The sequence below is a fragment of the Panthera uncia genome (genome assembly GCF_023721935.1).
Source record: "Panthera uncia isolate 11264 chromosome A3 unlocalized genomic scaffold, Puncia_PCG_1.0 HiC_scaffold_11, whole genome shotgun sequence".
Classification (NCBI taxonomy): Eukaryota; Metazoa; Chordata; class Mammalia; order Carnivora; family Felidae; genus Panthera; species Panthera uncia.
In genome coordinates, this window is record NW_026057578.1 from 77,587,594 (window position 1) to 77,659,682 (window position 72,089).

The 72,089-nt window shown below is 38.0% G+C and overlaps 1 protein-coding gene across 3 annotated transcripts; it reads right to left on the reverse strand.

Annotated features, from left to right (window-relative positions):
• Positions 1 to 5,068: 5,068 nt before the first annotated feature.
• Positions 5,069 to 50,837, reverse strand: XPO1 (exportin 1). 3 transcript variants are annotated; one of them, XM_049650263.1, is made up of 25 exons: positions 50,050 to 50,837; positions 46,122 to 46,253; positions 40,322 to 40,423; positions 36,815 to 36,887; positions 22,054 to 22,115; positions 21,799 to 21,843; positions 20,390 to 20,571; positions 19,128 to 19,176; positions 18,927 to 19,046; positions 17,665 to 17,793; positions 16,847 to 17,005; positions 15,315 to 15,512; positions 14,391 to 14,529; positions 14,019 to 14,200; positions 13,784 to 13,940; positions 13,520 to 13,683; positions 12,804 to 12,938; positions 12,278 to 12,461; positions 11,872 to 11,978; positions 10,081 to 10,275; positions 9,211 to 9,379; positions 8,402 to 8,536; positions 8,160 to 8,319; positions 7,299 to 7,395; positions 5,069 to 6,187 (listed from the first exon to the last, which is right to left on the reverse strand). In XM_049650263.1, exons 2-25 carry the CDS (start codon positions 46,245 to 46,247, stop codon positions 6,041 to 6,043), a joined length of 3,216 nt encoding a protein of 1,071 aa, XP_049506220.1. In that variant the 5' UTR covers positions 46,248 to 46,253; positions 50,050 to 50,837; the 3' UTR covers positions 5,069 to 6,040. The 3 variants fall into 3 exon arrangements, with proteins under 3 accessions (XP_049506220.1, XP_049506222.1, XP_049506221.1); XM_049650265.1 differs by lacking the exon at positions 50,050 to 50,837 and adding an exon at positions 39,386 to 39,453 and having other exon boundaries at positions 46,122 to 46,212; XM_049650264.1 differs by lacking the exon at positions 50,050 to 50,837 and adding an exon at positions 39,386 to 39,468 and having other exon boundaries at positions 46,122 to 46,212.
• Between the last annotated feature and the right edge of the window lie 21,252 nt (positions 50,838 to 72,089).

The following is a 72,089-nucleotide window of genomic DNA, read 5'->3' on the forward strand; positions in this document are numbered from 1 at the left end:
TTAACCGACTGCGCCACCCAGGCGCCCCCCAATCCCCTCCTCTTAAATAGAGTGCCGATTTTATTCAGAACAGCAAAGCATCCAAGTTTAAGATTGTATTTCTGAGCTTCTCTTGTTGGGTGGGGTATGGAGATGTACTTGGAAGTGTTCTGTTTCTGAGACTTGAAGTCTTAAAAGGGGAAGTTTCTTTTTCCCTGTCTAGAATGCAAATGCAGTAGCTGAAATTCCTGCAGCCATATTTGATGTTGGGTATAGAATAAATTCCTAAATTGCCAGAATTCTAGTGATATCATAAACCTTAGCTTCACAAGGTCTATATTATAATAACTCTGGACTTCACTGACACAAGTGGAAAATAAACATTGTCATTACTTTTGTTACATGGAGGGGGGAACCACATTAAAATGTTTATTTATAAGAACGTTCTCTTAGGAACACCTGGATGGCTCAGTCCCTTAAGGTTGAGCACCCAACACTCTTGTTTTGGCTCAGGTCATGATCCTAGGGTTATGGGTTCAAGCCCCATGTGGGCCTCCAAGCTGAGCAGGGAGCCTTCTTAAGATTCTCTCTCTCTCCCCCTCTCCCCCAACTTGCACACTCTCTCTCTCAAAAAAAATATTAAATTAAAAAATATATATAACAATATGTTATAATATATCTCTCTTAAATATACAACAGTGCCACCTTATCTGAGGGGAATATGTCCCAAGATGCCCAGGAGATGCCTGAAACCACAGATAGTATCAAATCCTAGATTTTTCCCTATACATACATACCTATGATAAAGTTCAATTTAAAACTTAGGCACAGTAAGAGATTGAGAATAAAATTGAACAATTATAAACATTCCTTAAAAAAGTTAATAAATGTGGTCTCTCTCAGATTATCTTATTGTTCTGTACTCACCCTTCTTGTGATAATGTGAGATGTGAAAATAAAGGGAAGTGAATGATGCAGGCATTATGACTTAGCGTTAGGCTACTACTGACCTTCTGAGCACTGGTCAGGAGGATCACGTGCTTCCGGACCGCAGCTGATCTCTGGTAACTGAAACCACAGAAAGTGAAACCCAGATAAAGGGGGACTACTATACTAACACTTTGCTAGCCACTGTTTTTTCCCTAGGGCCCCCACAATGAAATTTTAAAGGTTACCAGTGGAGAGGTAGGGCAGAAGGTTTTTATCAGTCTGAGTTGTGGAGGATATAAAATGCAAGCTATGCTACAACACATGTGACAAATAAGACACTTTTAAAAAATAATGAAAAAATAACCAAATACAAATTTTAAGTAAAAAAATACCACTAAAGTTAAAAACTCATTAACTATAAATGCAAAAAACATAAACCTAAGTTGAACTCCCATTTGGAAGAACACAGGCCATGAAAGACATTCTTTGGAACTCTTGGGGAAACCTGAACATGGACTAGAGATTATGGAATTACTGTTAATTTTTTGAATTTACCCAGCATGTCTCATAGAGATGGAAAGCACAAAAGATAAGGAAGGGCCACCTGGGTGGCTCAGTGTCCAACTTCAGCTCAGGTCAGGATCTCACAGTTTTTGAGTTCAAGCCCTGTTTTGGGCTCTATTCTAAGAGCTCAGAGCTTGGAGCCTACTTTTGGATTCTGTCTCCCTCTCTCTGCCCCTCCCCGGCTCACATTCTCTCTCAAAAATAAGTAAATATTTAAAAATGTGAACTGCCAAACAAAAAAAAAACCCAAAAGATGGTAAGGGAAACTTTATCAGAATAGCACTTATCAAAAGTACTATTTATAGGGGCACCTGGCTGGCTCAGTTGGTGGAACATGCAACTCTTGATGTCAGGGTTGTTAAATTAAAACTCCACGTTGGGTGCAGAGATTAGTTAAAAATAAAATCTTAAGCAAAAAAGTACTAACAAGTAGTAGGTAAACATGCTTTATGTACTTTTATTTTACAGTTTATTAGTTTGAGATAAAGAGAGCACGTGTGTTCGCGAGTGATGGAGGGGCAGAGAATTTGAAGTAGACTCCACACTCAGCATGGAGCTTAACTCACGACCATGAGATCACAACCTGAGTCAAAATCAACAGTCAGACATTGAACCGACTAAGCCACCCGGATGCCCCTTTATTTAAGTAAGCCCAATGTGGGGCTTGAACTCACAACCTGAGACCCAGAGTTGTATGTTTCATAGCAGCCTGTGACGGATTCTTTTATGAACCTCTTTTCCATAAAGATTTACCTTCACATCTTTACAGAATGAATTCTGCTGTTAACTTTTTTGGAGGAAAACTGAACATACACTACCAAATCGACCATTTAGTTCCTCTTGGTATTTTAATAATCTGTTTTTCAAACCCATGCTTGCCTATCTGTGCTGGCATCAAACATGAAATGTCTGCATCCTATGTAAGCCTACCAAAATAATTAGACTCCAAGTGAGATAAGGAAATGCCTGTGAAGACTGAACTCACACGTGATTTACTCACTTCTTTATTACAACTCGAAGAGGACATCAGCTGCAACACGTACCAAGAATGAGAAAACACTGCCAACTCAGTGTATCTGATAGTCCTGCAAAATGCATAAATTGGCTACAGCAGCCTCTTTTTGAAATTTCATCCATCTGTTCACACTTTTCATGAATAAAAATGCATTGCTTGGTATTTGGTAGGCAATTCCTTGCATTACAGATATGGACAGCTCCCTTGCTCAGGCCTCGAGAAAAATTTGGTTGCCACTTTGCACAAAAATACAGAATTGTGGTTACCCTTTGAACAATAAGATATCCTTCCTTAATAACGTTTATGCCCTGCTGCTTCTGTGTGCCTTTTTGTACATACAAGTTAACATTTTGATGTTGGACCTCCTTCTGAAGACACTTAGCAATTAAACTAATACACACAAAAGCCGATGACTAAGTTCACATGTGGAGAAAGTGGTATTGCTGGGATACCAGAAATTAAGAGGGCATGGACTGTTAAGATATACTCTAATTTGGGGCACCTGAGTGGCTCAGTTTAGAGTCCCGACTCTTGAATACAGCTTGGGTCATGATCTCAATGGTTTGAGATTGAGCCTCACATCAGGCTCTGTGCCGACAGGAGAGCCTGCTTGGAATTCTATCTCCCCAGTCCCTCCCTTGCTTGTGCTTTCAAAATAAACACTTAAACACACACACACACACACACACACACACACAAAACCCAGATATACTCCAATTTCAGAGCAACTAAAATGTGAAAAAATGCACCCTACAGTTAGCTATGGCATCAGGCATATTGGCAAGTTTCTATATAAATCCTCTGAACCATCCAGGGACTTGGCTCTGGGTTCTCATTTTTGAAAGTAGTTCACACGAGTTACCCAAGATTGTCCATCTAATGAGTGCCTAGACCACAATTCAGTGCCACGGACTATGAAAGATAATTCCATTTCTCCCTCACAACAATTGAGACTGGGTGGGTGCCAGGGGTGTCAGTACGTTAAACGTCCAACTCTTGATTTTGGCTCAGATCATGATCTCATGGCTCATGAGTTTGAGCCCAGCATTGGGCTCTTTGCTGGCAGCACAGAGCCTGCTTAGGATTCTCTCCCCCAGTGTCTCTGCCTGCCCCCATGCTCTCTCTCAAAATAAATGAAAACAAGTTAAATAGCGCCATGCCAAATACTCAAAATGGCCAGTATCAGTGTGCTTTGCTGTAGAATACCTTGAGGGTAATCCAAATATGATCAAAATAAAATCAAGCAAGGAGAAGAAATGTCCAGTCTAAATTTGTTATCACTAGTTTTCTCTAGTTTTGGTCAATTCTTTGTTCAATAGCTAACACAAGCTTCATGCAAGGGACTCAACTATGGGAAAGAGCATACCTCTGATGAAATCTTTGTGTAAAGAAAACAAGTTTGAGGCTTCTAGTTCAATTTATGGATTCTCATTAAATGTATTTACTTTATATGAACATTGAAGAAATACTTCTTCTAGGCTATGGTTCTGTAACTAATTACCCTTATTAAGGTATACATTTAATATCTCATGGAGTTCAAAATAATATGCAGGGTTTATTAAAATACAGGACAGTAACAGAAGTCAGAAGAGGAAATGGGAGGTAAGTTATTCTCAATCCAAAAAAATGGGAGGGAAGTTATCTCTCTCTCCAAAAAAACCCAAAAAAACATTAAAGAGTCAAGTTGCCAATTATTTCTAATTCAAAGCGGACTACTGCCAAGGCCTGTTTCCTTGCAACATCTAAAACCTACCAAGAGTGCAAGGGAGGGGGGGAGGGGGAGGGGTACACAGTGGATGTGCTGGAAGGTAAGAAAATTCTGTATGATCATAGGCAGAAATGGTAACAGCTATTCAGAAACGATATATTTTACAGCACGTTCAAATACAGCATAAACAATCTGAACTTAAACTCTTGTGTGATCAAAGAAAACCTCTTAAAAGGTGTTTTTAAGCAAACACCAATGAAAACTAAGCAAAGATTTTAACAAAGCTAAAGTCTAAAAGTTTTCCAATGTTCTTTTAATATATTTAAACTCTTACCATTTACTGCCCTGGAAAAAAGTTTTATGCAGGATTGTATTCCATTGAAATGATAGTTTTGCCAAAGCCTATAAAAATTAAGAGGACTACAGCAATTACACAATATTGCTGACCCTGCATGAACATGAGGCACTTCAAACGTTTACCTTTTGGTTTAAGTTTATAGATGGTTAGATTCAATCCTCTGGAAAACAGGTTCACCCAAGCCACTTTTCTGTTTCTATTCCCCTAGTTGTTGCCCTTTCATGTTTTACAGGACATCTACATACACATTGTCCTCTTTCTTCCCTTTCTTAAAGGGATATGGCAACTTTCGAAGTGTTAGATTTTACAAGAATACAATTAAGGCTATCCGCAAGCTTCTTACACTTGGGTTCTCATTCTCTTTGTTACCCCTTAACTCCAGAAACCCTAGAGATAATATTTGTAAACCAACAAGTGTCAAACTTCACTTAATAATGTTACCTAAAATGTAAAACACGTAATAAAACCACTTTCATTAATACAGGAATAATCTTGAGCCAATAAAGGGAGAGAATAAATGTAAACCAAGTTTATTTTGCTTTTTAAGTAGTGTTCTTAAAGCACTACAGCTTGGTAAACAATGTAAATTAGTATAAGTCATCTCAAAAGCCAGAGTTTTGTTTTGTTTGTTTTTTAATGAGTTGTTAAAAAGATGCAGCCTATTCTAACAGGATAAATATTTTTAACCATTTCACTTCGAGTTAATGAAGGCTCACAAATGAGCAACACTCCTCATTGAGGAAAACAAAAAGCTGTTGTCGACAAGCGACAGCACACACACACAAAAACAAAAAGAACTGTGTAAAAATAACTAACTGTGTTCCCATATTTTTTGAAGTCGCTTTACAATGGGATGATATGCACATGATCTTGCTGCAAACTTGCCATACAGACTTGTAATACATGTAGTCTAGACAAACGATTCAGTCCAAGAGGTGCTAACTTCAGACAATGCAGCACTATAATCCTTTTAACAACGCAATTTGTTTTACTCATTATCTTTTCTTCTAGGCTGAAATACAGGCTAGAAAGAAAATGCTCCCTAATTAAAAATTGGTACTGTTTACAGGAAAATTGTGTAATTTTGCATTAGAATTTACAAGTATATGTTCAAATTGAATTTACCTCCTCCCCCCATCCCAGCCACAACATGGGCATGAAGTAAAATTTTTAAAAATGCCTTAATTTTTAACTTCATGCAAACTAAATAAAGATGACCAAAACAAAAGCTTAAACAATGGAAGGATATTTCACAGAAAATTTCTTATACAAAAAACACATAAGAAAAAGGGCCACTAGGTGACATTTTAATTTACAAATTGGCATCATTTTGGTCGACAAATATCCAGATGCTGTTGTTTTCTTCTGCTAACAAGTGTTGCAGAGAGGGAAAAAAACAAAAACCAAAAAACAAAAACAAAACAAAAAAAAACCCCCAAAAAACAAAAACAAAAAAACCCCAAAAAACCCAGCATCACTTCGGATTTTAATCACACATTTCTTCTGGAATTTCATGTGGATTAAGGATGCCAGGGACAGACATTTGAAGTTTATGTTTCTCTTCCTGAGCCTGTCGAAGGGCTGTTTCTCTTTCTTCCAAAAACAGATCAGATGTATCTTCACCTGCAAACTCCTGTGAAAACAAGATAGTTGAGCTGTCAAAAAAACCCAAAACTTCAATTTTGGAAAAAAGACCTGCTTTGGAAAAAAAAAAGCATAGACAAGGACCTTCTTTTGCTTACACAAGAATAGAATTTATCCTTCCATTGGTTGGATTTCCTTTTTTTTTTTTTTTTTCATTTATTTTGGGGGTGGGGGGAGAGAATGCGTGTGCATGGTACATGTAAGAGCAGGAGAAGGGTACAGAGAGAGGGAGAGAATCCCAAGCAGGCTCTGCACTGTCAACATAGAGCCTGACACGGGGCTTGCTCCCACAAACTGTGAGATCATGATCTGAGCTGAAATCAATGAATTAGAGGCTTAACCGACTGAACCACCCACGTGCCCCCACTGGCTGGGTTTAATTTATGGTATATTTATACAATTCTGTGTAGCTAAATTAAAACCAAGGGTGGCAGTTCTGGGGATTAAAAAAAGGTTATATAAGAAGAGGCATGTCTGATATCATATATAGAATATGCTTCATAAACAAAGATTTAAAAACCTATTTCATGGGGCACCTGGGTGGCTCAGTCTTGGTTAAGCATCTGACTCTTATTTTGGCTCAAGTCATGATCTCACAGTTTGCGGCGAGTTTAAGCCCCGTGTCAGGTTCTGTGCAGACAGTGTAAAGCTTGCCTGGTATTCTCCCTCCCCCCCTCCCTCTTTCTCTCAAAATAAATGAATAATTAAAAAAAATTACCTAATTTGTCAGAATTCCCTAAAATGGACTCCTAACTAACCAAATGGGTATAAATCCCCAAAGGGACTGCCAATATATTTCTTCCCCCATTTTCCACAATTTAAAAATCATCTGTAGGATATATTCACAATATTGCAACAGACCTTTATATCATCTAAAATGAATTATGTTAGTAACACATTTCCAAAAACATTTTAAACCCATCCTCTTGTCAACTATGTTTTATAGTTATTCACTGTGAATCAGTCTCAAACTAGGTAAACCTGCATATTATTCAAAAAGTCCATTCATTTTGCTTCACAAAAAAGTGGTTAATTCCACAAAGCAACAACTAATCATATTCAGTCTTAATACTTCTGCCAAGTGCAAAGAAAATACGTACCTTTATTTGTACTAGGAAATCCCTAAGATGTTCCTTGAAAGCAGGAATATCCTGATTTAAGCTGAAAAGCCCTGTCACAAAGAGCTTTACTTGAGCACTGCAAATCAAAACACAACAATTAAATAATCACTATTTTTAAAATGAAAAATGTATGTGTATTAAAAAGCATATTTAGGGGCGCCTGGGTGGCTCAGTCGGTTAAGCGTCCAACTTCAGCTCAGGTCACAATCTCGCGGTCCGTGAATTCGAGCCCCGCGTCGGGCTCTGGGCTGATGGCTCGGAGCCTGGAGCCTCCTTCCGATTCTGTGTCTCCCTCTCTCTCTGCCCCTCCCCCGTTCAACCTCTGTCTCTCTCTGTCTCAAAAATAAATAAACGTTAAAAAAAAAATTTTTTTTTAAAGCATATTTAGGGGCGCCTGGGTGGCTCAGTCGGTTAAGTGGCCGACTTCGGCTCGGGTCATGATCTCGCGGTCCCTGAGTTCTAGCCCCGCGTCGGGCTCTGTGCTGACAGCTCAGAGCCTGGAGCCTGTTTCAGATTCTGTGTCTCCCTCTCTTTGACCCTCCCCCGTTCATGCTCTGTCTCTCTCTGTCTCAAAAATAAATAAACATTAAAAAAAAAAAAAAAAAGCATATTTATTGGGGCGCCTGGGTGCTCAGTTGGTTGAGCGTCCGACTTGGGCTCAGGTCATGATCTCACAATCCGTGAGTTCTAGCCCCGTGTCAGGTTCTGTGCCGACAGCTCGGAGCCTGGGGCCTGCTTTGGATTCTGTGTCTCCCTCTCTCTCTGCCCCTCCTCTCCTCATGCTGTCTCAAAAATAAATAAAAACATTTAAAAAAATTAAAAAAAAAAAAGCATATTTACTCTTGTAGATGAGGGAATGCAGATTTAAGGAGATTTGCCACATATTCCTGAATGAACATTTGGTTGTTAACCGGATTTCCAGGATTTAATGGCGTACTTATTTTTCCTTCTTCAACCAAATTAAACATATATGCAAGTATTGATGCATGCATTGTCAAACCTGTTGATAAAAAGAACATTATGAACTCCATCATGTAATAGCAATGGAAACCCTTAACATTTTCATGGCTTTATGTGCTTACCAGCAGTATGTGAGGTGTCTGTCACAACAGAAAAGATATGCTGAAGAATATCACAAAAATACGTTTGATAGAAACTCTGAGCTGCAGCTTCTTCTTGTGCAACATTTTGTAAGAGTGTAAAAAGTATCTGTAAGCCTGAAATGTATAGAACACCAAAAAAGTCAATTCTCTCTCTATCAACTCTAAAAACAGCATTACCAAGTACACATCTATTACAGAAACCAATTACTGTTTAAAAACAAAATAGGGGTACCCAGGTGGCTTAGTCAGTTGAACATTCGACTCTTGATTTTCAGCTCAAGTCATAATCCAAGAATTGTGGGATGGAGCACAGTGTTGGGCTCCACACTGAGCACGGAGCCTGCTCAGGATGATAGCTTTCTTTCCCTCTCCTCAATTTGCACCCTCTCTCTAAAATAAAAATAAGTAGGATAAACCACGACATCTCTAGCAGGAGATGCAAATTTCCTGCTAAAGATGTCGTGGTTTATCCTTATTTTGACCCTTACTGGCACAGAGGCAAAGCACATGAGGGAAAAGGAAACAAACAGTGGATGAGAGGTTCCTTTACTTTGAATTTTATGCCCATTTCCCCATAATTCAATCCTGCCTATGGACTCACTATGGAAAAGATAATTAAACTGCTTTTAGGACTTTCTTAAACCTATATATACAACTGATGCACTCAAACAAATCCCTGATAACAAGCGCTAGCTACCTAGCTACAAATACAGCCCTACCTGTAAGAGTCTATAGGTTATATATTGGTAGGGCAAATGAATAAAAGGACCTAATTTCTATGTATTTACCTGTATCTGCAACATTCCTCATAGTGTGTTTGAAAGCCCAAATAATGGAGTCCAAAACAAGTTTAAATTGTGCAGGTGGTATAGCCAGGAATGCTGGGAAACAATGAGAATTGACAGCCTGAAGTAGTAAGAAGAAGTTTGTTCTGTGTTCAGGATACTCCTCAAAGTCCTAGAAATAAATGGTGAGAACAAAGTTTCAATGCCTTAATTATGTTAAATAAGACAGAAGAAGTAAACACTAATTTATTACAAAAGTTTGGAGTTGTTGGGGCCCCCTGGTGGTTTAGTCAGTTAAATGTCCAACTCCCGATTTAGGTTCAGTTCAAGATCTCAGGTGTCAGGCTCCACCCTGACAGTGCAGGGCCGGCTTGGGATTCTCTTTGTCCCTCTACCTGTCTGCCCCTCCCCTGCTAGCTAGCATGTGCATGCTCTCTCTCTCAAAGTAAACAAAACAAAAAAACCCACATAAAGAACATCACATTTTCTAGTAACTCCGAGTATTACTACCACTTTATGATAGGGACTTTGAGACTGCTAATAGAGATTTGAAATTTTATCTACTGTGTAAATTCAGACTTACATCTACATTTTTCCTTCTTGCTTAATATATTTTCCCATTTCTTATAAGCATAAATGCTAGCTGCTATTTGAATGTTACATACAGCCTATCAAATTTACCCCTATTTGGCTGTTAAGATCTCTTTTAACAGAAAAAAATTTTAAAAAGTATTTCTCTTGTCTGCAAGTTCAAATATTTAACTCCAGATTTTAAAACTTATACTATTCTCATAAGTATCATTTATGCTTTCAAGAATTGCAAGGATACATACTGCAAAATTTCTCATTACAACTGTAAGGTAAACCACATACCTTATTTATCATATTCAATGTGCATTCAAAAACAGCATCAAATATTTGAGGTATTTCAGCTGTTATATGTCCTCCTAACTTATTGACAATAATAGCCATAGTACTAAGCACTTCTGGTTCTCTAGCAGCTGGGACATTTCTCTGATAATCAATGAGAACTGCATCCAATAGAGGAGGAACAAAATTTTCGGCTACCTGTTAAAAGAAAAAAAAAATTGTATTCTATGTGTATTTGCTAACTAATATAGTTAGAGGGGTGTTGTACTGACATTTAAGTTAAGTATCTGCTTAAGACTGGAAAACTGCACAATTTAATTTGGTTTTGGAGACTAAAACTTTTTTTAGCAAAAGAAACCAAGCAAGTGGCTTGGAAACCAACCCGTATCAAGCAAGTGGCTCCATGTTACTATGATAGGACCAGGATTCTAAGTGAGATAACTTAGCTAAATGGAAAGAAAATTCCTCCTAACCAATACTATCAGTTTCGTCAATGCATAGTATCTGTAAAAACCATGCAGGCTCATATATAATAAAAAATAGACACCCATTCAATGATTTTTTTTTAACTTAATGAATACTAACTGGTAAGTATCTTAATGAACAAAAATAATAACCATCCCTTACACTTGTAAAAGGAATTGGAACTGTACCACAAAGACCATGGGTTTCCATGAGTCTCAATAAACAGGATCTTAAGGTGTAACTTACATGCTTTTAATAGTTTCTTTACTAAGACATGGACATTAAATACAAGCAATGTTTCTTGTAACTGAAGATTACCAGTGTTAGTAGTGTCCTACCATACAAAACAGATCTAGTAAAAATTTAAGAATAAGCACATTATTTTTCCAATAAGCCACTTGTTCTTAGACCAGAACTGGTTTCTCATTTTACTCTCAACACTGTAATAATTCTTTTCCCAGAAACTGAATCTTCAGTGTGTTTTTCAGTATTTTATCGTGAGAACTGCACAGTTTTCTGAACAAATTTCCTGAAAATATGTTAAGGAACAACACTGAAATTTCAACATTATGAAAGTAAACAGCACATGTGTCAACCAGTGTTTCCACGTAGCAATGATGAATAGAAAAGGATTTTCTGCAATGTTCCAAGGAAAGAGAATGAAATGGTAGAATAAAGAAAGAATACACATTAAAAAAAAAAATGAACTTTTTCCCAAGTTGAGGCATATAGACCCTGGTTTAATTTCTGAGAACCAATTAAAACCAAAAGAAGTGGGGAACCTGGGTAGCAGAGTTGGTTAAGCATGCAACTCTTGATCTCGGCTCAGGTCATGGTCTTGTTCTTGAGCCCAAGTCCAGCTCTGCGTTCACAGTGTGGAGCCTGCTTGGGATTCTCTCTCTGTCCCTTCCCTGCACACACACACACTCTCTCAAAATAAATAAATAAACAAAACAAAAAACCTAAAAGAAGAGATTTTTAATCCCTCTAACTAGGAAAGCGCTTACTCTCACTGCAGAGGCAAACTAATGACAGCTTTGTAAATTGCTCTGAAAAATCCCAAAGAACACAAAAAATTTTACCCTATCCGTAGAAAAATGAAATGGCTTGAGCTACCTTGTTACATATCCCCACTGTCCCCCACTAAGAGCAATTTCTTAGGAACATGGTATATATTAACTAATATTTTAAAGTATTTGAGGACTAAAAAAATAGGACACTAAAATAATCCCCCCCAATATGTGCATCGAAATTACCTTTAATTGGGCAATATGCATATATAGGAAAATACAACATCCACTTAAACAAAAAGTGTAACGTTTCACTTACCATCTGTGGATCATTGGACCGGCTCACCCAACCAGATATTAACTTTAAAGTTTCCCTTTTTACAGTTCGCATACTTCTAATCAACGGTTGCTTTGTAACCATCTCACCTAAAAAATACAATCCAGTGGAATCCAACTTGACAACTAAAATTCTACATCAGTAGTTTGTTTCAGACACTATTAGCTCCCATTTACCACACAAAAACTTAAAGACAGAGGCACAGAAATAAATGTACCGGGAAAACAAATTTAGACTAATTTTACAAGGGAAAGGGAATTCAACTGGTTAAAAATAATTGTCTGGGGTCATGTGGGACATTGGGAGAGTTAACTTAAATCCGTGAGAAATGAATGTTTAAAGAACTGACTTGTCATACACCACTCCACAAAAGTTCAGAATCACTTACCATTAGCTTGGATAGCTGCTGAAATATTTTCACTGAGGCACTTGTATACATTAAGCATATCTAAATAAATTCTCCCAAGCTGAATTACAAAGGGGTGTCCAACAGCTTTGCAGGCTCTAACATTTGTTTTCAATATGCTACCGAGCTGCTTGACTGTTTCAGGATCTTTAAGTATATCCACATTCTGTGAAGGACAAGTAACAAATTTCATTAATCACATGAAATTTACCTTTGTAATTACTAAAGGAAAAAACACTACCTACACCTTACTCCAAACCACCCGCACATTTATAATGAGAGTAAAACAAATACAAAAATCTTTATTGCCTATGTCTACAAGAATAGAAAGTGTCCCACTAAACCATCAAAACAGAGTAAGATTATAGTGTAATTCTTTTTAATGTGCAAAAATGCAGAAACCATTCATGGATAACGAATACACATCAAAGGTACTGAATTCATTACTTTTTGTAAATAACATGTCTTGCATTCCGTTAGAACTTTGAAAAAAAGTAGTAAAACTTACTTTGGTTGCCTGCTGGATTATGCTATCCCAAACCTGATTAGGAAGTAGCATATATTTTTCTATTAAATGTTCTTGCACTGTTTGGTCTGTTTGTGCACCAATCATGTACCCCACAGCTTCATAAAATGTATGGACCTATGTAAAAAGGCAGACATTTTACTTAAGAAAAAAAAAAAGTTCATTTATTTGGGGGCCGGGGGGAGGCAGGGAGGAGACTGAGACAGAGAGCACATGCACGGGAGAAGGGGAGGGGCAGAGAGAGAGAAAACCTGAAGCAGGTTACACTCTGTCAGTCAGCACAGACACTGACATGGGGCTCGAAGCCATGAAACACAAAGATCATGACCTGAGCAGAAATCTAGAGTCAGATGCTTAACCAGATGAGCCACTCATGCACCCCCAGATATTTTACTTTAATGCATCATAAGGAAAGCAATTCATGTTTGTAGTGGAACTCATTTTATGAGTGTGAGAAATAACTTGCATCAGGTAGACAAACAGCCTAACAAACTTCTGGTTAAATTTTTGTCTCATTATGAACATTTAACCACTCCAACAGAGAGGTGGGTGGAGGGACAGGTGAAATAGGGAGGAGGATTAACACGTGTACTTATGATGGGTCCTGAGTGATGTATGGAACTCTCTATTCCCATTAATGCATTCCGATTAAAACAGTAGTCATTTTCTAAGAGAGATATACTCAGAGCTCTACATACCTGTTGAGGCTGAAGATCACAAATTATGGTGTTGATATTGTTCAAAATTTCATCAATAAATGGCATTACTTCTCCAACCTGAACCTGAACAAAATGCCTGCGGCATTTCTGAGCTATTTTAATGAAAGTATCACAAGCCATATCTTGGACTCCATCATGGGTCTCTAAACAAAACAAAAACATTTATCATAAGATTTTCAAGAAAAAATGTTTTTGTTCAAGAAGCATAGAATAACTAAGTAATATATATTAAAGAGGATTTACCATGCATAAATTCAAACAACTTGTTAACTACAGTCTTCAAAAATTTCCAGTGAGCTCTTAAAAATCTTGGATATTGACCTACTATGTACATGATATTTGAAGCGATAATAGCTTTATTATCTTTGCCTCTTTTCTGTTCACATAATCCTAATAGATCCTGTAAAACAAGAGAAATTTCAGTCATTTAGAATAAAATACAGTGACCTAAAGGTTCCAGTTGCTACCACTCGCATACCTTTATAACAGTAACAAGAAATCGTTTTTCATCCTCTTCATGCATTGCTCCACTAATGGAGCCTATTGCCCAACACAATGTATTCAAATTTTTCCATGACCACTCTGTACCATTCACTTGATTGTGAAGCTTCTCAGTCATTATTCTTTCTGTATCTACATAATCCAGGTGAGTGAGATAAACTATAAAGGAAGGGAAAAGGTTCCAAAACGTCAAATAGCAAAACTCTATGAATAGAAATATTAACTAAGAAATAACAGCACGTTAATAAAGATGGTTGTTGACAATTCAGAAAACTATACATTTCCTAGTATTTTCACCCCAAGAGAATTCTAAAGATGAAGATTAAATTGACAGCATTTATTAACTTACCTAATGTTTCTCTCATATTCTTATACAAATTAATGGAATCTGTATCCTTCATGAATTCTCTTACAACTTCTCCCTGATCATTTTCTACAACCAATACTTCCTCTGGTTTAGCCATACGACTAACCATTAATAAACGGACCTATTCAACAAATACACAAGAAAAACCTGTTACCTCTATGAAATCAGCCACATCCAGCATAGGAAAAAAAATTAAGAATAAGCACTTTATACTTAGACCAACATACCTCCCAAAATTGTTCTCACAATATAAAATATAGACATTTAGAAAATAGAATTCTACAGTAAGTTTTCTAATGTTATTTATCATGAATAAACATCTACTGTTAAGTTTCCTGTGTCTCATCTAGAGACTGATTCAGTAGATTGGTAAGTGATCTCTTAACTTGCATTTCTTTTTTTTAAACTTTTAATGTTTGTTTGTTTTTGAGAGAGAGACAGACAGAGTGCGAGCAGGGGAGGGGCCGAGAGACAGGGGGAGACAGCATCCGAAGCAGGCTCCAGGCTCCGAGCCGTTAGCACAGGATCTGATGCGGGGCTTGAACTCACAAAAGGTGAGATCACGACCTGAGCCTGAGCCTGAGCCAGAGCCAAAGCCAAAGTAGGCCGCTTAACCCACTGAGCCACCCAGGCACCTCTTAATCTGCATTTCTAACAAACTCACTGGTGGTGCTGATGCAGTATACTCGTAAGGCCACACTACTAAAAACCAAAGCTCTTAAACCAATCCCTTTCAATGGTCTAGTTTTGAACGGGCATGAAAAAGTTGGGATTCAATTTTTGCAACTCTTTTATTTGGATAGATTATAAAAGCCAAAATAAAATAAAACCCACCATTTGCATTTAGTCTTCAAAATCACAGCAAGGAACAGGAAGAGTGAGCAATCAACCACCCAATTGAGTTACCTTGGATAACACGGGCAAATACAGCTGTCTCCTGGGAGGAACATCAAAATGTTGGCTTCCAGATAGCAACGGAGAAGCAGATGTAGAGAATGGGCTCTCTCTATAGAGTTCAGCTGCTAAATGATTCCAGTACTCAAGACAAATCTTAAAGATTTCAGTTTCCTCCACTTCTGATACCAACAACATATAATGAAGGGCCTACAAAGAAGACCAAAACTATCAAAATAATCCTTAGACATTATTATCCTACCACAAATTGCCTTCCACTCGTTACATTAACAGGAAATAAAAATTCATGCTTCATTTTACACAACTGTTTCATCATTCATCTAACACACTACAGATATTCTGTAGGAACAAATTGTGCTTTCTTCTTCATCCCTTTTTTTACATGTTTATTTTTGAGAGAAACAGAGAACAAGTGGGAGAGGGGCCGAAAGAGAGAGGGAGACACAAAATTCTAAGCAGGCCCCAGGCTTTGAGCAGTCAGCACAGAGCCCAACACGGGGCTCAACCAACAAGCCAGATCATAACCTGAACTAAGCACGAAGTTGGATGCTTAACCCATTGAGCAAAGCAGGCGCCCTTCTTCTTCTTTTTATTAATGTTTCATTAATTTATTTGTTTTTGAGGGAGAGAGAGAAAATCCCAAGCAGGCTCTGTGCTCAATCTCATGAACCGTAATCAGGAGTTAGGACGTTTAACTGACTGAGCCAACCAAGGACCCCAAACTGTGTCTTCTGACAGGTCCTGGAATACTTCAAAAACCTTATGTAGTTATTAGCCAATACATGTTAATTAAGTCCCCTAAAAAGGTATGGACATTTAGTACCAATAGTAAACTGTAAACAATCCAAATATCCATCTACTCAGGAGTGGACATGCAAAATATGATATAATCATACAATGGAACATTATTCAAAGAATAATGAAATGAAACACAAAGAAATGAAATATATAGGCTGCAAGATGAATGAACCCTAAAAACATGCTAAGTGAAAGAAGCTAACTACAAAAACCATGAGCCCATTTATATGAACGGTTCAGAATAGGTAAACCCACAGAGAGCAAATAAGTGGTTGCTAAGGAGCTGGGGGGAGAGCAGAATGAGGGATTATTTTAATAGGTATGTCACCCTTTGTGGGTGATGAAAAGGTTTTAGAAAAGGTGACAGTTGATAACACTGTGAATGTCACTGAACTGTACACTATAAAATACAGTTTTACGTTACATGCATCACACTTCAATTTTAAAGACTATCTTTAGACTCCATCTCAGAAATGTCTGAGTACCCTTTAGGAATTTAATTTTGATAATAAAATTACTGATCTGGCATTATTGAAAATATAAAAAAGCAAATTCAGCCTGTAACTCAGAACATATTTTTATGCACTGACGAGTAAGAGGTAAGAAGATACATCAAAGGTACAGACATTAATAAAAGGGTAGACATTTTAGAACAAAGGCATTTCTGAAAAAGCTTTCATTATGTAGAGAAGAATTTCAGAAGCCAGAGGCTTCATAAAGCCTACCTCCATGAGTGTTTCCCTGAGATTTAACCTTTTTTCTATAAGTTGACCATGTTCCTTAAGAAAGGTGCAGAGAAACAAACTGAGATTCTGAATAAAGTTCTGTTCATCATCTTTTCCATTTGAGTACGCAAGTCGAATATTGGTATTTAAAGGTAGCATCTACAAGTTTAAATATGGACCATTAGTCTGAGCCTGTATTTTAAAACCCACAAAAGACATTATTTCTAAGCCCTAAAATTTGATCTCCTTGTTACTAATATTAAACCATAGACTTAAATAGATTATTCTTCACTAGAAACCTTTGGTTCTTTATAGTTGTTTTTGTGTTCTGGCTTCTGATTTTTAAAAATGCTACAAGTGATAAGATTTCTTTTCAATTTTTCCGTTATCAGACTTTTCCTTCCTTAATGTTATTAGAAACAAAAATATTCAAGTAATTCATTCGTATTGTAAACACAAACTGTTATGTAGTATTATGAGTAACATTCCGAATAATTTCCTACATACCTAATCAAGATTGCTCTGGACCATCTCTTTAGTTTAGAGACATAAGTTTTCAGAAGAAAAGCTAATACTTAAACCTCAGGTTTCCAAGTTTTTAAATTGTTTAAATACATTACTATGATACTCCCAGAATCTTTATTTCAAGGAATTTTCAAAATGTTCACTAAAACCTCTACCTAATCTTATTTTATATAATAAATACACAATCACATTATAGCAGATCTGTTATGATTGATTAGTTGTGACAAAGCAGTTCAACCCAACTTTTTCCAAAGCACTAAAATTATTTAGTCTGTTGTTAAGTGTTGTATTACCTGTTTTAGCTGCATCATTGTCAGTGTAAATAATGTTACAAATTGTTCCTCATATTGGCTTACACTTACACCAGCAATCTCAGTGAGGCACTTCAGAGAGACATTTCGAAACATTGGAACATTCAGGAACTATTTTAATAAACGAAGCATAAAATTAAATGGCCATTAATACTTTATTAACAATTAAAAAAAATAAAGGTTTTAACAATTGAGAACATAAGAGGGAAAAAAACAGATAAATGGATAGATACATTTTGTTTGCACATATATTTTGAGGAAATTTCATTATACATCCAATAGACAGTAAAAGCTTCAGGAGCAAACTGTGCTTTATTTTGATAGGTCTTCAGACATCTAAAACACAAAGTTGCTTAGTGACTTCCCAAAATCTACTATATGCCTTAATTAAGGACATTATGTTTTATGCATAGTCTAAGAAAGTCCCAGGATTTACTTAGGATTTTAAGAGATGGGCAGCACACCTAGGATTAACAAACGTGTGACAAAATTGGCATACCATTTGTGGATGGCAATTTGGTAAGCACCAAAAACCTTAAAAAAGAAATAACAGACATGCCTATTGCCCTGATACATGTATAAAATTTATGCAAAATAAATATTTAGAAAAGCAGATAAGTGTCATTATTATTTCACAATGTTTCCTCTGCAGTACAACTGACAATAAGTTTTATATATAATTATCTACCAATACAATGTCTCAAGTATTATAAATTCACATATTAGAACAGAGTATTACCTCAATGAACTGAACTATAAAGCCTCAAATGTTAAGTTATAATAAGGCCTCAATTAGGCATACAAATTTATTCATCGTATCTGCCAAGAAAACATCTGGAAAAATAATGCACCAATTGGTGGTACCCAGTCATCTCTGGATGAACAATTATTAAGACCTCATATAGGCTAGGCATTACACACTATTGGTTTAAAAAAAAAAGGAAAAAACCCAGACTTTGTTTTATAGAAATGTCCCTTGATTTACCTTATTGTGACCTATACAATCAACTAAAATCAAATCAAATCTGTTAAACAGTGGTTCACATGGATTTCTAAGATTTCTGACACCATTTCAAAGAACTACCAGCTGCAACTAATGAAAAATTCTCCTGAGCAGTTTTCTCATCTTAGAAATAACACTAGTTATACCTATAAAATGCAAAATGGTTTTTCTATAGCACAGAGCATTACAAATTATGAACATATGCCAACTAGACAGTGATAAAGAAATGTATTCACTATACCTTATAAATTAATGTGCTGATTAACTTGGTCTCAAAAATATATCCCAGTGGAATCCAATTAAGAAATCTGAGCAATGTTTCCAAAGTTGCATGTACAAGTGGAGCATTTTGGGAATTTTCCTATTAATGAAAACATACCTGGTAAATAATCCTCTTCCTATAATTAACTGCTACTTAAAAAATGAAATCAAAAGCACTTACCATCACAAACTGACACAGCTGGAAAATTTGCGAGAATTCATTGCACATGCTAAAAGAAAAAAGTAAACTGTTTAGAAGACACAAATACTGTAATTATTCACATAGTAAGAAAATTACTAAAAATGTCACCAATCTGGTCGCTAAAAATTTGAGTCACTTCTATTTAAACACAAATATCAATAACTTCATCAAAAGCTACAAAAGTTACTAAAACTACATGTAGTATCACTCTTTCAAAGCTTACCCATAAAGAATACTATAAAGAGCACATAATTTGATTTTGTGGAGATTTTTGTCTTCCTCTAATGTGAGTAATTTCAATCCATCTGGTCTTTTTAGTGATTTTTTTATTTTTAAAAAATTGTTTATTTTGAGGAGTGGGGGAGGGAATGCGAGGGGGGCAGTGAGAGAGACAGAGAGGGAGAGAGAATCCCAAGCAGGTTCTGTACTGTCAGCAACAAGAGGCTGACACAGGGCTCAGTCCCATGAACCATGAAACCATGATCTGAGCTGAAAACAAAGAATTGGGTGCTTAACCAACTGAGCCAGCCACCCAGGCGCCCCTAAGATTTTATTTAAGTAATCTGTATACCCAACGTGAGATGTGAACTTACAACCCTAAGATCAAGAAGAGTCGCATGCTCTGACTGACCCAGCCAAGCACCCAAAATCAATCTTTTAAATCAAGATAGTTGAAACAAAACTCTGCAAAATAAGAGGGGTGGCATTATATACGTGTATCCTAAATCCTAAAATATGCTTATACACCAAAACAGAGACAAACTTGTGAAGTCTGAAGCTAGTTTGAATATATAAATGTGAAATACTGCTGTGCCCTACCGACGAGAACAAATTTTTATCACTAAGTGAAAAAATAAAGTGGCCTGCTTCCCAGGACACAGGACTGGTAACAATTCAGTTGACATTTGGACCCAAGTCATTTCCTTGAATTATATTTAGTCACCATATAAAAACAGATCCCAAAGGTTTCTAGAAACTCCACACCTATACTCCTTTTGCATGAGATGTATGAAGTTATTTTGCTGGGACAATGAAGTATGACATCTTATCTTTATCATCACACATAATTTTTCAAGGCTCCAGATTTAGAATTATTAGGTCCATTCTAGGACTATTTAAATTTGTACACAAAAACAAAAGTAATTTAACATATTTACAATCTCAAAAATTTATAATCTACCTCCAAATTCCTGGACATCCTTTCAGAAAAGCTTAAATTCTAAAGCAAAATAATTACTTGCCTGTCTTTTAAATGCTTAGCTTTCACTTGAGTTATTTGTCCACTAGAGAAATCAAACACTTCTTCACTCAAGAGTTTAAGAATCACCATATTATTCTGACAGAGACTTTCACTCGTCCTACTTGCTCCAACAATGTCACTGATAAAAGTTGGCCAGTGTTTTGGCCATTCTTGTTTCAGTATCTGAAATAAGATAGGAAATGTTAATTTCATTTTACTTCTCAATGGCAGATAAAGCAAGAGTGAGTAACAACCACTTTTCATTTTTTCCCCCTTGAAATGTGCCAGCCTCTATAGAATCAACTAGATAAAGTATAACATAGATAAAGTATAGCACAGATAAAGTTTTCGGCTTCAAATGCCCAGGACTCCTCTCAGTTTTCCCAATTGGTCTAGTCTGGTTCCTTTTTCTTTTTTAATGAAAGATTTTAAGTAATCTGTACACCTAACGCAGGGCATGAACTCATAACCCCAAGATCAAGAGATGCATGCTTGCGTGTTCCACCAACTGAGCCAGCCAGGTACCCTGGTCTAGTCGGTTCTAATACGCATGCATATCAATAAAGCTGGATACACACGTACATATTATCCTAGTAGATATAAAGATCTAACTCTAAGCAGTAAAAACATAATGGGCAGAGAGGCTCATTTTCTCATATAAATTTGGAAGGCAGCATTATAATTGGGGATGGAATCATCTTTGACCAAAGTCTAATGAACTGCATTACATTTTGAAGTCTATACTATATATTATGCACACTAGGATTTTCCCAACCAGATATTCTATATAGTACCTGTTACTATAAGATGTAACTAACTTCTTTGTACTTCTCTCCATCCCAAAGATAGGCTGACAACAAAAAGTCCCCAGGATAAAAGCGTAACTTAATGAAAACCCAAATGTTTTCATCACTTACTAAATGGAAAAATCTGTATTTTTTCCTCACACACCAATTAATGTTCTCAGGAAAATTTTTGCAGTATTATAAAAAATATGTAAATACAAAATTCAAAAGTGAAATTATTAGAGAAGTTTGAAAAACAGACTAGGTGTAGAGATCGGTTTAAGGAATGTTGAATTCAAAAGCAATGATTTATGAATTAAAATGGAGACAGATGACATGGAAAAAAAGTATGCAAAGGAACAGGCAAATGAAAAAACTGTAATGGGTCTGATCCATACTGGAGCCATAGAAGTGATGAACTTACAGTATATAAAGTTTCCAACCATAGCAAAATTACGATTTCAAATGCAAAAACAGTAGGTTATAGTTACTGTAAAAACTATTATTACTTTAAGATGTTAGTCTAGCTATTTGACAAAGTAGGTTTGAATATTTTGTTCCAGTAATCAGCCTAACTGAAGCATTAATTATTCTATGGAAAACAGTAAATCAAGTAAAAGCTTACCTGAACAAGAATCATATTTAATTTTCCAATATACACCTTTTCCTTCTAAGAAAAGAAAAAAGTTTAATTAAATGAATGTCTAAAATAATAGTAAGAACACAAGCAAAGGAATTCCTCTGAAAAAAATGAATGCAGATCTACTGTAAATGATTGTACATATATGTTTGTATGTCTGTGACAGGAGTAGATTTAAGCTGAAGATTCATTATTTAAATGATTTTAAATTCTCACACTAATTTCCAAAAATGGTCTTACCTCTACACAAGTTGGGTCAGATGACGTCTTGATAATGAGGCCAACAACGTATTTTTTAATTCCTATTAAAAAAAAATATTCAACACTTTCATAGCACGCCGATAAATCATCAGTAACAAAAAACCGAGGAAGGGGAAGATAAAAGGTCAGATAATAAACCCCAATCCCACCAGAAATATTTACATTTTTGAATGATGCCCATCATTTTTGTGTACTACCCTTTAAATTTTAACTTTTGTTAACTTTACCACATGTATAGGTTTAACAACTACAGATTATATTCTAAAATATTCTTTAATGCTATATCAGTCAACATGTAATTACAAAAAAAACCCCACCAGGGATTAATTTGTTGTTCATTTAAATAAACAAACTTATTTTTATAAGGTTAAAACTACAAAACCCCTGAAAAGCATTCTAAGTAAGTTTATTGAAAATATATTTTTTTGAAAAAAATGTTTTACCATTTATTTTTGAGACCGAAAGAGACAGAGCATGAACAGGGGAGGGTCAGAGAGAAAGGGAGACACAGAATCTGAAACAGGGTCCAGGCTCTGAGCTGTCAGCACAGAGCCCGACGCGGGGCTCGAACTCACGGACTCAAACTCATGGACCACGAGATCATGACCTGAGCTGAAGTCCGATGCTTAACCGACTGAGCCACCCAGGCGCCCCTATTGAAAATATTTCTAAATCAAGATTAGATGTTGTTTCCCTTTTCAAATTTAATTGTAACATTAAGGTATTCCTAGAAATTTTTTATTTTGAGAGAAAGTACACCTGAGCAGGGGAGGGGCAGAGAATCCCAAAGCAGGTTCCGCACTGTCTGCCCAGAGCCTGACATAGGGCTTGATTTCACCAACTGGGAGATCGTGACCTGAGCTGAAATCAAAAGTTGGATACTTAACCGACTGAGCCACCCAGGCTCCTGAGGTGGAAGTGATTTTAACTTGTCCCCTCCACTACAATACACAAGAATTAAGGAGAAAGCTTTGTTTATAATGTTATTTACTTAAGGATATCTTAATAGTACAACCTATTCTTTAAACAACAAGACTTCTTGCCTGTGATTTTAATTCACATCATTCAAAATTTACAGAACATCTATTATAAGTTCCCTTCAGTTTTAAAATTACACAGTGCTCCTACATCAATACATCCAATGGGTTTGAGAGGTAGGACCCTTAAATAAACAAATTATGATTTCCTACCATATAAAAACTATTCTCACATTTAATTTAGGCTTTGGTACCAAACGATCATCATCTTTGACAGCTACCTGACCTTTGAAAATACAGTTCAAGAGCTTCTGGAACTATGTTGCCCCAAGCTTTATGTAACAAATTTGGAACTCAGGGAGAGGGGATTTGCTAAGAAATTTACCCATAATATCAAGCAGGAAATACAGCTGACATGAAGGCAGTAAAATGCTGATTTGATTGTAAAATCATCTCAATACTTCATGTGCTGAAGTATTAAATTTATTCCATTTGTTCCTCCATTTTCTTTCATATTCCAAGCAACTAAACATTAAAATACACTAATTATGTAAATAATTTCCTTATTGTAAAAAAACTACTAGTACAATAAAGTCACACGAGAACTATTTATCAACTGAAAATGTAATGTTAAATGGTATCAATATTCACAGATTAAGAGACATTTAAAAAACTGTTTGGTAAGTGCCAAAAATTTGTTATATACAATCTAATATAAACTATCTCATTTATGTTTTTAATAAAGTTTTTTAATGTTTGTTCATTTTTAAGACACACACACACACACACACACACACACACTCTGAACCAGGCTTCAGGCTCTGAGCTGTCAGCACAGCTGACATGGAGCTTGAACCCACAAACCATGAGATCATGACCTGAGCTGAAGTCGGGATTCTCAACCAACTGAGCCACCCAGGCACTCTTCATTTACATTTTTAAAAGCTAGTTCTACCCTAGGCAAAGACCACAATACTAAATGCTGCAGACAAAATCTATCAATTAATGCTAAAAAAGAATGGGAAAACCTTTCAGAAAAAATAAGATACCAGTGTGATCTCAATTATCCCAAGATCGTTTTCAAGGAAAAAACCCAGTAATTTTGTTAAAAAAACAGCAGGAACCACCATAACCAGATAATAAATGTTAATAATAAATAAATGTACTAGCATTACATACCCTGTCTTGGTGGACTGAGGACACAACACCATTATTCTTAAAAAAATTTTATTGTTTTATTTATTTTTGAGAGAGAGACAGCATGAGTGTGGAAGGGACAGAGAGAGAGAGAGGGAGCCACAGAATCCAAAGCAGACTCCAGGCTTTGAGCTGTCAGCACAGAGCCAGACGCAGGGCTCGAACCCATGAACTGTGAGATCATGACCCTGAGCCAACATCTGATGCCCAACTGACTGAGCCACCCAGGCACCTGGGACATACAACACCATTATGACATTCTTACCAAAAAATCATGGAACCTCCATTTAATCCCGAGGAATTAAGACAAACCTAAACTGAAATACACTCTACAAAATAAATAAATGATCAAAATTCATCAAAAAGTGTCAAAGATGTATCAAGCAAGGATTAAGAACCATCACACATAAGAACACTAAAAAAAACACACTAAGCTGTAGAACAGAAAAAGGCCTTTAGAAAAAACACGTGAAATTTAAATGGGCATAGTTCAGTTAATAGTACCGAACCAATGTTTTTTTCATGGTTTTGATAAAATTTTTTAATGTTTATTTTTGAGATAGAGACAATATTGAGCGGGGGAAGAGTACACGGTGGTGGGGGGCGGGGGACGACACAGAATCTGAAGCAACTTCCAGCCTGAGCTGTCAGCAAAGAACCTGACACGGGGCTCGAACTCACAAACTACAAGATCATGACCTGAGCTGAAGTCGGATGCTTAACCGACTGAGCCACCCACGCAGGCACCCCCCTGCTATGGTTCTGATAATTTTATTATGGTTGCAGAAGCTTGTTAGTATTAGAATAAACCAAAGGGTATTAAGTGCATTCTATATTTTTTGGGCAACATTTCTACAGTCTAAAATTATTTTAAAACAAGAAGAAGGCTATGTGGACACAAAATCAGGTCGAGTTTTAATAAGACAGTAAAAAAAGGAAATAAGAATATCAAATTTGTTTTATTAACATTTATTTTCAGACTGCAACAGCACACATGAGCAGGGGAGAGGCAGAGAGAGTCCCAAGAAGGCTCTGCACTGTCACCAACCGAGCTACCCAGGTGCTCTGAGTATCAAACTTATTTTAAAACAAGTGTTTCAGTACATGAATCATTTATTGTAACAACCATACATCAGTTTTAAAAAACAAGCTAGGTGCGCACCTGTGTGGCTCAGTTGATTAAATATCCAACTCGATTTCAGCTCAGGTCATGATTTCAGAGTCTTGTGAGTTCAAGCCCAGTGTAGAGCTCTGTGCTGACAGCATGGAGCCTGCTTGAAATCCTCTCTCTCTCCCTCCCTCCTCCCCAGTGTTCTCTCTCAAAATAAATAAACTTAAAAAAAAAAAAAAGCTAAATTTTACCAATTATTTAGGCTAACCCACAAAACAATCCCACATATCCTTAGTGTCCAGAAGATTTAACCAAAACGTAAATATGGTATCGCTGGTCCTTCTGTTCTTTACATAAATACTACTACTAAGGCATCTTTAAAAAATTAAATGACAATTCTAAAAAAATATGAATAACAATAAACATTCCTCTGAATCCTCTTAACACAGGAAACAGCCTAAAAACAGAAATATATTGCCTTCTCTCTGTTAAAGGAGAGACAATACCATATAATGAGATTTAGTAGTTTTCTTCTTAATCTGTCATAAGAAATGAAACAATGTCTAAAACCACTATTGCTGCCTCTATTTGGAACACATATCTGTTTGGAGGCTTTTCTCAGCCTCAGGGAACAGTAAAATAGGATCAAATAGATCCTTCAACTCTTCTGTTAGCAATTAAATCAATTAAGTATCTTCTCCCTGTTTTCAGAGGTCTGGGGTTCACCTGTAGATGAAGCAAAGCGTAAATGATGAAAATAGTAGGAAAACAAAAATGGAAATTTCTCACAGACAATATAATATTAATTTAATTTAATGTCACTCTGAAATGACAGTACTTCAATCCCTTCAGAACACCGGAACAATGCCTTTTCTGATCAAGTAGTGCTGCACACAAAGTGTCTGGAATCTCCTATTGCTATAGGTACAAAGCTTATTTCATCAAGTACTCTAACTTCTTCCCCAAGTACATTCCATGGCTTACCCAAAATTTAAAAAAGCAGCTCAAAGAGGAGGAGTTTTACAACTGTAAATAAATAGCACAATGGAGCGCCTAGGTGGCTGAGTTAAGTGTCCGACTCTTGGTTTTGGCTCAGGCCATGATCTCACGGTTCTGTGAGTTAGGGCCCCAAGTCAGGCTCTACACTGGCATTGCGGAACTTGCTTGGGATTCTCTCTCTGGCCCTCTGCCACTCGCATGGTCTCTGTCTCTCTCAAGTAAGCTTAAAAAAAAAAAAAACACTTTTAAATAAAAACTAAAGAAATAGTGCAATGACATCGTGCTTATCAAGGCAGAAAAGCCAAATGGTGACAACTATTAGAGAAGCTCAGCTTCTGAAACTTAACAGAAAATTATCTGAGATTTTACAGAAAATTATATATTCTCAGTGTCTTATTCTTTGTACCAAATGAATTCATGTTTGTCACGTGCAAAAGAGATATTCACATAATATAAATTTCTTAAAATAAGGCACTCCCTATACACATTCATATAAAACTTTATTATCTGTCAAAACCTATTAATATAAAATTGTCTGTTTCCTATCATTCAGAAAGTGTATGTGAAGAACCTGGGATATTTCTTCCAGCAGCTTTCTAAGCTCCTCTTTGGGAATGAAGAAACAATAAGACACACAAATATAGATAAAATTAAAAAGTTTTTGAAAAATCAAGAACATTTCAGCACAATTATGTTCTTGTTACTATGTCATCAAGCTTTTCAAGGGATTCATAAAATCACTTTTAACAAATTTTTATCTATAGCTCCTCATTCTATTCTTCTCAATTTGAACAAAAATTCACCTCCGAAGTTTAAATTAACCTACAAAGTACTGAAGAGTGCTATTTTATTTTTTTAAGTGTTGCTTTTTAAAAAAGACTGGCCATGTATATTTTCTTTAAAATCTACGCTAGCATAAAAATGGCAAACTAGTCATAGAAAAGCATATTATGATGCAAAATTTTCAAATCCATGTTTATGCATTTATCTCTTATAATCTATTTTCTCAAGGTAAAAAAAATGTCTTCTGACAGTCTTATTTACAATAAACAATCGGGGTGCGTGGGTGGCTCAGTAACTTGAGTGTCGGACTTCAGTTCAGGTTATGATCTCACAGCTCATGAGTTTAAGCCCCACATTGGGCTCTGTGCTGACAGCTCAGAGCCTGGAGCCTGCTTTAGATTCTGTGTCTCCCTCCCTCTCTGCCCCTCCCCTGCTCATGCTGTGTCTGTCTCTCTCAAAAATAAACATTAAAATAAAAAAACAAGCAATGCTAAACAGTCAACATAAACTTATTGAAAATAGAGATAATGTCAACTTTAGCTAATGAAAAGGTAAGATTAAAATAAACCTCATCCTGGGGCACATGGGTGGCTCAGTGGGTTAAACATCCAACTTTAGCTGAGGTCATGATCTCACAGTTTCTTAGTTCAAGCCCTGTGTCCAGGCTCTGTGCTGATTGCTTAGAGCCTGGAGGCTGCTTCAGATTCTGTGTCTCCCTCTCTCTCTGCCCCTCCCCTGCTCACACTCTCTCTCTCTCAAAAATAAACATTAGAAAATATAAAATAAACATTATCCTGCCTTAGAAGTTACACATCATCTTGCAAGCTACTTGCATCTAGGAATACCTTCCAAAAAGTGGATAATGACAGGGTAAAAGAAATCCATTACCAAACCTGAATTTCATAAAGAGGATTCACTAAAAACCTTTAAAATATGAGAACTTATTACTGACTACAACTTCCTGTGGATGTCATATTCCCCTGGGAGCAAAAGCCTTACTTTTCAAAATTTACTTAAGGTTCTACCTTAGCATCCCATCTGGTCAGTGATAGATTGTCAGCAACTTTTCCACCAAATACATGATTCTACCTACTAAGAAAAATTGCATTCCTAGACAAATTATAAAATATGTTGAATAAAAAAGCTGCACATTCTGGGGGTGCATGGGTGGCTCAGCTGGTGAAGCATCCAACTTTGGCCCAGGTCATGATCTTGCAGTTCCTGAGTTCGAGCCCCACAACGGGCTCTCTGCTGTCAGTGCAGAGTCTGCTTCATACCTGTCTCCCTCTCTCTCTGCACCTCCCCCACTTGTTCTATCTCAAAAATAAGTATTTAAAAAAAAAAAGTTGCACATTCTGATTCCTCTTTCACAGTGGCTAATTTTTACATATTACAGAAAACAAAATCTCAACACACTATTATTATAAAAGCAAAACTACAGACAAAACTGAGTTCACCCCAGTTCCAACCACTGTGCAATACTTAAAAGTATCCAATTCCCCTTTATAAATTTATTGATGCATTATTATTTTAAGTAAACTCTACCCCAATGTGGGCCTCAAACTCACAACCCTCAAATCAAGTCATATGCTCTCCTGACTGAGCCAGTCAGGTGCCCCTCCAATTCCACTTTAAATATTTCTTTACATTCTTAAGCTCTAACAATGCAAGTTTGGTACATTTCTCCATCAGAGCCATTTTAATTGAAAGTAAGGTTCTTTCCCTGTGCCATAAATTTATCACAAATACCTGTCCATCTAACCACCAACAGTGACCATCAGAAAGACAGACACTAAAATATAGTTATCTTATCCTCTTTACACCTTCTTGTACAAATGAATCCAGAGTACGGTTCCTACTCTTCACTCAATTCAATACTTCAGATAACAAACAGCAAAATGAGAGACAGCTAAATCAATTCAAAAGTGGGAATTTTTAAAAAATTTTAATGTTTATCTTTGAGAGAGAGAATGAGAGAGAGAGAGAGAGAGAGACACCGAGTGCGAGTGGGGGAGGGACAGAGAGAGGGGAGAAGATACAGAATCCAAAGCAGGCTCTAGGCTCTCAGCTGCCCGCACAGAGCCCGACGCGGGGCTCAAACGCAGGAACCCCGCAAGAGCACGACCTGAGCTGAAGTCGGACGCCTAACCAACTGAGCCACCCAGGCACCCCTCAAAAGCGGGAATTCTTAACCCAGGGCTCACACAGATAGGCTAGAACGATTATTACCTGCATGTTTAGTAATTTCAGGAGGAACAAGCTGTAGGAACAATGATCACTCTTTTGTTTATTCTGACAATGAGAGAGAAAGCACAAGTGGGGAAGGGCAGAGATAGAGGAGAGAGAATCCCAAGCAGACTCTCTGCACTGCCAGTGTGGAGCCTGACATGGGGCTTGAGCTCATGAACTGAACCATGAGATCATGACCTGAGCCAAAGTCCAAAGCTTAACTGATCGAGCCACCCAGGTACCCCAGAACATCGATCACTCTTAAAAGGGTTTTATGGCCTCAGATATTGAACAAGAACTATAAAGGATATATAAGGAATTTAAATTTTATTACATTTATAGCATCATTATTTATAATGGGCAAAAGATGGAAACAACCCAAACACCCACCCACAGATGAACCAATAAAAATGTGGTATAGACTACAAAAGAATATTATTCAGTCATTAAAAAAATGAAATTCAGATATCGAAGGCTGTAACATGGACAAACCTTGGAAACATGTGCTAAGTGATGTTAACCAGACACACATAAAAATGATTGTACCTACAGGAGTTACTTAGAATAAGCAATTCACAGAGACAGATAGCATAACAGTAGTTAAGTAGTTAACAGAGATTGGGGAGACAGTATAATGGGAGAGCTCATGTTTAATGGGTAGGGTTTCAATTTGGGATGAAAAAACTTTAGAGATTGATAGTGATAATGGTTGTACAATATTATGAATGTATTTACAAACACTGAACTACACACTTAAAATGGTTATGTATACTTTATGTATATTTTATCACAAAACAACTGTTATATTTAAGATTCATTGATTACAGTTGACCCTTGAACAACGCAGGTTTGGCCACACAGATCCCCTTATACGTGGGTTTTTTAGGTAAATACAGTACAGTACTGTAAATGTACTCTCCTTATGATTTTAACACTTTTCTCTAGCTTACTTTAATACAGTATAAAACACATATAATATACAAAATATGTATTCATCAACTGTTATCAATGAGGCAACACACAGTAGGCTATTAGTAGTTAAATTCTGGGGGATCAAAAGTTTTGCACAGATATGTGATTGCCAGGGGGTCAGCTTCCCTAACCCCTCACACACACTGTTCACGGGTCAACTGTACTGCTAGTGAGAATGTAAAATGATACAACTATTTTGGAATATAGTTTGGCAGTTAAACATGCACCTACCATATTATCCAGCCATTCTACTCCAGCTAATCAAGTAAGTGACAGAAAGACTGGGGAGGAGGAAGGGTAAAAAAGAAGGCAATCACAAAGATGAAGACCTTGATTACAGTGGTGGTTTCATGGGTATATGCTTAAGTCAAACTTCTTATCAAATTGTATAAGTGAACAGCTTCTAGGTTTTGATAACCATCTCTTTCCTTTTGTTCCCCCTTCCCTAAGGTTAGTAGCTGCTTCCTGTGTTTACTAACATCTGAGTTACCTCAATGGCCCTCTCCTGGCCTTACCAACCCCCTCAATTCTCTGCACTAAAATCCCTTGTTTGGGAAAATGATAAACGAAACATGGTAAAATCCTTTGTGGTAAATATAGGGGACACACAAAAGTAGGTATTAAGGAGCCTAGTTAGGAAGCTACTGCAGAAATTTCAAGGTTATTTGGTGAAACGAATACATTTTTGTGGAAAGAGACTGGCGAAACACATGCCGGATGTTTATTCATACCTAGCACCTAGAAGGGCCCAGGGGCTTTATACACATTACCTTTTCTATCATATCCCAAAATGGTTGCAAAGCAGTCAAGATTCAGAGGAGTAAAATATTTTGCATAAAGATCATACTAATAATTGTACCATGGGGGCACCTGGGTGGTTCAGTCGGTTAAGTGTCCGGTTCTGGGTTTTGGCTCAGGCCACAATCTCACAGTTTGTGAGTCCAAGCCCTGGTTCAGGCTCTGCATGGGGAGCACGGAGCCTGCTTGGGATCCTTTCTCTCCTCCCCTCCTCTGCTCTCTCTCAAAATAAATAAACTTAAAACAAACAAATAAATGTACCATATGCCTCATTCCATAGGAAGGGCACTGAGTAAAAATCTTTTGGGTAACTGGATTTGTCAACTTACTCAAATTAAAACACAGAAGTACACAACTCAGGAACTTAATTGCCCAACTACCTTTAATTAAGCACCCAAACTTTCAAAATGTCCAATTATGACTTTATCACTTGGGACTACTCATAAATTGACCATGACTTTTCAACTATAGTAAGTTCTTATCTCATGAAATGAAAGGACATGTAAGCCATATGCCTTAACAGATTAAATCATGATCCTCTGGTTCAAAACAAAACAAAACAAAACATAAGGCTATCTTTATACAGATAAATTTTTTTCCCCAGGGAGGATCAAATTAGAATTTCTAATTCTAATTAGAATTTTCTAATCCAAATGCAAACATTATTTTTAAAAAAGGAGGAGGGTTAGCTGGAAAAATTCATGTTGATGTGCAGCCCAGATAATCAACATCACTAACAATCCTAGTGTACCTTTAATTACTTCAGTGTCTAGCAACCAATCTCTTCAACAAATGGGTGTTGGGAGAACTGGACAGCTACATGCAAAAGAATGAAATTATACCCCTTTCTTATTACACCGCGCGCGCGCACACGCGCGCACACACACACACACACACACACACACACCTTAAAAGAGAGTTACACCTAAATATGAGACATGAATCTAAAACTCCTAGAAGAAAACATAGGCAGTAATCTCTTAGACCTAGCACAGGTGTCTCCTCAGGCAAAAGAAACAAAACCACAATTAAACTATTGGGACTACACCAAAATAAAAGAACTTTGCATAGCAAAGGAAACCATCAACAAAACAAGGCAACCTATTGAATGGGAGAAGATATTTGCCAATGATCTATCCAATAAGGGGTTAACATCAAAAATACATAAAAGCCTGCAACTCAATATCAAAAAATCCCCCATATAATCTGATTAAAAACGGGCAGAGGACTTGAATAGTTATTTTTCCAAAGAAGACATACAGATGGCAAACAAACACATGAAAAGATACTCAACATCACTAATCATTAGGAAAATGCAAACCAAAACCACAATGAGAGATCATCTTACATCTGTCAGAATGGTAGAATCAAAAACACAAGAAATAATCATCCACAGCAAGGATATGGAAAAAAAAAGAACCCTCTTGCATGGTTGGTAGGAATGTAAACTGGTGCAGCCACTGTGGAAAAAAGTATGTTCAGGTTCCTCAAAAACTTACATACAGAAATACTGTATGATCCAGTAATTCTACTACCACGGATTTACTCAAATGGAAACACAAATTCACAAGGTCTATGCACCCCTATGTTTATTGCAGCAATTAATTCCAATAGGCAAGATGCGGAAGCAACCTAAGTGCTCATCGACAGATGAATGGACAAAGATGTGGGGTTAAATACACACACACACACACAAAGGATTATTACTCAGCCACAAAAAAGAATGAGTTCTTGAAGGTAAAATGCTAAGTGAACTAAGTCAGAAAAGGACAAAATACCATATGATTTAATTTATATGCAGAACCTAAGGAACAAAATAAACCAACAAAACAAAGCAGAAACATACCTATATATAAAGAGAAAACTAGTGCTACCTAGAGGACAGATGGTTACACGGAAGCAAAAGGGGTAAAGGGGTGAAGGGGTGGGGCATCTGGGTGGCTCAGTTGGTTAAACGTCTGACTTCAGCTCAGGTCATGATCTTGCGGTTCGTGAGTTTAAGCCCCGCGTCAGGCTCTATGTTGACAGCTGAGAGCCTGGAGTTGCTTCAGATTCTGTGTCTCCCTCTCTCTCTGCCCCTCCTCTGCTCATGCTCTCTCTCAAAAATGAAGAATAAAACACTAAAAAAAAAGGGGGGGGGGCGCTGAAGGGGACTGGGATGTACAGGTTTCCAGTATGGAAGGAATAAATCATAGGGATGAAAGGTACAGCATAGAAAATACAGTCAATGATATTATAACAGCATTGTATGGTGACAAATGGAAGCTACACTTATGGTGAGCATGGCATTACATTGTACACCTGAAACTGTGTGTCAATTTTACTTCAATAAAAAAATTTTAATTGAAACAAAAATTCTCTGGGGCGCCTGGGTGGCTCAGTCAGTTAGGCATCCAGCTGTTGATTTTGGTTCAGGTCATCATCTCATGGTTGTTGAGACTGAGCCCCGTTGTCAGTCTCTGTGGGTTCTGCACTGACAGCACGGAGCCTGCTTGGGGAATTCTCTCTCTCTACCCCTCCATAGCTCAGGCACTCTCTCTCTCTCTCTCTCTCTCTCAAAACAAACAAACATAAACAAAAAAAACTAGTTTGGAAAAATGTAGAAGTTATTTTGGCTTGCTGTCTGTGCAAATGTTTTCTTCCTTTAAAATACTGCCATTTAGGGGCGCCTGGGTGGCGCAGTCGGTTAAGCGTCCGACTTCAGCCAGGTCACCATCTCGCGGTCCGTGAGTTCGAGCCCCGCGTCAGGCTCTGGGCTGATGGCTCGGAGCCTGGAGCCTGTTTCCGATTCTGTGTCTCCCTCTCTCTCTGCCCCTCCCCCGTTCATGCTCTGTCTCTCTCTGTCCCAAAAATAAATAAAAAAACGTTGAAAAAAAAAAATTTTTAAATAAAATACTGCCATTTACATGAAGGAGAGGTTTAAAGGGCTCAACCTGATCATCATCCCCTTCTTTTATAGTGAGAGTAGCACTCATTATATATACCTTATTTAACTTTTCTGTATCTTCCCAACTACTGCATGTTGGTATAGGGATACATTTACATAGACTTAATACCAACTAATGCTTTGTACTAAGCAGAAACAATATATGTACTAGGTAAATAAATATATATGCTAAGGAAGATGGACAAGGAATAGCTACCAAGTGGAGACAACAGCTTTAAAAAACATGACAGTTGTAGATAAAAAGAATATACATTATTTTGGGGGTTACACAAACTTATTCCCAATACTTAAGTTACTTAAAGATGAAATAAAAGTAACATTCAGAAAACTTAGTGTACTTTGGGGGATAAGAAAGCTTAAGACTGGAGAACCCTACCAGGATTGACAACGTTTAAATTAATTATAAAATTCAGAGAGTACTGAATTTCCCCCCCAATGTTTCACTTTAAAAACACGATCACACTAAATGCATCATGCAAAGTTGTTGTTGCCTATTTAAATTTGGAATTCACATTCTCTGGGAGGCACATTACATGCTCTTCCAACAAGCCTGTGAAAGATCCTAGAAGTTATACCACTTTTTCCTCCATGTAATGACCTCACTGACAATGGTAACCATCATGAGTGGTTTTTATAAAGTTCAGATCCCACTTAATCGTTATCATTAGTCTTTAAGAGAAATACCAGGGGAAAGGGGATTCTGATAAATCTTTATTATTTTAGAGAGCACACATGCAAGGGGGGGGCAGAGGGAGAGGTTTTTTATTTTATTTATTCAATTAGAGAGTGAGCATGAGTGGGGAGGGGTAGAGAGAGGGGGAGAGAATCCCAAGCAGGCTCGGCACTGTCAGTGCAGACCCCAACATGGGGCTCCAACTCATGAACTATCAGATCACAATCTGAGCCAAAATCAAGAGTCAGACACTTAACTGACTGAGCCACCCAGGAACCTTGGGAGAGAGAATCTTAAGCAGGCTCCATGCTCAATGCAGAGCCCAACTCCAGGGTCCATCCCATGATTCTGGGATCATGTCTTGAGCCAAAACTGTCAAATGCTCAACTGACTAAGCCAACCATGTGCCCCGATAAATCGTTTTATAGATAACAGCTGACCTTTGAACAACACAGGCTTGAAGTGGATGGGTCCATTCATATGTGCATTTAAAAAATTATACACAGTATAATACTGTAAATATATATTCACTTCAATTTTCTTAATAATATTCTTTTGTCTAGAAATGTTACAGGCAGAATAATCACCATGTCTCTCTCCAGTTTCTTCAAACGTGACAGGTTTTCAAAAGTAAACAGTTTTACACACCCTGGAGTATGTGCACATCTGACACGCATGAACATGAGAAGCACTGGGACTTTATGATAAAAACCAAAACTTACTACTGCTCTCATTCATGCAGAAGGCTAAAAATGTCAAATCCTCAGGGAACCCTTTAGCCTCCAATTTTTTCATGGAGAAATTTTTTCATGGAGAACCATGATCAGCTAGTATCATTATAAATTGTTTCATTTTAAAGTCAGAAAAATGTCGAAGAATCATCTAGTGCAATCCTTATGTGGTAAGAGGCAGAGGACTATGTGTTTAGAAACAAAAGAGGGACTTAACAGCAGCAAAGGAACGAGAAGTGCTCCGAAGATCCCTAAAGGGCAGTGACGAGATATGAAGGATCTATTTGGTCCAAACAAACTGGACTTACTAACTTCTGAGAAGGTCACACAACATGATCTAAAATAGTTTCAACCCCAAATAAAATGTTTAAAAAAATAGGAACCTTTTTTTGAAGGCAGTATTTCCCCCTGTACTCTCATTCTTACTCTATGGCTTATGGTACATTAAGGACACTGCCATTAAAAACTGTCTTATTCACCTATAAACATGCCAGAAAGATGTCAGGTTTCTAGAGAAAGACCAGCTGAGTAAATCCAGGTCATTATTCCACCATAAAAAAGACATGAAAAAGCAAGTGAAAAAAGACATATTAAAGATCAACAGTCCAAGACAGGAGACTGGTTTTAATAGAAAAAACTGCCACCAGTAGTAGCATACTCCCCATTATAAAGTTCAGGCTTGTACTTATATATTTTTCAGAGGTTAACAAGGGATCTAAAGTAGGTAACAGAGGCAGTATATGAAAACTGGAAGTAACTACATCAATATACTCCAAGAGATTAAGCTTGCCCCAAGTTTCTTAAACAGGACTGTTACTGAGACAGTACAAAGGCAGAAGTTAAATATGAATAGCAAGCATCATCACATCCTAATTTTCTTTTCTTTCCTTAAGTTAGAAGTCCATATCTTCTAGCGCTCGCCCAGAATTTCCAAGGTAAAGCCTTGTGACTTTTAAAATTTCGTTTTTCCTTTGCTTTTACGGTACTTATCACTGGTCAGTTACCATTTGGCAAACTTAAACCCATGTATAAGAACACACATTCAAATTTCACTCACTTCAAACATGGTCCCAATTAACTAGAAGTTGATATATACTTTTTATCACGGTACTTATTGTAAACAGTTCAACCACTTTGGCCTCCTCTTTCCCCCAGAAGGTAAACTAATTCCTCCCCCTGCTCTGCTACATGACAAAAGCCATAATCTCCATTAAAGCATAATAACTACTAAAGATTTAACAATCCCATCTGATATTCAACTATAATACAAATGCCAAAAATAATAAAATTCTGGATTTACAATTCTTCAAAGCATTTTCCTACCTTCACACTGGTTCCTCGGAAGAATCTTCCATCTTGTTTTTATCACATTTTCCAAAATTTGTAGTCCATAATACTGAAAATTGGAGAATAGAACCATGTGAACATATTGCTATAAGACTGGCAATTTTCAGGATTCACAAATGGACAGACATTCACACATTTACATCTAAAGTTTCAAAAACATTATGCTACCAAGTTTAATTACATATATTAAACAAGGATCTATTCACCCATATACTGAGTTTTCATGCATTTTCCTCATTTTATTGTTTACTACTCTATTTAATGTCCTGCTGTTTATACATGCTCACACCAGGAGGAAGAACCAAATAAAAAGCCCTTTAGCAGCCAAATGGGCTTATCTGTAGAAGGAAAAGTAGCAGCCAGATATGAATTCACAGCATAAATGACTGCTCATAGGCTCACGTACTTTAACACGACCAGGCTCCTAAGAATTTAGCAGCTTGGATGCTCTCAAGCTCCCTACCATCCTCTAGGAGTTGTAAGCTCTTGGCCAAGTATTAAAGTATTGTCACAGATACTTTTTATAGAAAGTGTTTACAAACATCACTGGTGTGTTACTTAAGGAGCAGCAAGACAGCCCAAGGGTTTAATTTTCAATTTTAATCCCACCCTTACAGTTGCTATTTCTACTAATTTAAAGATAAACTTTTGTGCACAGTCAAAAATAATACACAAACGCATGTTGCAATCTGTATTTATCTTTCAGGTATTCCTTCCTAAATACAAAAGTCATTACTAAAAATGTAAGTAAGTTAACAAATACAGATACCACTTTCAAGCCATTTTGTCCCTCCTGCTCATTACTCACTCTAAATAGTCAACAATGTTCACAACAATTTATAATGCTATACAAGTTACTACACAAAATTATTACCATGACCAATTAGTGTGGATAGACAGGAGGAAGAAAAGGGACCAAACTGTTGTGGTACGTCTCAACTGGTTGAATTAGGGAAGAATTAGTTATAATACCTGAAAGATAAACTCATTCATATATAGACATATAACCTCAGATTGCAAGTTTTGGCTGAGAATAAGAGTTCATCTTTAAAATGGTTAGTCATCACACAATAAAATAGGAGCATTAGTATTTCAACCAAAGGGATCATGTGAATGCTAATTTTATCCAAAGCACAATATAGACTGTCCCAAACTACATTGTGCTCAAATAGTAAACGTTTTTGCTGTTTTCTTTCTTTTTAACATTTCATACTTTTCAAGAAAATTTTGCCATTTCAACTAAAATCCTACATTTGCAGAACATTCCTTAAAAAGACTTCCAAAATAAAAAAGCCAAAGCAAAATTCTGAAATTACAAATTTGATACCATTAAAGGGTTTCATAATCAGCAGTAAATAGGGAAACTTTCTATCCTGTTCATTTATAATTCCTTTATAGGTCTAGACCTCAGAAAAATAGGCAAAAAAAGGTGACATTCTGACTGAAATTTTAAATTAACTTTTAAGAACATACTACCCTAAAAACTTTAATTTTCTAGATACGAAATCAGACTGTCAACGTTTTGCTAAGTCAAAACAATGCACTTCTTACTACATGGAATATTGTTAATTGTCAAGCAATTAAAAAGATCTTTAAAAAACTAAAAATCCACCATAAATATACCAGGAAGAAGCAAAATCTCTTAACTTTGTCCTATTTAGCCCATATTTTCCAGCTTACACTTTTTAATTGAAGGCTATTACTCTGCTTCCTTTATGTTTGCTACTTTGTTACCTAAGTTACCTATTTACTAACCTCTAAGTCCTTTCCCCAACTGTAAAAAGAAAGCATAAGCTTGCGGAGGATACAATTCATATTTTCCTCATTCTGCCCTCCTGGCTGAAGCAGTTAAGCCCAATAAAAGCTTTCACAAGTCAAAGGGATACAAAGATCATCATAATATCCCAAAACCGAATCTCTCCTAGACCTTAAGACTCTACATATGAAGAGAACCCACATTTTTTTGAAATAAGAGTATTTTGATTAAAAATCTTAAGTGTTAGCCAAATCTGGGGGCCAACAGTAAAAGACTACTTTGGAGATACTGATAAATAATCCAAACATCATTCAGAAGAATTATTTACGTATCTGCGTCACATCTCAGGACCTGAGAAATCCACTGCTGAGTTATGAAGATGAGGGACAGATAACAGCAAAGACTAAATGAAAAAATAAATGCATGAAATGATCCCTATGGTAGAAATTTCTACTGAGCCCTTAGAAATACTTATTTTATGCATTGAATTCCCCTTTCCCCTCCCACCGCCCATGAAACAAAAACAATTGATGAACAGAATTCAGTTAAAGGGAATCAAAAGGGTAGACCTTGTGGAGGCCTGCCGTCAAAGCCTAGCTGTGTCAGTTGCACAGGAAGACACCCCTTTTCTTCCTATTACAAGCAATCAACATAATGGAACATTATGATTAATATCAGGTAGTGTTAACATCTTTAAAGAAAAAAAAATGATTGCATAAAAGCCAAATGTCATAGTGCATAAATTTAGCACCAAATCATTTGTAATTTATGTAAATTGAAGAATTCTTTACCTGTTGCTTTCTTTCTGTTCCTCTAATCATCTCATTTTTCACAAGACAAATTTGAGTTTTTAAAAATACTGTTGATAAATCAACTTAAACATTAGTAATGTCTGTCAGTATAAAAAGCAAAATTTACCAGGCAAGCAAACAGGCAAACACTATTATGTTACTTAAGGTTAGCACTTTGAGGAAGTTCTGGACTGTATTTTTGCTCTAAAATTTACAAGATGTCAAAACTAATCAATATTTTAAAACTGTTAATTAATACAGTCTGATTTCAGAAACAGATGTGAAAATGGCTATTTTCTGTTTTAACACAATGTATACCAAGTGGAAATCTTGTGTGTATTAAACAGAATGCCATGCATGGTATTTTATTACTTCAAGGCAGTTTAAAGAGAAGTGTGAATCATCAAGCCTAAAACAGTCAAAACACATTTTGATCAACCCTTCTGTTCAAACTAGGAAAAAAGGACCCAAATTATAACATTTTTCAATTGCAAATAAAAACTGAGTGCTGTCCCATTAAGAGCATTGCTACCATGGAGCAGGGTTTTATTGCTGCCCACACAACTTCGTGTTGGAGGTGCCTAACCTGTATTATATTGATTACTTGCCCAAAATTCCTCTGATGTTATGTTTCATATCTGAATAACATCCAGAATTTATGCTACTTAGATCTGTATACATATTCTAAAAACAAAAACAAAAAACAACCAAAAAAAAGCCACCTTGCATTCTAGTCCCAATTACAAAACTTCATTCATAATTCTTAGGACTATTTGCAAGAATTAATTCTATGTTTAAGACTAAATTTTGAAATAAGTTAACAATATTAAATGTTTGAGATAACAAACACTAATACTAAAAATGAGATACCTTCCTCAAAGTTTATGACTGGAAGAAAAGAAGAAATAATGGATTTTAAAACCACCACTTGCTTACTTTCGTGTTCATATTCTGTGAAAATTCCAAAATTGTGTCGACTCTTGTCCATGCATCAGGATGCTCCTTTAAATGTGTCAGTACTTCTTGAGCCATTCTTTGCTAAAATATTACATGAAAATAATTTTAAGCTCACTTGTTCTTTTTAATCATTCATTAAAATGGTACCGAGCAAGGCACAAATCCCAATGGGACAGTGACTCTATTAACTTTCTGAAACACAAGAAATTAATGAGTCCATATACAAATAAATATGTCCATTATCACTCTTAAAATCCAATTTCTTTTTTTAAAATTAATTCATTTATTTTGAGAGGGGATGGGGGAAGGGAGAGGGAGAATCCCAAGCCGGCTCAGCGCTGTCAGCACAGAGCTCGATGTGGGGCTTGAACTCACAAAGCAAACCATGAGATCATGACCTGAGCAGAACTGAACCACCTAGTCATCCCAAATTTCAGTTTAAAATGGGAATATTCACCCCTTTGAAACAATAGGTTTTTTTTTTTTGCAATCTACTTTATTTGGTATCCTCAAAACGGATCTTAAGTTCAACCAATGCTAACAAAGACTAATGTAAATGAGTTCTCAGCATTTACAATCAACCAAAAGCAACATATAAAAATTCAGATACTTAGATAAATTATGTAATGGTACACTCTGCCTTACAAGTTACCAAGATACCTCTAACAAACTTTACTATAAAAATAGATCTCATAGGAAGACTGAAAAAAACTAGGTCTAAGTAAGGCCACAAACCTCAAATACCTGTAGATATATATAAAACATGAAGATCCTTAAACCCTTTTTAAAAAGTCTAAGTTTATGGTAAATACATCTGTTTTACACTCTCTCAAATTCCTCTAAATGTCATATTAAATCCGAGCTTATTTCAAAAACTTCGTTTTATTATCTTTAAAATACAAACCCAGAAATAGTAAAAACCTAGTATATAGCCATGATCTAGAATAAATACTGACATTTTGTTTTACTTGTATCTGTTTTTCTTTTAAATGTAGAAGATCTAAAACTTTTGGCAATCACCTTTATACCTTTCTCCAATGCCATTTCTTTCCTTTGTTCCTTCTGTAGAGGTAATCACTTTCATGAATTTGGGGTCTTTTTCTGTCCATATCTTCACAGCATGCGTATAAATTTCATAAACAATACAGTTGTGTGGTCACTAAATTTTACATAAATAACATACTATAAAAATCCTACAATTTGCTCTTTTCATTTGACACTTTCCTTCAGTTTTATTGCAAGGTATGACTGACAATGGAGTTTGAGATCTCGCCATATTGATACTATGTATCTTCATTTTAATCATTATAGTTTTTCAGGAGATGAATACATTTTACCAAAGGCTGTTAATTCTGATTTTTTTTCAAGAAGAGCTTAATCTTTTGACCTTTAAAGGCAGTTTTGTAGCTCAACTGGATCCTCCCTAATTACCTCTTACCTGTTTCTAACACATGAAATCAAAAAGTTTGATGGCTTTAGAATGTCAATTACTGGGGCGCCTGGGTGGCTCAGTCGGTTGGGCGTCCGACTTCGGCTCAGGTCATGATCTCACGGTCTGTGGGTTCAAGCCCCACATCGGGCTCTGTGCTGATAGCTCAGAGCCTGGAGCCTGTTTCCAATGCTGTGTCTCCCTCTCTCTCTGCCCCTCCCCCACTCTCACTTTGTCTTACTCTCTCAAAAATAAATAAATATTAAAAAAAAAAAAAAAAAAGAATGTCAATTACCTTTTTGTCAGATTGATTCAACTTGGTTAAGAGTTTATAAGCAGGCATCAAAAAGGGGAAAAGAAGCCTTCCAATTGGAACCTTCTCTGACCAACACCTCATAATCTTCTTTAACTTAGCTTTTATTCAAACTTACAGAAGAAAAAAAATCATGCTCCTTATTTTGGCTTTAATGTTAAGCATTATTTTCCTGAGGTAGCAAATACAGTGATTTTCCCTACCGCCCAATCAGCAATAGACACTGCTTACTGTTTAGAAGAACTGAGAAATATACACCCAACTATGTTAAGTAGTGGTTTTGCACCTTGACACCACCACCAGAACTACCATGTAACTTGGAAGGAAAACCAGTTGCCTGGGTTCCAACCTAAAAATATACATTGGGTTAGAGCCAGAGTATAAATTCTTATTATGTAAGTATTTTGGATCTGACTTCATTAAGGGACTAATAGTTTTATGGAGTTATAATTATGCTATATGATGACAAAAAGCTAAAAGAATAGTGAACTGAGTTATCTAGGGCCAAAGCACACTTTAGAAATGTTTTGATTCTCTCCCTGAGAGCATCTAACTAGATCTATTCATTTCTAACTAGTTATAGTCTTGCACATAAAATAGTAACAAATATCAAGAGAATAAGAATACCAAAGATCCATGCCTAATAATATTTTGTTAAGATACTGTCAGAACTTTTGAAGTGATGACCATTGTGCACGTAGTGAATACTCCCTACACTACTAACCATTCATTAAAACTCTGCATAAATCATGTCCCTTCCTTTTAGTGGTCATTTTACTCTCTGAAGTTATTTCTAGTATTTGCATCTTAGGGTCTTAATTTTGCCCCAACCACACTATCCTTCTATAATATTTTTTTATTAAGTTAAAACTCCAAAAGGAGCTAAAAAAGAAAAAGGCAACTAAAGGAAGAGAAAATTTGTTATCTCCCTGTTACTTACTGAATGGTGAAAGTATTTTAGTTGCTAAGCAATAGATTGAGTTCAAGTCACCTCACACAATACTGGAGAAAACACCCAACTCTTCTATATCTTTTCCCCCCTGGCTGCCTAACTTGGCTAAAAATAGAAAAATACTTTTATGTAGTCCTTTAGTTGCCATTTTTTAGTACATTATTTTGAAACTGGAAAAAATTAAGAAACCTTACTGTATTTTAAAACAATGAGTTTAGGGGTGCCTGGGTGGCTCAGTCGGTTGAGTGTCCGACTTCAACTCAGGTCATGATCTCACAGTCTGTGAGTTCGAGCCCTGTGTTGGGCTCTGTGCTGACAGCTCAGAGCCTGGAGCCTACTTCAGATTCTGTGTCTCCCTCTCTCTCTCTGCCCCTCCCCTGCTCATGTTGTCTCAAAAATAAAAACGTTAAAAAAAAATTAAAAAAACAAAACAAAACAAAAACACAATGAGTTTACATCACATATGGTAAATCTTCATTATACTTCCCAAAGTACCTTTTAAATAGAATGCCTTGTAAGTATCAGGTACTATAACAGGTGGTTTTACAAACCCCACTATCTTTGTCTTCAGTAAGTTGGTAACCTTGTGGCTGAGACTCTAGAGTAGTGACTAGAAACCTTACTGGACTAAAATCAAGATTCTATCACTAAAAACATGTTTTCCACAACAGCTTTATGCTTCTTTTTATTCAAAATAAGACCCTCAAAAGGTGGCACATGTAAAATACACTGAACTAGAATTTAAATTTTTTTTTTTTCAACGTTTTTTATTTATTTTTGGGACAGAGAGAGACAGAGCATGAACGGGGGAGGGGCAGAGAGAGAGGGAGACACAGAATCGGAAACAGGCTCCAGGCTCCAAGCCATCAGCCCAGAGCCTGACGCGGGGCTCGAACTCACGGACCCCGAGATCGTGACCTGGCTGAAGTCGGACGCTTAACCGACTGCGCCACCCAGGCGCCCCATGAACTAGAATTTAAAAAACATGACTTTTAGAAAAAAGTTCTCAGCTGACTTTAAGCTCTCAGCCTCCATTTCCTTATCTACAATGTTACAGTTTGCAATTATCTTTATGCAACCTATTCATCTTATGATATAACTAAACATAAAATTCTTATTTTGGGGAAAGTTTATTTTGCCTTGATAAATAGAAAATTTAAGGGTGCCTGGGTGGCTCAGTTGGTGTCCAGTTGGCTCAGAAGTGTCCAACTCTCGATTTCAGCTCAGGTTGAGATCTCATGGTTTATTTGAGCCCCAAGTCGGGCTCTGTGCTGATAGCCGGGTTGGGATTCTCAGTCTCCCTCTCTCTATCCCTGTCCTACTCTCACTCTCTCTCTCCAAAAAAAAAAAAAAGAAAGAAAGAAAGAAAGAAAGAAAGAAAGAAAAAAATTAGAAAATATGAAAACTTTTCTAAGCCTACATTTTACTCAAAAGTCAAATTTAAAACAAATCATTAACTCTCAATACTGTGAAACATTACTAAAAGTGGCATCACCTCTGATACGTATTTATCTTTATTTTTTTAGTAATCTCTACACCCAGCATGGGGCTTGAACTCAACGGAACCAGCCAGGTATCCCAGTACCAATATGTTCTTCATGATAAAAAAAAAAAAAAAAATTACTGCTACTTCTTAGTTTTAAGCCTAGAAAAACACCGGTCTCTTTGTTTATCCATCACAGTTTTAGATGTTGTGAGCCATGTTAAAAAACAACAAAGATTTAAACAGCAGTAGCAGCTGAGCAACGTGACAAAATTAAATGCCCATCTTCCTAAAGGCGACAAGACTTGTGCTTCGAATACATTTCAAAGTTGAGCCCAACCTTACTTCCATACTTTCTTCCAAAAGCAGCTGCTTTCCATACGTGCATGTTAGAATGAAATGAAGCTTAAAGCTCCACAGTGAATGCACAGCACAAAGAAACAACTACATGGTAAGGATGGAATAACTTTTTCAGGAAGACTTTTGGAGACAAGAATGCTGACCAAAAGCCCCTAGGAGTTATAAAACTGGACCAACAAGCTTATTACAAAGTCTGCAGAATAGTTTTTACTGCTCATACAACTTTCATGGCCCCCTTTTTAAATTTTCTCTTTATTATATACAGTGAAACCACAAATGTTAGATTTCAAAAAGAAATGGAAATACTTATGCATAGGCTGGTACTTATACATCCTGTTTTTCATACTGTCCATAAAAGAAAGAATTTCTACCTTTCAGGTTTCTAAAGTTATGATAGTAGTCAGGATTTAACTACACAAATATAAACTAATCTCTTGAACATAAGTAACTTCAAAACTACTAGACATTATCTACTAGAAACATAACGTTTTGGCAACAAAATTGTACTAATATTTGTTACATCACCTTAAAAGACTTAAATCCAACAACAGAAAACTTTACTGATTTAAAACTCTGTGATTAATTCCAGTGAAGATTCAAGATTGCCTAATTTCTTGTAACGTAAAACAATTAAAACATTTATGAACATTCCTCTCTCGTCTTTCTTTCAACTGGGTGTTTTTAACAAAAAAATCCCCAAACCTTCAACTGTTCAAAGCATGGATATGTAAGATAACTACCTACATTAACAGTACCACTTTTACAAGTCTTAAATTCAAATAACTTAAGATGCTCTGTATTGTTGGGAATTTTAAAACAAGTTTTACCTGTGAAGTACTTCTGTAATTTACATATTTCAAAAATACAAGAATCCTTACTCCAAATATATTACACACATAAAATATGTACAGCCTTTATATCTACAAAGCATTTAATAAATATTTTAAATGGGGGGGTCTTTCATTAAATGGCGGTAAAGGTTTCTGAAAGATAGAACGAGTATAATATTCCAAAATATCTCACGCTAACCATGTCAAAATATACTGCAATTTCTCCAGATCACTTCTCATTGGTTGATATATACTTACAAGTTAATACAAACTATGGAACACTTTTTTATACTTACAAGTTAATACAAACTATGGAACACTTTTTAAAAAGGTAATAATTTAAAATCTAATTCTAAATGAACAACTTCATTATACTACAAGAATGTTATAAAGTTTTGATCAGCTACTTTACCTGGGCTCCTTCTCCATGGTATAAGCAATTCACCACATTGTCTAGAAGGTTGATATCCAGTTTTTGGCTGAAATCGAGCAGCTGACGAGCTGCATGGTCTGCTAACATTGTCATAATTGCTGGCATAGATTACTGTAAATAAAGAAAAAAATTTAAGGTGCCTATGAAGTTTTGATATTACCAGTCAAGAACTTTCTATTCATATTATTTTACTTCAACCATGTTCTTGCAAATATTTTAACAAGTATTTGAAAGGCTACCTAAATAAATAGTAAAAGCAAATAAGTGGTGAAGATACTCTAACTGCTTTAGTTATTAAGATCTATTTTAAGACCACAGAAAACTCTTATTGTTCTACTCATATTTAAAAAAAAGTTACCCCTGGGGGTGTCTGGGTGGCTTAGTGGGTTAAGCATCTGACTCTTGATCTCCGTTTAGGTCCTGATCTCAGTTTGTGAGATTGAGCCCGATGGAGCTCTACGTTATCTGTGCAGAGCCTGCCTCTGATTCTCTCTCTCCCTCTCTGCCCTTCCCTTGCTCATGCATGTGCGCACTCTCAAAATAAACCTTAACTATGAAAATAAAGAATTACTCCTAACCTATTTTACTTTATTTTTTAAATCTTTTTTTATTGAGACAGTGGGAGTGGGGGAGGGGCAGAGAGAGGGGGACAGAGGATCCAAAGCTGGCTCTGCACTGACAGCAGCAAGCCCAATGTGGGGCTGGAACTAACAAAGTGAGATCATGACCCAAGCTGAAGTTGGATGCTCAACTGACCAAACCACCTAGACACCACCCCCAACCTATTTTTAAATGAAACTATTAGGAATTTATGGCCCTAAAAATTGATACAGTTCGAAGTCTTAATCTCAAATTTTTAGGTACAGATGAAGTTTAAGTGGATTTCCCCTTTCCTAAGTAGGGTCTTTTAATTCCGTAAAACTCCTTTCCCTGCATTGCATGTTACCTTAATTTTTAAGATATGCTGGGAAGAACAACAGGAAGATGCTAAAAGTTAAACATGGTATACGAGTTCTCCTACTGTATGTACCAATAATCAGCAAGAACCACAAGTCAATCAAATATGGTACCCTTATACTCAACAGAACTTAAAATTTTTATACTCAGTCTACTTATACTTTTATACTCAGTATACTTATACTTAAAATTTATATATATATTTTGTTTCTTTCAACCCTCAATGATTTTGGAGATTAAAATTACAAGTGTACAAATTCCTTGAACATATGTATGTCTAAAAAATACTTTATGATATGTCAGAAGAATTTTTTTCTTAACTTCCAGGTATTCATTGGCAAGGTGAAAAGCTATTAAAAGCCTGCCAACTATTTGCCAAATAAATACAAATTCTATGATAACAGAAAAGTGAGCTTCTTCACCTCACATAATATACTGGCTAAAACCTACCAGTTCATATGCAACGTTATCTTTTTAAGAGGATTCTAATCAAGATGCTGGCACACATTCACATTTTTATTGCCCAGCATTATAAAGATCTTTCCTTTGCTTTTTCTTCAAAGCCAGTGCTACTCAAGGTCTGACTGACTAAATCAGTACTCCTTAACCTTTTTGGGCCAAGATGCATTACAATCAGAAGAACATGATGGTGCCTGCCAAATTTTAAAAACTCACAATATTGTATACAATTACAGAAAATGCAGGACATCTTGAAAGCCATGCATGAAACCTCAGGTTAAGAACCCCTGGGTTACTGTAGTTAGACCTAAAAAGGTCAGATGGTCACCTCCACTTCTCCCCCTCTTAAAACCCTTACAGGATAAGGAAATGGGTGGGTGGCTTGATTATGTTTGTACAAAGTAGGTTGGTAGAAAAGAGACATTATTTCTTGGCTACTTGATAGCAATTTAAAAATGTTCGTAACAATGGCAGCAATTTCAATTTTAACTCAAATGTTTTACTTAATGATAATGCCAGTTACAAAAAAACCCAGAAGTGTAAAAAATGAGTCAGTTAAGTTACAGATGACGTAAAAATGAAGAGTTCAAGGATTTTTATTCTTCTGACGCCTTTCAGCCCATTACTGACAGCAAAAACTCATAAGATTTCAAAAATTTTTATAGCATTTATTTAAGGTTTTCAATACAAACAATACCTGACACACATTAATGAAAATCTTTGCTCTAAATACTAAAATACTAATATCAAAGCAAAAATATATATATTCCACCAACAAACGTAAATTTCCTCCCTTCAAGTACAGTAAGATCAGAACAGTCTAAAAATTGAGGCTGAAAAACAATGCCCCCACAAAGCACCAAGATGTACAGAACAAAAGTTTTCAATTTTTGGTTAAAAACTGAACGAACTTTTTTAAGTAGTCCTATCATAATTTAATAACCCAAACAAAAAGAACAATTTGACTGTAAAAAGTTTCACTTTCAAGTACACTGTCCTTACAGAGTTCTTGTGGATAAATTCTTGTGAAAAATCAGGGTTAGAATAGAAGCTCGTGTTAAATACAGTAGTTTGCCATCCTTAAAACTACCGACTATCTTCGAAATGACCTACCTATTCTTGAACTGTACAGAAATGGCGGCTTTCTGGTCAATGCCAAGCACATTTAGTCCCCCAAATCAAACAGCTTCCAAAACATTCTTTCCACTAACAGCAGTGTCCCACACGCTTACGATACACAATCAGCCCGATAGCAAACAGCCATCGCTGGAGAGGTGAAACCACAAACGCTTTCTTTTCTCCTTGGGACACTCAATCCTAAAATCCACTCACTGGATAGCATATACAAGGGATTATCCAGCAATGTGACTCTACAAGTGACTACCAAAATACCTTCAGTGCCACTTCAAACTGAAAAAGCAAGCAGCTACACACACTGCCAGCTCCCATCCAAACTATAACCGTTGCTTTATGATTACTAAATAGTAGGTCAAAAAACAAGTCGCTACAAGGAGAGACTGCTACTTAGATGTGTGGGCAATTGCCTGCTTCATTCAGTAGAAACACACCTCACTAAGGCCCGCCCTCCCCTCGCTTCCCACCCGAACCGATTTGCAGCACTTCTAACTATAGCATACCGGAGCACGCACTCACCCCGCCCATACTCGGAGGAGGCATTTAGACCAGGCGCCTGAAGTTCACCGCCCCATTCTCTATGCAGCATGGCCTCTGCGTGATCAGAGGAGGTCCGGGGTGGGCAAATCTTTAAAGCTTCCTCTACTACACCACTTCTTCCCACCCACCCCAAACTCGAAGACCTCGAAATGAAGGAGAATCAGGGCATCATCCACCGTACAAAGCCAGCAGCAAGCGATTCGATCACTTAACACACTCAACCCCCCCCCCCCCCAACAAACTACAGCACGGAATCCCAACTGCAGGACTCTGAACAATCAACTAACCTCTCCTACATCTAATCCTACCCTGCAAAAAACCAGAAAGATTTTGAGTTTCCTTGCAGGAGGAGGAGGAGGGACTCAACGGCCCCTCCCTCCCCCGATCCCAAGCTCTCCACCGAGGGGCCACGTGATGCAGGCGGACGTTTCAATGCTGCTGCACTAAATATTTCTGGAAACTTCCACTCCTAATAATTTACAGAGATGTTCCTGAAATCACCCCAACTTCTCCCCAGCCCCCTGGGCTGGGGAAGCCCTTCCACCCCCACGCCGGCTCCACTTCACTATCACACGCTCCTCGCCTTCCTCCACCGCCACCCGCACACGCGAATAACCCAGCAAGCGCTACCCTCCCGCGGCCGCCTCCCCGCCTCCATCCCCCAGCGGCAGAAGCGGCTCCATTCAATCGCAGGCTCTGCTGTGGGCCCGCCGCCGCCTCCCGGGCTCGCCTCCCGCGGCCGCCGCCGCGCCCCACGCCGGCCTCCTCCCGCCCGGCCGCCGCCCGACCCTCGGCCCTGAAGACACAGTCGACTTACCCAGAGATTGAACCAACTGCTTCTTCTTTCCTTGTCGGGGGATTAGGGCGAGGGAAGGTGGGGAGGGGGGAGAGGGGAGGAAATCAAGGTGGGTTTCACAGTTTTCCCACCTTAAAAAAGGAAATTAAAAAAACGAAGAGGATAAGGGCAAAAAAAAAAAAGCTCAACAATATTTACTATTTCAGGGACACCCCCCACGACACACACCCACCCGCCCCCCCCCAAAAAAGAAGGGGAATTAATCCGTGGAATAAATGCTCGCGCCTGGCTGGGGAGTGAGGGAAGGGGGAGGGGAAAGGGGTCAAGTCCCAAAGATTCAGCCCCAGGGGGACCCTCCAGCCACAGGCGGCAGCAGGAGCGGCAGGAGTAGGGGGTATAGAGTCCACAAGGTCGGGGGACGCTCTGCTGCCAGTTGCAGTCCGACTCCCCCCTACCAAAATACGGCTCCCTCTCTCACGCGGCTCCGGCGCTGGGCCCCCCCACCCAGGCTCGCCTAAACTTTCCCCCCTTCTCCTGCTCCTCAGCGACTGGTGGTTCCCCCCTCCCCCTCTGGGTGGTTGCACGGACTGCAGCAGCAAAGACTGGAACAGGCACCGCCGCCGGGGCTGTAGCTACTGTTGCTCTTGCTGATGCTGTAGCTCCCGCTGCTCCTGCCGCGGCCGCTGCAGCCGCTTCTCCCCCTCCTCCTAGTGCCTCAAACTCGGAACCGGTTGAAACCGGTTCAGACTGGGAGATTCCATCTCGGTTGAGTTTTCAGCCCATGGCGCCGCGGAGCGTTTGGAACCTGGGCCTCCGCCCCCAGCCCGCTCGCCCATTGGCCGGTTCCAGCCACTGCCGCGCCATCAGCCTACCTCTTATTGGCTAGATCCCCCGTCAATTCCACCTCAAGTCTCCACACGAGCCCGCCGCTTCGGCCCCCGCCTCTTTCCAGCAGCGATTTGCCTGCAGAGTGGGGGAAGGGAAGTGGGGCGGGTCGAAAAGGAGTGAGGAGGGGGGTAGAGGAGGAGGTGGGACGGAGAGCTGTGCCCAGCGGAGAAGAGAGCAAAGAGAAGCCGCGCGGAGGATTGGTTCGAGCGACCTGTCAATCAAACGCAGCCCGCCCTCGACTTCCCGTTCCCCTCCCGCTGCTCCCCCTCCCAAAGCTCAGCCCTCAGGCCCGGCCTTTCCGATCCGCTCATTGGCTGGTGCCTTTGGTGACGGAGAGGGTGGGGCGCAGCTCGTGAGCTGGTGGCGGCGCGAGTTTGAGCGCGGCGCGCGGCTGCAGTCGCTCGGCTTTCTCCGGGTCCGCGCTGGCCCGCCCCTGCCTGCTCCCGCCAACCTGCGGGGCCCGAGCCCGCAGTGACCGGGACCCACCCCCTCGCAGCGCTTTGAGAATGGAGAGGACACTCAGTTGCTTTTTTAATCGAGGAGGTGGAGATGGCAAAAAAGAGCGAAAGGAACGCAGGGGAGGGCAGTTGTAGGCCTCGGACCTCTCATCCATTTTAAAGGCCTACGTTTGGGGCCAGGGAGTTGAGGGGGAGAATAACCTTGAAGGAATTTGGGGTGAGATATGGGGGCGTGCACTCTTGGTGCCTGGTGATCTTCTCAGAGTCTTGGAAAAGGTACCTGAGTGGTTCTTGAACAAGGCTCCTTCAAATTTTAACGAGGTGTCTCCAGGCTGGAGTTTGCTCCAAGGACTAACCCTTCCTAGAGACTAAGACACTATAATTTCTGTAATTGGTGTAACCGGGATTTTTGCTGGGTTAGGGTGCATGCCAACAGCTTCCCACCAGGTGCCCTTGACTTTTCTTTTCAACATAGCTGCCCTTCACATTCTTCATCATCCCAAATAGTGACTTTCCCTGAAAGTCACATGCACGTGGCCTTTCACGTGGTTGCCTCTCGTTTGTCCCCAACTGCCCTCCAAATCAGCTTTACTGATTTTTCTTAAGAAGCATAAAGTAACCCACCAAAATTTTCTAGGCCCATTGTGCCACCGAGAGGTTTAATCATGATTTATTAAGCCACAATTTCAACAGCAAATATTCATTACAATCAACAATAGCTAACACTAATGCACTACTTAAGAAAAACTCCCTCATCCTCACATAAAGAAAAATTGTAACTCAACTCTTGGATTTACCAAAATAATATTTTACCAACATAATATTTCACACCTAAGATTTTTACTCACTGCCTAACTGAATAATATCAAACCATAATATATAACATACACTAGTCATTTGGAATACTTCTATTCTATTACAACTGGACAACTGGAGCTGTCCTTTTTTAAAAAAATTTTTAATGTTTTCATTTATTTTTGAGAGAGAGAGAGAGTGGGAGAGGGGCAGAGAGAGGGAGACACAGAATCTGAAGTAGGCTCCAGGCTCTGAGCTGTCGGCACAGATCCCAATGCGGAGATCAAACCCGTAAATCCCAAGATCATGACTTGAGCGGAAGTCGGACACCCAACTGACAGCCACCCAGGCGCCCCTGTCCTGTTTTTTAAAAACTTTTTCCTTCCACATTTTCAGCTCTTGTACCAGGCCACTTTTGTTGTTGTTGTTAGGTGGCAGAATAATAGGAATAAAAACTGGGAGTGAGAACTGGCTCTACTCAGAGTGTGCCCTTGGGCAGGTCGCTTCACCTCTTTGGGCTTCGGTTTCCTTCTCACCCATCTCACCCATTTAATGAGGCTTACATCATCAATGCCTGTCTTATCCATGTAAGGATCAAATGGGTATGAAGAAGCAGTGTGACCCATAAAGTTCTGTGTGGATTGTAAAGTTCAAATAGTCTCAGTTTGCTGTCCCTTTGTCTTTTTTTTTTTTTTTTTTTTTAACATTTATTTATTTCTGAGACAGAGAGAGACAGAGCATGAACAGGGGAGGGGCAGAGAGAGAGTGAGACACAGAATCTGAAACAGGCTCCGGGCTCTGAGCTGTCAGCACAGAGCCCGACGCGGGGCTCGAACTCACGGACCGCGAGATCGTGACCTGGCTGAAGTCGGACGCTTAACCGACTGCGCCACCCAGGCGCCCCTTTTTGAGGTATTTTCTATGCATTTACAAATATATTTGCTTTGTGTTTTGTTCAATATATATATGACATCATACCATACATATTGTTCAGTGACTTGCTTTTTACTTAAAAGATCAGAATATATAAATCCACCTCATCCTTGTTAACAGTGCCATAGCCTTCCCCATCTTCTTAGTACCATAAATGATTTAACCATTCCCCTACTGAGTCCAATGGCTGTTTCTAGTTTTTCCTCTTAGAAATAATGCTGCAGTGAATATCCCTGTACATTAATCTTTTTTTTTTTTATTTTTAATGTTTATTTATTTTTGAGAGAGAGAGGGAGACAGAGCATGAGTAGGGGAGAAGAAGAGGGAGACACAGAATCTAAAACAGGCTCCAGGCTCTGAGCTGTCAGCACAGACCCCGGCGCAGGGCTCAAACTCACAAACGGTGAGATCATGACCTGAGCTGAAGTCGGATGCTTAACCGACTGAACCACCCAGGTGTCCCCTGTACATTAATCTTTGGGCACAAATGTGAATACATCTCTAGGATAACATCCTAAAAGTGGAACAGCTATATGAAAGGTATGTATATTTGTTATTGTGATAGGTACTGCCAAGTTATCCCCTGAAAAGGTTGTGTCAATTTACATACCCACCACAGTATGTGAATACTACCTGTTTATTCCCTGTCAAAGCCATAAATATTTGCTATTATGATCACACCAGAGTCAAATAAACAATCTTTGAATTGTAATTTAAACTTTTGATTCTGAAGACAATCTCCCCTGTGAGCTCTTCAAGGAATGCATAAATAATAAGATTAAATGTCCATATAATACAGCAAAAAAAAAAGTTAAAGGATAGGGAAAAACTATATTATCTTAAAATAGAATTGGTCATTTCACTCTTTTTGAGAAAACTGATACCACTTTGCACTCAGAGATAACAGCAGTGATCTTCCAACATGCATTTCTTCCTACCAGAGGACACTGGAAGCAAAAAATGGGCATTGGACAGAATATACCACAAGTGTGACTCACTGGTTGTATTCATGTATTGAGCACAAATTGACAATTCCATGGGCTTTCTATTCCAATGAATCTCTAGGGCATGACTAAGATTTGTAAGACCTGAAAGGAAACACTGGAAGAAATATTTCTCTGTGAATATCTTATACGGCAATAATTGTTTTTCTATTTACTCTTAAAAATGCTTCATAAAATAGTACATCACATCACAACCATAGATTTAAAAACGTTACTCATGTAACTTGGACAGCAGCATAATTGTGTATGATGCTCAGAGATGGAGGTGGGAGAGAAGGGATACCCTTTTCAAGAAAAAATTAACCTGGGAAGGCATAGTCCAGTTTACCACCCCATTCCTATCTACCTCAATTTACAATGTCTACAATGTTTATGGAGAATTATGAATAAATTGTTTGCAGAGCTAAATTCTCTTCTGTGTCCAAGAGCTCAGCAAATAATCTATATGCAGTCTGTGAAACCTCAAATCAATCAGGAGCAGAATCAGCAACTGTCTGAAAGTGAGTTGTTGCCTTTTTGAGAACATAGCAAAAAAAAAAAAAATCTGACAAGGCTGCTAAGTCTCAGAGTTATAGTTTGACTGTCAGAAATTTATACAGTTCTGTTAGGTGACATTCAACAATGGGTCTCAGACTCTCTTACTCATGGAGAAATGAGAAATGAAATATCATTTAACTAGGATCATTCTCAAGCACAATAGAGGAAACCACAGAGCTGTATTTCTAAGCCAAAAATAAAAATATGTCAGACATAAAATAAAACACTAGGGAAGGTGGAATTAGTACCTGTAGCTTGGAAAGATATGCCATTTCTTTCACATGCAAATGTATCGTTATCTATTAGGCAATGGGCATAAGAAAAGTAAGTTAAGGGGTGCCTCGGTGGCTCAGTCTATCGAGCATCTGTCTGACTCTTGATTTCAGCTCAGGTCATGATCCCAGGGTTGTGGGATCGAGACAGATTGTTGGGTTCCATGCCGAGCATGGAGCCTGCTTGAGATTCTCTCTCCCTCTCCCTCTGCCCCTCTCCTGCTTGTGCTCTCTCTAAAATAAAATTTAGGGGCCCCTGGGTGGCTCAATTGGTTAAACATCTGACTTTGGTTCAGGTCATGATCTCACAGTTTGTGAGCTTGAGTCCCACATTAGGTGAGCATGAGCCCCGCTTTGGGTGAGCATCATCTCTCTCTCTCTCTCTCTCTCTCTCTGTCTGCTCCTTGTTCACTTGCACTGTCTTTCTCTTAAAATAAAATAAAATACAATTTAATTTAATGTAATTAAAAAAAAGAAAAGTTAAAAAAAGGAAATGAGGTGACACTAATCCATTCATTCAACAAATATTATATTGAGTATTTAGTGGTCGCTGTTCTAAAGGCTGAGGATTTGAGAGGAAACAAATCCTATAAAAATCCCTACCTTCAATGAGTTTTGAGTCTAACAGAGGACACTGGAAGTAAATAACAAATAAGTCAGAGAAATCATGTGTTGTATGGAGATAAGTGCTAAGGTTAAAAATGAATCAAGGTATTGAAATGAGGAGTTGGAAGTCCCTAGACAAGGTGGCTAGGGAAAGTGTCACCTAAAAGATAACACTCAAAAAAAGACATGAAGGAGATGAAAGGGGAAATCCTTGCAACTATTTAGGAAAGAGCTTTCTGGGCAGATAGAAAAATGAAGTGCCTGAGGCAGCAGCATGTTTGGTGGGTTATTTATAGTGGTGAGCTAGACTTCGGCTCAGGTCATGATCTCGCGGTCCGTGGGTTCGAGCCCCGCGTCGGGCTCTGTGCTGACAGCTCAGAGCCTGGAGCCTGTTTCAGATTCTGTGTCTCCCTCTCTCTGACCCTCCCCCGTTCATGCTCTGTCTCTCTCTGTCTCAAAAATAAATAAACGTTAAAAAAATTTAAAAAAATATATATCCTTTAAAAATTAAGTTTCAAAACCTTTTTCTCATCTAATAATGTGAAAGCAGATTATAACAACAATAAAAAATGTTCTGTCACATGCTTTTACTTTAGAAGACATGAAGAAGCTAGCAAAATTAGTGAATCTATTTCAGTGATTCTCTACAGGGGGCAATTTTGTTTAGCAATTAAACGTTGCCTCACAAAACAACATTGTCAGCCAATGTCAGAATCAGGCACAGCACATTATAAGCCTAGATAGATCAGAAGGTGAAGGTAATAATAAAAACAAGTGCAGTAATGACGAATACAAAGACATTGTTGGTAATTACAAGTGGCTGGGGACAGGGTGTTACTAGCATCTAGTAGGCTGCTGCTAGAGGTGCTGCTAAATATCCTGTATGCATAGGATGGGCCTCCACAACAAAGAAGTATTCAGCCCCAAATCTCAATAGTGCATGTGTGTAAGGACAGATGGTAGCTACACTTGTGGTGAGCAGAGCCTAATGTGTAGAGTTGTGGAATCACTGTGTTGTGAAACACCTGAAACTAATGTAACATTGTGTGTCAACCATACGTGTAAAAAAAAAAAAAAAAAAAAAAAAATCCGTAGCGCAGAGGTTGAGGAACCCTGATCTGTGTATAAAATAGTTGAAGTTATCCTGGTTCAATGGAGGAAAGAAAAAGCTGAACCTCAACTAGATCAATGTTTCTTAATTTTACTGTATGTATGAATTGCCTGGGGATCCTATTGAAATGCAGATTATGATTCAGTAGGTTTGGGGAAAGGCCTGAAATTCTGCATTTGTAACAAACTCCCAGGAAATGCTGATGCTAATGCTGATGGTCCATGAACCACACTTTGAGTAATAAGGCACTAGATTATGCCATTGTAGTGTCTTGTTGGGGTGGGATGGGGACAGGGATTCCTTAAGAATTGGTACTGAGAGGGTCCCCAAAACGATGTTTGGGGCATGGTATGTGCAAATTCATACTGGGCTCATTAAAAATACATTATTTTGGGGGTGTCTAGGTTAAGCATCTGATGTCAGCTCAGGTTATGATCTCACGGTTTGTGAGTTTGAGCCCCATGTCAGGCTGTCTGCTGTCAGCACAGAGGCTGCTTTGGATCCTCTGTCCCCCTCTCTCTCTGCTCCTCCTCTCTGTCCCTTCCCCACTTGTGCTCTCTCTCAAAAATAAATAAACATTTTTTTTAAATACAATATTTTTGAGATGCCTGGCTGGCTCAGTCAAAGGAACAGGCAACTCTTGATCTCAGGGTCGTGAGTTCAAGTCCCATGTTGAGTGTAGAGATAACTAACTAACTAACTAACTAAATAAGCTTAAAAAAAAGGAATGATCTGGTATGACTTGCCAGTACAACACTTTATTTGTAATGTAACTAGAAACTGAAGATTTTCAAATGAATAATATTTAAACCACTTTTCACATGAAAAGAGAAGTGAAAAATGTTACATAACTATATGGATTACTATAGTCATAATTTCAGTAATTCCAATCCTCTGTGGGTGAGGCTGTATGCCACTTACCTAAGAAATGCAGAAAATGATATATATGCGTAAGCATGAGATCGTAATATCCTCCTCTACAAGTTCCTTTAATAACAATTGTTCAATTGAACAGAAGTAGAAAAAATCTTTATACATACATACATTCATTCTTTCTCTCCATCTTCACACTTTCAGAAAACCAGAGAAAAAGCGAGAGGGCACTCATGGAATTGAAGAAATCTGATGAAAATTCTCCTCTTACTCAACACTTAACAACAACAGCAACAGCAACAACAACAAATCTCTACAATACATTTGGAGGTAGCAAAGTGTTTACTGTTTTTTCTAGTTGGATACAGTCATCTGCTGGAAATCAAATAGTAATAATTGTTTATAAGAAAATTGCCTGGTAAATTTACCATTTTTCAGTATCTATTATTTGCCAGATGCTTTATATTTGTAAATAGTGATAAGTCAGATAAGCTCCTGCCCCTCCCCCCTCTCTCCCACTTGTACTCTTTCTCTCTCTCTGTTTCAAAATAAAAATAAAAAATAATGTAAAAATAAAAAAAATAAAAAAGCAAGATTTTAAAAATACTTATATACAGGGATATTTGGGTTGAGCCATAACTCCATGAACACAGAAAATGTATGACAGTATAAATTCAAATTAAAATGATTTCTTCCTGATTTATCCAGATAATTATTTCATGACACTTTTCTTTGCCTATAGAGATCCATCCTATTGAACATATTCTGTAAAAAAGCATTTTAATGTGTTTTAATATTTGAAAATGTTTAACCTATCCTGAGATCTATGAAAGCTTAAGTATTTGAAAATATTTCTTTTTTTTTTATTTGGGGGGGTGGACAAGTCGGGGAGAGGGGCAGAGGGAGAGAAAGAGAGAATTTTAGGCAGGCTCTGAGTGGAGGGGCACCTGGGTGGCTCAGTAGGTTGAGCATCTGACTTCAGCTCAGGTCATTACCTCATGGCTCGTGAGTTTGAGCCCCCCATCAGGCTCTGTGCAGACAGCTCCGAGCCAGGAGCCTGCTTCAGACTCTGTCTCCCTCTCTGTCTGCCCCTCCCCTGCTCATGCTCTGTCTGTCTGTCTGTCTCTCAAAAATAAATAAACATTAAAAAACAAATGTGACGGCGCCCTTCCACTTTTAGAAAATTCTTGGGGCGCCTGGGTGGCTCAGTCAGTTAAGCAACCGACTTCGGCTCAGGTCACGATCTCACATTCGGTGAGTTCAAACCCTGTGTCTGGCTCTGTGCTGACAGCTTGGAGCTTGGAGCCTGCTTCGGATTCTGTGTCTCCCTCTCTCTCTCCCCTTCCCCCACTCACACTCTGTCTCTCTCTCAAGAATAAATAAACATTAAAAAAAAAAAAAAGTTAAAAAAAAAAGAAAGAAAATTCTTTAGTGGTGACCCCATATCTCACAAGAAAAGAAACCCCAACCCGCTAACACATCAGGCAAGGCCCTTGGTGACTGGGCCCTGCCTCCCCCCATCCCGTTCATCTGTTCATTCTCTGATGTTTGCACACCATCTACTCAGGCCATGCTGATTGGCATTCCCCAGAATAACAGTCTCTTAGCTGTGGCCTTCATGTGTGCTACTTCCTCGATCCAGACTGTTCTTCATTCCCTTCCTCCCTCCAGAGCCTTCACTGATTCCCTGGACTTGAGTTCATCCATGACCCCCACGGTTCCTGTGCCTGCATCGATTCTGGGACTTGCGTACTGCAGTATAATGTCCTGCTTCCACATCTATCTCCTGACTCCAGCGGGAAATTCCAGGGTGGTGTACAGGACTGGACATGTAGACATCCTTAATAAAAGATGTCTTGAGTGAATAAATGAATTAATGAACACATATCTACAGATGACATTCCAAGCAGGGAGAACAACATGAGGGAAGAGAAGCATGGTGAATTAGGGCTCCTGAAAGGAATTCAGAATGCCTGGAAAATATATTTGAAGAAGGTGAATACTTAGAAATGGGATAAAAGAGAGAAGCAAAAGGAGATCCAGGGAGTTTGACAATTTGGACTTTATCCTGAGGACAATAGCAAATCACCAGTGGGTTTTGGCAAAGGGGGTAATTAGATTAGCATTTAAGGAAGATCATTTAAAGAATAGATTAAAAACAGGCAAGACTGGGGACAAGGAGGTATGTTAGAGTGACTACTGCAGAAAACCAAGGAAGAGCTGGTGATGGGCTGAACTGATGCAGCATCCTCTAGGGATGGCAGGAAATGTTAAGGATTTATGTCAACTTAATGTGGTGTTGGCTATACATCTTCTCTCCCCAGCTGAGTGATAAACTTCTGAAGATCAGAAATACTGCAGAATATGTCTTTTTATTCCATTAAGTTACCTATGGTGCCTACCTGTAGATTAGGTGTTCAATAGATATTTGTTGAATACATAAGTGAATGAATGAATGAAACTTTATAGTTATCCACAGGTAGAACTGATAAATCCTTACTCTTAAAAAGCAAACAAATGAACATATAACTAACTCAACTCGGATTTAGAAAAGACTGAAAAAAATGTTTATCAAAGTAGTCATCTTAGGCCTGAAAAGAGGACTGAAAAGGTTAGCTTATGGGGTATTTTTGTCAAAAAAGGCAAATATAATCTAGGTCTAAAATTTCCTATTGCCCTTTGGAAGAAAGGAGACTGTTATTTTTTGATTTTTTTTTATTAAGTTTTAATTTATTTTTTAAAGTAATCTCTACCCCCAACGTGGGGCTCGAACTTGTGCTCTCGAGATCAAGAGTCGCACACTGCTCCTTCTAAGCCAGCTGGGCACCCCTGGAGACTCTTATTTTAAAGTAAATGCTTAAAAGGATCTCATTTTACACAATTTGTACCAAGAGAAAAGTCTGTGCAACTGGCCACATAGAATCCTGTTACATAGAGATTCCTTGTCCAGAGCAATGTGAAAGTATATTGTATGCTATTACTCTATGCTGTGTGCTATATCTGTTTGGAGAAATCCTGTCACTTAGATATGTCAGAAATGTCAGAAATGATGTTCTGTGTTTTCCACAGAGAAAAATCCTGCATACTTTTCAGATTCCCTCTGGAAATCTTCTTGTAACTCATAAAATATTGAACCATAATTCCTGAAGTTACAGGGCAAACCAAACCACAAAGAGATGTTTCGGAGATGGTAGAGGAGGTAGGTCATTATAATTAATCAATAACCTGCTCTTGGAAATCAGCAATCTTAACAATTAACATAATAAACACATTTAGCCTACATAATGAAAGCTTTCATTCATTCTTCAACCTTTACTTATTTATTTCCACAAAGAAGTGATGACAAAAGTTTAAATTTTGAAGTTCAATATCCTGTCAAAAACATTTCAAACAAGGTCTTAATTAATCATACACACAAAGAAGAAACAAAGTCACAAATGCTAATTCATCTTTTCCATTTGTATAACTCCTGGTGATAAATTGAAAAAGAAGCATAGATTATTTTTAAAACAAGCAGGGGAACCTGGGTGGCTCAGTCATTTAAGCCCCTGACTTCGACTCAGGTCAAGATCTCATGGCTCCATTCATGGGCTTGGTTTGCGAGTTCAAGACCTGCATCTGGCTCTCTGCTGTCAGAGCGGAGCCTGCTTCCAATCCTCTGTCCCCCCTCTCTTTCTGCCCCTTCCCCACTCGTTCTCTGTCCCTATCTCACTCTCTCTCTCCCAAAAATAAATAAATATTTAAAAAAATAAAAATAAAATATGGAAAAAATCTACCACACAGTAGCAAACAAAAAAAGTACATTATAAAACTTAATTGTCACCTAACATCATCAGTTTTCCAAAAAGGGAAGTTATCAAAACTACATTACCTTACCTGAAAAATTAAACCTAAAAATGCATTACTCCAACTTTACTTGCTTGAAAATATTAAAAAGCACAAAAAGGACCAAAGATGGGAACAGTTTGGACTATGATGTTCAAACTTTTGTTTTATTTCAAAGATAAATGCTTCCCCATATCAACTCTCAATTATTAATTTTTGTGGTCTTAATTTTTTTGCCTAGTTCTAGCATTTTTGTTTGATCATTTTTTGCTTTTTTACTTTTAGTTGGTCAAATTTTTATTTTTTCAATGTTTAGTTATTTATTTTTGAGGGGGGAGAGAGAGAGAGAGAGAGAGAGAGAGAGAGAGAATGCATGCACAAGCAAGGGGAGAGGCAGAGAGAGAGGGAGACAGTGAATCCCAATCAGGCTGCACATCTGATACTGAGTTCGATCTCAGGAACTGTGAAATCATGACCTGAGCCGAGATCAAGGGTCAGCTGCTTAACTGACTCAGCCACCCAGGCACTTCCAGTTTTTATCTTATTTTACTGTTATTATTTTTTAAGTTTATTTATTTTGAGAGACAGAGAGACAGACAGCAAGAGCAAGCATGAGTCGGGAAAGGGCAGAAAGACAGGGAGACAGGGAATTCCAAGCAGGCTCTGCATTATCAGACAGAACCTGATGTGGGGCTCGAACTGACAAATCATGAGATCATGACCTGAGTCGGAACCAAGAACTGGAGGCTCAGTTGACTGAGCCACCCAGGCGCCCTCAAGTTTTTAAATGGTAGATTAAATTTAAATGACCTTTCTCAATTTTTTTACAATTTATTTTGTAAAGAAAATTTAAGAGACTAGTCAATTCAATATTGTTGATATGATAATTACAAAAATAACATCAACCATACTTGAGGTTAGTGGGCTTGCAAAGATTTTTTACTTCAACCCACAGTAAGGAAAAAAAATACATTTTACATTGTAACCCAATCCACATGTCTCATATAAATGACTGAAACAGGATGGTAGTTCTATGAAACATTGCTTTCCACATTTACTGCAACGGACTCTGATATTTTCAGTTCTATTCTATCCAATTTCAGTTTTAAAAGACCCACTGAAGTGATGGGCTATGGCCTGCTGCTTAAAAACCTCAGCTTCAGTCAGCCCACATTTAAGAAACAGTACAGTGATTAAAGACTCTAGGGACAGATGTCTGACTTTATATCCCAGCTCCACTACCTTCTAGCTCTGTGGTTTTGTGCAAGTTGACCTAGCCTCCCCATTTACAAATTGAGGATAATAACAAAACCTACTTCATAAGGTCATTGTGAGAACTGGTGGTTAACACATGTAATACTTGTAATATTTATATCAAAGTGCCTACCAAAGTGCCTGGCTGGCTCAGTTGGAAGAACGTGTGACTCTTGATCTCGGGGTTGTGGGTTCGAGCCCCACGTTGGGTGTAGAGAGTACTAAAAATAAATAAATAAACTTTAAAAAGTACCTATCATTTGTTAAGCACTCAATACATTTATTACTACTACTACTACTACGATGATGATGATGATGATGATGATAATGATGATGATGATGATTTACCAGTCAGTAGGTGGGGATAGACAGTTCGGAATGTCTGTGTACAGTCCCTGGTACCAGGCACTCTCAGGCATTACAAAGACACACTGCTGTCATGACTCATCTTTTATTTGTTGATGAATTATAACCATGACAAATTGGCTTTTATATAATAGTAAGATATAATGTTTGCCACTTCATCAAAATACAGTTTCCCTTGGTTTAAAAGCAAAAAAAAAACCCCAACCTCTATATGATACCAGATAGATACCTCTCAGATTCAAAGAATGATTTTGTCACAGAGGGTGCTTATCAACCTCATCAAGTCACCCTGACAGGAGATTCCAGTGCTCGGATGGTGTTTACAGCCTTCCCTCTGGTGAGGAAATGTGTTTTAATAAGACATTTAAAATCTTGATCTTTGTCTTTGGAATTTTTTTACATTTTATTTTAGAGAGAGAGTGTGTGTGTGAGTGGGGGAGAGGGGCAGACGGAGAGACAGGGAGAATCCCAAGCAGGCTCTGTGCTCAGCACAGAGCTCAATGCAGGGCTAGATGTTACGACCCTGGGATTGTGACCTGAGCTGAAATCAGGAGTCGGATGCTCAACCCACTGAGTCACCCAGATGCCCCTAGAATTTTTATTTATTCAGATTTACACAGCTTGAAGTATCACATTTGATATCTACAGCTCTAATTATATCATAAAACAAAGTTTTTCCCCCTTTTTTAGAAAGTCACTGGAAGAAAAAAAAAGATATTTTCCCCTAAAGTCATAACCTTCTAAAGAGACATTCCAAACATTATTAACTATTGCTAACCTATGTTATAATGTCAAATGCTTTATAAAATGAAGTACAGAATAAAAATGATTTCAGAGTTTTAAACGGTGCGTTAATTTATTTTTATTTTGTTAAGACGAATGGAATCTGTTGTTAACATCATTTTAATTCTATTAACTTTAGCCAAGTTAACAGCTATTGTTAGAAAAGAAACTCCCTAATGACATTATAATGACATTAGAATTCCAAGAGTACCACTTTCTGAACTGTTATTCAGATAGATTTCAGATGCTTAAGGCAGCCAAAGAGTTACTGTAAAAATCACACTAATTAACATAGAAACTGGCTTTACTCCAATATTCCTCAGTTTCCACATTTGCTTTTGCTCCTCTGCCAGAACTACACACTTATTTTTCTTGTAAAGTCCTTTGAGTCTTCTCAGGAGTAGAGGAACTATGCAGTGCTAGCAAGGAGGGGTTGTGGCAGGTGGGGTAGGATGGAAAGAAGACATGTGGGACCCACCAGAGCACACGAGCAGATGGAAAGGTCTTTCAAGACTTTCAAGATTTGATTACTCTGCAGCACAATTATGTCAACAGGTAATAAGATCCATCTGTGGAGGTAATCACCCTAAAAATGGTTAATAATCTGTAGCTTGAAAAGATCTGTGGATTCCCAGATCTAAAGTAAAGAGGATAGGGTCTCAACGAAATATAAAAGAACATGCAAACCAATAAATTTGTATTATATTCTATATGAATTAGTTGGTGATGAATTGTTGCTTGGTGTTCATCTATTCATTTATTTAATACTTCGTCACTATCACTATCTTCAACAATTATAAAAGCCTCTTAAACTTTCGAGAGCCTCCGGAAAGATTTTAAGACATGCAAATCTAGTCAATTTTTTCTCCGGTCTAAAAACCTTCACTGGAAACCCACTGTTCTCAGTATCAAGCACACCAATGTTAACTGGTTTTATTAGGTCTACCTCCAGGGCCACTGCAGATGCTTCTCTCCCCTCAATCCCTAAGGGTTAGTTGGCCTTTTGGTTCCCTAAGGGCATAAAACTCTTTGGGGAGGCAGTTCCCTCTGGCTGTAACACTTTCTTCAAAATCTTAGTTGAAATAATTCTACTTATCTTCAGTTCTTACTGTAAAAACCAGTTCCTAAGGGAGACTCTCCCAGATTAGCCTCTCCCTGCAGGGTCTCGTTGTACTTGAGACACTGTACTTCTCACTCATCCCACTGCAATCAAGTGCCTAATGCCTGTCTCTCTGCTGGACTGTTGACAGGACCACATGTCTCTTCAATGCTCAACAGCAAGCGCAGTACCTGGCCAAACAGTATGTACTCAATAGATCTTTTTTTAAATTTTTCAAAATGTTTGTTTATTTTTGAGAGAGACAGAGAGCATGAGTGGAGGAGGGGCAGAGACAGAGAGGGAGACACAGAATCGGAAGCAGGCTCCACGCTCTGAGCTGTCAGCACAGAGCCTGATGCGGGGCTGGAATCCAAGAACCTTGACATCATGACCTTAGCTGAAGTTAGACGCTCAACCCGCTGAGCCACCCAGGCGCCCCTCAATAAATCTTTGTTGAGTGAAGGAACACACGTTTATTATATGCACACTCCAGTCTACTATGTACAAGGCTATGTGTTGCGTACTTCAGGAATAGAGTTGAGTAAGACGGGGGGGGGGGGGGGGGGGGGCGGATCTGCCTTCAAGAGATCAGACTTGGGAACAAACTGCTACCACACAGCATAATTGCTTTGAAGGGAAGTGGGTGGCAGGTACCTTGCAACTATCAGAAAACATGAAATCAAGCATTTCCACTTAGCAAATGCCAGGCTCTGAACTAAAATCTATATGGTACATTATTTCCCTCATTCAATCCTCATGACAACCCCATGTGGTGGTAAGAAACTTGCCTAAGACCACAACCAATATTTGAGCCTAGCTTATCCAGTCGTCTGGCACCAACGCAGAAAGCTACACAGAGACACAACAGCTGATACAGTGAGTCCTTGTCAGTATGTCCAGCCACTTCTCTATGCTCTGCTAACAATTTAAAAGCCATAATAGCCAATATAAAAACTGATTTAAAAAATTTAGATGTTGAGTATGTAATGCATTCACATGTTTTTCCTCTGCATGTTTTTCTTGAACAGAGACGATGCATTCTCATGGTTCAAACACTTTAACAAAGTAAGCAGTTACAGTTAAAAGTCTCCTAATCCTGTCTTCTATTGGCTCAACCCGGATTGCCAAAAAAGTAATACCTCTTTTAAGTATTTTATTTGTATGAACATACAAATAAAAACATATATATTCTTACTTGGCATCTTTTTTTTCCTCACAAAAGATAGTATACCATACACACCATTCTGCACCTTATTTTTTCAGTTAGTGATATACATATATATTGAAGATCTTTCTGTATTATCAGTACATAATTGGCAGCATAGTATTCCATTTCATGGATACACTATAATTTATTTGGCCAGTTATTTATTGATAGGCATTTGGATTGTTTCCAATTTTTTACTACTATAAACAATACTGTAATGAAGAGTCTCATACATAGGTCAGTTAGCACGTGTGCAAGTATATCCTCAGAGTTAATTCCTAGGAGTAGTGTTTATTGCTGGGTCAAAGGATAGATGTATTTGTAATTTGGATAGATATTGCCAAATTGTCCTCTATAGGGATTAAATCAATTTACATTCCTACTCGCAGTGGATGAGAGCACCTGTTTTCCCACAGCCTCTCAACACAGAGTGTTAGGAAACTTCTGGTTATTTGCCAATCTAATGACTGAAAAATGGTACCGCAGCATTCTTCTCATTATAAGTAAAGTTGAACTTCTTTTTATGTTTAAGACTTTGTATTTCCTTCTCTCTGAACTGTCTATTCACATCCTTTGTCCATTTTTCTCTTGTTGGTTTTTTTTCCCCTGGATTCAATAGGAGCTTTTTCTATACAAAGGAGTTTAGCTTTTGCCTATTCCCTAAATTGCAGCCACTTTTCCATAATATTGTGTTAGAAGGTCTAAGCAAGGCAACCAAACATGTATTGGATACGATATAAAAGTATTCAAAAGGAGAAGGTGATATATCATTATTTAAACATGATTATGTAGCTAGATAACTTTAAAATTGATTCAAATTAATAAAATCAATTGAATATTTACAGATAAAGGAAATGGAAAATAGTGTTGGGTCCAATAAGAATATAAGATAAAATACATATAATAAGACCATTTCTATGTAGTAGGAACAAGAGAACATGAAAAAGAGACTTTCTTTATAATAAGTACACAAAATACAAAGTACCTAGTAGAAGTAATTTTGTAAGGAAAGAGTATGACCTATATGAAGAAAAATATAAAACTTTATTCAAGTCTTCATTATTAAAAGAAGACTTGCACAAATAGAAGCAGACCAGGTTATTAGATGAGGAAATTACATATTTGAAAGTGACCACTTATCAAATTATTTTTTAATATTTATTTATTATTTTGAGAGAGAGAGAGAGATAGAATGTGTGTGTGCACACACGAGGAGAGGTAGGGACAGAGAGAGAGGAGAGGGAAAATCCCAAGTAGGTTCCATGCTGTCAGCACAGAGCCCAACGCAGGACACAAACTCATGAACTGTGAGATCAGGACCTGAGCCGAAATCAAGAGCCCAACGCTTAAACAACTGAGCCACACAGGCACCCCTATCAAATTATTTCATAGGTTTAATGCCATTAAAGCAAAACTATATAACTTAAAATTTGAGAAAGTATTAAGTTCATGTACAAAAAACAAATCAAGGATATACACATATACATGTGTTTTAATTCTAAAATCAAAAGAGTTGTAAGGGTAGATTTCACTCTAACAGATTTTAACATATATTATAATGCAATAATAAATCAAATAGTGTGGTTTAAGTGCAAGATTAAACAGATAAATCAGTAGCCCAGAAATATACTCAACTGTAAATAGGAAGACGATATATAATAACAAGAGGTAAACAACATAATAGGGAAAACTTTGTAATTCTAATAAAAACTATTGCTTATGTGGAATATACTCTCTGCCTAGAACTCTTTTAAATTCCTTAAGTATATCAATCCAATTAATTGTCATTTCATTTTAATCCTATTAGATGCTACTTAACTAATGAGGAAAATGAGGCACGAGGAGGGTAAATAACTTGTTCAAGGTCATCCATATAGCTAGAAAGTGACAGGGCAGGACTTAAACCCAGGCAGTTTGGCTCCAGAGTTTGTGGTCTTAATCATTTGTAACTAGGATAACTGATTACAGTTTGTAAAAAGGAAAAAAAAAAAAAGAATACAGGCAAAAAATACTATACTGATGTATAATTTTTGAAAAATTTTAAAAGTAATCCCTACACCCAACATGGGGCTCAAACTTACAACCCCAAGATAAGAGTTGCATATTCCACCGAATGAGCTAGCTAGGTGCCCCAATGACGCATATCTGAAAGTCTGCTATAGAATGTCATAAAGCCTCTACCATGTAATTCCTTTGCTTTGCTCTCTACATTTCTGTGTTATTTGAAGCCTTCTACAATTATAAATCCTTTTATAATTTAAAGAACAAAATAGAATAATTTGGGACAGTGTAGATGCAGATTCTCAGGTGTATGGAAGTTATTAAAAACAGCAGGGTGAAAAAATACCCAGCAGAGTGTTCAGCCAATAGAATTGAATAAAGTTTGTCAAGAAAGGACAAATGGGGGCACCTGGGTGGCTCAGTTGGTTGAGTGTCCAACTCTTGATTTTGGCTGAGGTCAGGATCCTGGGATCAAACCCTGCATCAGGCTCCACACTCACCATGGAGCCTGCTTGAGATTCTCTCTCATCTCTCCCTCTGCCCCTCTCCACTGCTCATTTAACGTTTATTATTTATAAACATTACAAATCCGTTATAAATCTGAAGCAGGCCCCAGGCTCTGAGCTGTTAGCACAGAGCCCCACGCAGGGCTCAAACCCACAAATTGCGAGATCATGACCTGAGCTGAAGTTGGACACTTAACTGACTGAGCCACCCAGGCGCCCCTCTCTCTCTCTCTCTTTTTTTTTAATAGGCTTCATGCCCAACATGAATCTCATGACCCTGAGATTAAGAGTCACAAGCTCTACAGACTGAGCCAGCCAGGTGCCCCAGTGTATGTCTTGTATATGGTCATGTCCCTCACTTTGAGCCCCAGACTCCTTATCCATGAATAAGGCAGCCCTGCACAGGATTGCTTAGAGGGACAACTGAGCCTGTGTATGTGAAAGTATTTTAAAAAGATAAAGTGCTCCACATTTGCCTTGAATTATGTTTAAGGCCTTCTTGTCAATATTGTTGTCAAGGTAGATGACTGAAAAAGTTGTTTTGTAGGGTGCCTGGGTGGCTCAGTCAGTTAAGCAACCAACTTCAGCTCACGTCATGATCTCACGGTTTGTGAGTTCGAGACCCTCATCGGGCTCTCTGCTGACAGTGTGGAGGCTGCTTAGGATTCTCTCTCTCCTTCTCTCTCTCTGCCCCTCCCCAGCTCTCTCTCTTTCAAAATAAATAAATAAAACTTAAAAAAGAAAGAAAAACACAATCCACAAATAAAACCAATACTCAAATGCAGGATTACAAAATTGCAATATATTTCATCTTGTTTCAAACTGATACTATTTTTTCACACTTACAATGATCATTATAATTTGGACATCCTAGTCTCTGACCAAACTTCCCCCCACCCTGCCCTTTTTTCTTTCTTTCTTTCTTTTTCTTTCTTTCTTTCTTTTTCTTTCTCTCTCTCTCTCTCTTTCTTTTTTAATGTTTACTTATTTCTGAGACAGAGAGAGACAGAGCATGAGTAGGGGAGGGGCAGAGAGAGAGGGAGACACAGAATCCGAAGCAGGCTCCAGGCTCTGAGCTGTCAGCACAGAGCCTGACACGGGGCTCTAACTCACAAACTGTGAGATCATGACCTGAGCTGAAGTCGGTCGCTCAGCCGACTGAGCCACCCAGGCACCCCAACCCTGTCCTTTTTTCAACTGCTCTTCACCAGGATTCTTTGACCTCTACTCCCCTCTCTCCTCCTTTTGGCAGAGTTCCTTCTGCCTTTATTTCTTCTTTCTCCAGCCTTTAGCTCTTGGCCCTTTACTTTGACCCCTCTGTTCCCTTGCTTTTCTGTGGTTCCACCTGCAAAGGGGCCCTTGGGGCTGACAGGCTGAAGTGAGTGTTTCCCATTATCCACAACAGTCTTTTCAAACCTCCACAATCTCTGACCCTCCCACCTCACTCTCCAAGAATGACCTCACCTCCTACTTGAGCTAAAACAGAATGCTAAAAGGAACTCCCCCGACTTCCTGCCACCAAAATAACATCCCTCCTTTCCACCTATTAAGGCTATTTTTTCCCACCTATGCTGTGGATCACACACCACACCCCCTTTCTCTTGGGCTTTGCCCTGTTAATCAACTCTCTCTCTGGATCTTGCATCTCTCTCTGGTTCACGAATCTTTAACATGGTCACTTATAATTCAACAGTTCCATGGAGTCAGCATGAAGGCTCCTGTCCATGACGCTCCTGTGTTCACAGACCTAAGCGTTCTTCTCATTATTCTGGCTCTTTTTGGAGAGCCGATTAAGTTTACCAAAGAAACAGTGACAAATAGCTAGAAGAAATCTCTCTGCAAAGAGTTCTTTTGGAGCTTTTTAATCACCATGGAGTTGATGCTTTGGGTCATGTTTGTGAAATGGAATTACGAGAAGGTTCTTTTTGTGTGTGTGTAATGTTTATTTCTGAGAGAGAGAGAGCACAGGCAGGACAGGGGAAGAAAGAGAGGGAGACACAGAATCTGAAGCAGGTTCCAGGTTCTGAGTTGTCAGCACAGAGCCTGATATAGGACTCAAACCCATGAACCGTGGGATCATGACCTGAGCCGAAGCCAGCCGCTTAATAGACTGAGCAACCTAGGTGTCTCCAGACAAGGTTCTTTTGACAGTTTTTCCACTGATGTTTTTGGTTACACAAAAAGGTGGGGAGGAGAAAGGTGGAAATACTTAACCAAGTTACTGAAAATAATATTGGAATAATTGTCAAGTGTTATACCAGGATAACAATGAAGAGGTTGGCCCAACTTCTGGATCTGTGGTGAGTCAGATGCATCTCTTGAGAAGCTGGTAGTTAGCAAGACAGGTTGGCAGGAATTAACAATTGTCAGAGACCCAGGGATCCAAATAACCTACTAAATGGTCTCTGAAACTGAATTTGCTGCTATCCACATCTCATAGACAAAGAAGATTTGGAACGTAATCCACAGTAAGGGACTTGACGTCCTAAATATTTTAGAGAAGGCATTTGAACCAGAAGTCATAAAATCAGATGTAGCAAAAGATGCCTAGTAGTTTTTTTTTTTTCTCTATTCTCAACTCCTTTGTCTAAAATTTAAAAGATAAAATATTTGAGGCTTTTTTTGGCTTGTAAATTCTCTAAAGTTTCATTCTCTATACTCTACTATCAGCCCACCATTCATATGTATTTATTCAGCTTCCTCCACTTAAGTGCACTTAAGATTTGTCTTTGTAACTATTCCTTGTTACCCTTGTATTAAGTTATGTCAGAAAGCAAGAAACCTTGTTGATACTGAAATAGTTTCCTGCCAAAAGCCTTTGCTAAATTAAGATTTAATCTTATGCCCTTAGCTTTTATAGAAAGGTGATTATAAGAAATGTCCTTTCAAAGAAATATTTCCTGTTTCTTTTGCAAAGTCAAATCAAAGACGTCCATTTATTCATTCATTTAACAAATATTTATTGAATCCTGATTACATGCCAGGCTGAGGATACAAACAACGAATGAAACCCAGTCTCTGCTCTGAAGGAGAACACAACCTGGTGAAATGCAAACATATAAATAAATCATAATATAGTGTTAGTGTCTGTAATTAGAGGCATGAATAAAGTGTTATGGGTGCAAAAGGAGGGGAGAGAGTAATTGGGCCTCAGGGCAAAGGAGGGCTTCTCAGAGACAGGCATAAGAAAGTTGGATATTACAGGTTGAGAAGAGCTCCTCTGAACAGGAGTCAAGAAGAGAAAGGCACTCTGGAGCAAGAGCCTGAATACAGATGGGCCAGTAGGAACTTCTAGCTTCATAAATTTGTAGAATGGTCATTAGGATAGAAAAAGAACACTGGAAGTATCCAGAGAGGAGGCCAGAAAAAGTAGGTTAAGGTCCAATTTTAAAGAGACTTGAGGTATAGTGGGTGACATTTACAGGCCCTGGAGGCAGACTGCCCTGTGTAACTAATTTACCACTACAAGCAATGAAATCTGGGGCACCTGAACATCCCAAGCCTTGCCTCCCCATTTGTAAAAAAGGAATTCACTTATCCAAC

Coding starts and splice junctions, on each gene's coding strand:
- XPO1 (XM_049650263.1), bottom strand. CDS start 46,247: ATGCCAGCAATTATGACAATGTTAGCAGACCATGCAGCTCGTCAGCTG. Junction 12,462..12,803: donor TAATCCAGCAGGCAACCAAA/GTAAGTTTTACT, acceptor TGTCCTTCACAG/AATGTGGATATACTTAAAGA. Junction 8,320..8,401: donor AGACACCTCACATACTGCTG/GTAAGCACATAA, acceptor TTTTATCAACAG/GTTTGACAATGCATGCATCA.